Here is a 72,089-nt window from a genome sequence, read left to right as displayed (position 1 = left end):
GTGTTGTTGAATGTTTACATGGTTGAGTGGCTAACCTTTTTTGGTTAAAGGGCTGCAATGAGGGCTGGCCACTCTTCAAGGGCCTTCAAGGTGGGCATGCACAAAGTGGCCAACTCATACTCAATTGTGCATGTGTGCAGATGGGGTGGGGGACTGTCATCTGCATCACAGCATTTTCTAGAATGCATTAAGAGAGGAGAAACAGGAAGGGGTGTTGGCCTCTCCAAGACTTTCTAACAATTGTCTGTTCCAGCAAATATCACAGATAAGAGAAACTCGATTCTGAAGGAGGGTGGCAGGGTACTAAAATGGCGCAGGTCATGGGTTTGCTACTCCAGATGTAGGGAAACAGTGAGACCAAATAAGCCTGTGACCAGTGCTCTGTGTGAACTGATTTTTAAGTGTCAAAATCTGTATACAACTCTTAAATGTCTGCTGTCCCACCACTAGCAGATGAAATGGGTGGATTGTTAGTATTTTATGTATCCAATGGTTCCTTGGGCATAGTGCCAGAGCAGCAGTGGTGAAGTCTTTGGTTTTTAATGTATACAGATCTGACATTCTAAAGATATGGGTTGCTACACATCAGAATAATATAAAATTTAATGCTACGCATCAGATTAACAGAAGTATTTTAGCATAATGATATGCATCCTTTAGAAGTCTATACTTAAGGTCAGAGGCCAGTATTCCAGAAAATATCTAGGAGGCAAAGGAGGTATGTGGTCACAAGTTGTGTTGCGAACATAAAGAGAGAAAGTTGGGGAAGGGATGATTAAGTATCCAAGTTATCTGAGATGAGTAGAGCTCACTCTTGGCAGGCAAGAGGAATACGAAGCCAATCCTTTCCCAATCCCATTAGAGCCCCACCCTGCCACAAAGAAACGTTTATGGTAGGCAGATGTTTCCCCTACTGGCATTCAGAAATGCATGTTTAAATAAAAGTAAAATGCCAACCTCCACTCAAACAGTTCATTAGCAGAAACGGTGAAGAACAATGTTAAATACTGGTTCTTGCCTATCTTCCATGAAAACATCAAAACCTGAGGAAGATAAGCCACCTGCCTTAAAGTCCAAAGTTTGTTTCTATAGCTTTCAAGTACAAGGTAACATTTTGTCGTCCATTGTTCCCCAGATTTCCAGTTAACATAATACACTTCCTTTGGAAATATTAAGCGTGCACATTGGAATAAATTTCCTCTTGTTAAGGGCTAGTCAGATTTTTAAAAAATGTATAATGGAAAGGCAAACTGTCCACACAAGAGAGTTTTAATTCTGCCTCCGTTTTCTTGACTTTCAATAAATTGCAGAGTCAAAGCCTTTAAAGCTTCCATAGTAACAAAGCAAACCTAATTTGTATGGATCACTTTCTGGGATGGAAACCTACCACATACTAACTCACAAATAAAACAAAGTATTAAGATGGCAATATATTTTGAATGCATTCTGCAATAATGTATGAAAAAGTAATTGTAGAATTGACATGTGCACATATAGGAACAGTTTGTGCAATAAAATGTTTCAAGGTCCCCCCCCCCCCCATTCCAGAGCAATAATCTATTTCATGTTTGGAAATGATTAAACATTGGATGGGATCCAATTCTGCTGAGTATTGTTTGAAGAGTAGCAACACTAGTCTATAAACCGCAGCTACACCAGCTCCTGCTTTACCGGTGGTGATGATGCTATGGATCAGATGTGTATTACAGTGGAAATAACCATGTGTCATATATGCATTAATGACAGAGCCCTCAAATGTACAAGCTTTTGGGGTAAACATTTATGCAGGGCAGCATTTCGCTGTGTTGACAAAGTATCCAAATATGTGTATATTCTAGGATATTTTAGCTTGCCACTTTACAGTATACGCCTCCAAACGCCTCCATTTTGAAACATTTCAGCTCCCGAACGCCGAAAACCCGGAAGTAAATGCTCCAATTTTCGAACGTTTTCCGGAAGCCTAACATCCAATGCGGCTTCCACTTGAGTGCAGGAAGCTCCTGCAACCAATCGGAAGCCACGCCTTAGTTGTTGAACATTTTGGAAGCCGAACGGGCTTCTGGAACGGATTACGTTCGACAACCGAGGTTTGACTGTACCTGTTTTGTTAATATGGGGTATGTATGTCTCATATGGGGACAGGCTAGCCTCCTACTCATTAGTCTACTTTTATACAACTACAGAGGAATGAAGAAACTGCCTACCCTAATTGGTTCGCTTAATGTGAATGCTCATAGAAAATGCTGTCCTTGCTGACAGATATGTTCACAGTACCCTAGACCCACATGGCTACCCCCTCTGGCTCCCTTTAAACATCCAGGAAGATAAAAGAGGGTGTTATACGCATGATCTGTTTCTTTAAGAGCAGGCCAGGTTGTAACAGCAGTACCCTTTTCCTCTTTGAATAGGTGTGGTTTCTCCCTTAAGCCAACTGGAACGGGTTACAGCCAGTAAACCTGCATAGGAAGTCCAAGCCGGCTAGCTTTCTCTCTATGTGTATGTTTGTTGTTTATTAATAAAAAGGGTTTTCAAAGTTTCCTCGACTTTTGATTCTTCTTGCGCTTAGGACTGGATTGTGCTGTCACAGAATTAAGACTGGTGTGAGCATGTCTAACATTCTACAATTTTGGTAGAATGAGACAGTTTTACTTTTCTGTTTGTAAGTGGCGATGGAAGCTATCCATCTAGATTTAAGCACTTCACACTGGTGATAGTGGAGGAAAATATGTTTAAATCCAACTGTTATCCCTAAGTTAATACTGTACAGTGATGATTCCACTGAGGTGTACAACTGGGTAATGGCAAATGGTTTTCTCACTGCTGGGGTCTGGGATTTGAAGCAGAAACTGGTACCTGTGCATCTGTAGCTCTGCAAAGCAAATCTTTCTTATTTAGAATCTGAAGCATTAGTGTCTTTGGACTCCTTTTGAAGAAATAAAACTGAGGTCTTGACAACTGTCTCGATCTCAAGCTGAGCATACAATGAGTATCATGGAGTTCAGAAGCTCAGTGCATTCAAGTGTAGCGCCTTAATGCTCCCAGCCCTTTCACTCATACACAGACACAAGTATGTGTGTGTTTTTAAACTCTGTTGGTAATAAGAGCAAAAAACAACAACAACCCACAACCCTCTAGATATTCTATTCTTAACGCAATTAAGTAGGACATTGTTCCAAAATGCGACTGGAAATAGTAAGAGAGAACTATATATTATTTGTTTTATATTTTTGTAACAAATTGACTTTAGGGTACAAATTGTCATAATATCTATCTTTAGTCCTTAATAAACTGACCTCATAGATCTAGAGAGAATGATACATATAGCATAAACTGACCTACAGTACATCGCCAAAAGAGACCAGCTCCTGATTGATTGCTAAAGGCTCCAACAATTTTTACTTTTTGCAGGTGGCGCTGTTGGTTAAACCACAGAGCCTAGGGCTTGCTGATCAGAAGGTCGGCGGTTCGAAGCCCTGCAACGGGGTGAACTCCCGTTGCTTGGTCCCAGCTCCTGCCCACCTAGCAGTTCGAAAGCACATCAAAGTGCAAGTAGATAAATAGGGACCGCTCCGGCGGGAAGGTAAACGGCGTTTCCGTGCGCTGCTCTGGTTCGTCAGAAGCAGCTTTTTCATGCTGGCCACATGACCCGGAAGCTGTCTGCGGACAAATGCCGGCTCCCTCGGCCTATAGAGCGAGATGAGCGCCGCAACCCCAGAGTCGGACACGACTGGATCAGATGGTCAGGGGCCCCTTTACCTTTACTAAGCTGTACTATAAAGTTGATTAAAAGATACTATCAATTTTGAAATTTGCAAGGATTTTTCTATTGTGCTGGGCCCCAACAGATTACGGTAGTATCCAGATCCTACTGGGTGGATACCTGCTGGTATCTGATTGCCTACTCAGTTTCCAGGTTGCTGGAACCCGTGATGCTAAAATATATCAAAAAGTAACCAGTAACATTTGTGGGTTTTCATTTTTAGAAGTTAAGGAAACCAAAATACAACCTTGATTTTGCCTGCAGCATCCTATAATTCATTGCTCCCACTATTCTACATGTGAACCATATAATTCTGAAAACTCATCACAAATGACCATGGGCAACAGCATCAAACACACACATGTGCAAGCATATTCATCACTGTCTACGTCTACATTTACTTCTGTTTTAGAAATCTGAGTGCTGCCTGACATATATGACAAAGAATCACAAAGTTGGAAGGGATTTCAAAGGTTATGTTGCCCAATTGATTTCTAAAAAGGTTGACAGAGAGGGGACACAAAACGGGCATACACATTCAACTGAACACATCCACCAGTGCAGTTAAACCCACAGGAAGAATGTGCAGGGATGCAACATCACTATGTCCACTGCAGTCCACCTGGCTAATTATTCCACATGCAGCTGTCTAAAAGCCATCACTGGGTAGCACTGAAAGGCGAAAGTGAGACAGGAACCAGAGAGCACATGAATTTGAGGAAAAGGAGCTTCCCTAAAGCATACTGTACCATTGGTTTTGGCTAGTTATTACATGGAAAACCTTACTGACTGTATAACAAGTGGATAGAAATGTAGGAGACATTCACAGAAACCCAGTTTGCAGAAGGAGGGAAGAAACCCTTCTTACAGAATAAAAAATGAATGGTTATGGGAGGAAAAATAGCACCAAAGTTAGACGTATTTGTTACACAGAAGGGAACTTGCAGCTAGTAGTTGCAGTGGTGGAGGAAATTTTGGTTGAAAAGATTGACATTTTAATAAACTGATCTTAATTAATAGCACTTTGAAATTCTGAGTTGTGCACTGCCTATCTCAAAACACTAGAACCAGTGGCTTTTAAAATAATTTGCTGCTTGTGGGTGATCTCTTTTTGAAACAACCCCGGACCCTCCAGTCACAATTTATTTTTTATTTCAGAAATGATTTTTACGAGCAAATTTTGCTTTGGTTCAAGAGAATTATAAATCATTATTACACAGCCAGACACTTCAAACATTTTGTAAGAGCTTTGTGCCCAATGAGGCATCAAAGGCAGTACTGAAATTCATGATTACAGTGTGAGTGTATGTCCATTCATTAATATATTACAGTTCAGGACTCTCTATATTAATAGGAGATCTTGGATTTGTTGTGGGTTTCTCCATTAGATAAAGGTATCTCTTGCTCCCTTACAAAGCAAAGAGACTACAGTACTGTAAAGGAAATTATAGGCTCTCAATAGCATAAGATGTGCTTTAAAATCTACTAAATGCAAGAAGGTCACAGCAGATGTGACTTCAGCCATGTCTTAAATTCTATTCCCTCCTCTCCTTTTTAAAAACAACTAACAGCAGTCATCAGGGGCACCAATCAGGATCAGGACTGTGCTGCAGGGGCTGGGACTAAACCCTTCTCTGCTCTGCCATTTTGCTCCCCCAGCTGCTTGTTGCTGCAATTAGGATGCTTGAGGGATGAGATCTTTATGAATTCCAATAGAAGTTAACATGATCCACACCACTCATACCAACGTGTGCATTGGAACTTGGTTATCCACCAGCTTTTATACCTCCCACATCTTCTAATGCAGTTCAAAAGTATTGAAATAATATCAACATCTTATTTTGAGAGAAAACTTAGATTTTTAAATGATGTATTTAAACTGCAAATTTTCATGCATGCTTTTGTAGAAAAAGGTTCACAGATTAATGAGGAAGCAGCTGTAACAGATTTAAGGATGAACACATGCAAAAGTGGCACAGAATGCAAAAAGGCAAGGATCATTTTTTTCATATCCTGGATAACTAGTTGCTGGAGTGACTTAGTAGTTGGAGAAGATCACTAACACCAGCTTCCTGGCAGGTGAGTCCGTGGAAGGAGGCTAGAAGGCAGCAAAAGCAATTCACCTGCTTGGAAGCCAGCAAAGCAGATCCACCCCACCAAAGGACCTGCTTCTCAGCTGAAGAGGAGATCTTCAACTACAAAACTTTATGACAAAAATGTGCATTGTTTTCTTGCCATTATGAACATTTTACTGGATGAACATTTTAAGTATTTTTTTCTGGTTTTAAATTGCTTTTATTTGTTGTATCTTGTCAAGTCACTTTAAGACTTTTTTTCTTTTGTGTAAAGCATCTGATAAATGTAATAAATAGAGGTGGCATCCGCCTGTCTCGCGAGACAGTGGAAGAGTGTCCTTTTGGGTGTGAAGTCAAACTGCTGGAAGGTTACAGTGCCTACTATGACTGTAGAGACTGATATGGGAGAGACATGTTTTGTTGCAGCTGGGGCAGATGAAAGCACCTGGTTGTGCTGTTACAGATGAACCATGACATCTGCATGTAATAAATAAATAGATAATATTTGGGTAGTACGGAAGGTCAGCTAGAGATAGCTACTGCAAAGAGCTGAGTTGTTTCTGTCTAAGACAGGCACCCCCAGACTTCAGCCCTCCAGATGTTTTGGACTACAATTCCCATCATCCCTGACCACTGGTCCTGTTAGCTAAGGACCATGGGAGTTGTAGGCCAAAACATCTGGAGGGCCGCAGTTTGGGGATGCCTGGTCTAAGACATCCCTCTCCACAAAAAACAGTAAAGTCCCATTCTGGTAGTGGAAGTCTTTGTGTTGTCTTCTGCCTTAGGCCCTGATTCTACTGCATATATGGTTCAAGACTGCAATATCTGAAGAACTGCCTCTCTCTATATGAATCTATTGGGACCCTGAGATCATCCTCTGAGACCCTTCTTTGTGCCTCTCCTCCATGAGAGACCTGGAGGGTGGCAACATGAGAATGGGCCTTTTCTGCAATGGCTCCCCATTTGTGGAATGCTCTCCCAGGGAGGTTCGGCTGGCACCTTCATTATACAACATTAGGCGCCAGGTGAAAACATTTTTATTTTTATTATGTGTTTTATATTTGTTATATTGTAATTTTATGTTGTGAAATGCCCTGAGATCTATGGGTACAGGGCAGTATCCAAATGTAATTTAAAAATAAAATATATAAATAAAGAAGAATAGAGTGCCATGCTTTCGGAGCTTGATTTTATGGTTATGCCTTTCAGGAAGAGAGGTGCAGTGCCTTGTATGCCTATCCCAGGATTACCCCCAGCACATTAGCAGTGGTAATTTTTTTTTAAAAAAATGCCTCTGCTATGTCTGACACAATGTGTGTGTATATGTATGTGTGTATATATTTCCTGCATATATAGTGTTTATTAGCTACATTTATTTCCAGTGCAACAGAATAGTATATGTTCTTTGTTTGTTGTGCTCTCTTTTTGTTCATGCTTAAATCAATAAAATATTTAGTTGCAATCAAAATGTTTATTATAGGCAAACACCAAAGAATTCAGTAAAAAAAAACCACACCAATATAACAAAACAAAAGCAGAGAAACACAAAGCAGCCCCCTACAGTGAGCAAATCTTACTCCCAGGTGCCTTCTTGACGCTAACCATAAAAGCTACGGAAATATTCATTATAAACTAGCAGATCTGTCAAGATCAAGCCAGGATTCCTGGAGTGAGCAGCACAAAAGGCAAAATGAAAAGATATCTTTTTCTCTTTTTATATAGTTCTGGATATGCATATGGATAGTCTGCATTGCATAAAAATTCAGGCTTTTGTGATTGTGCGGTTGTGGCTGTGTTTATGTTTAACCAAGGTGTAGATATGCATTTCTAATAATAATATTCAAAAAAACGCACACTGAAATATGAATATCAAAATAACTCCTCTCCCCTACAATGGACTTGACATTAGGGAGAATTTGGGTCAGTCCACCTGGGTTAACAATGCTGCTCTGACACAAAGATTTAAATGTATCCTGTTAACACTAAGTGTTGCACTTATGTCTAGTCCATATGCAGGCTCAATTGGCTATTCTCTCACCATTTTTAACCCGGGGGGGGGGGGAACCACTCCTTTTAAGATCAGTTTGTATATGTGAACGAACTTCCCATACATCTTCACACTATAGTTGTATCAAACAGTTTTACAAGTTCACCTTTTCATGCTGTGACCAGTTAAAAAATTAGGGTTGAGCTGAAAAGAGGAACAGGGCTGGGTTGGTTTTTGCCCAGTTCTCACACCCCTTATAAAATTTCCCCTTTTGGCGAAAGAAGTCCTCCCTGTTTGTCATCCTGTGGTACAATGGAACTGCCACAAGGGAAGAGAAGCAGAGTCCACATTGTCAAGGCAGCTGGGCTGACACTCCCTGTCATCGCAATGTACAAGATAAGGAGTTATTAATACCTGACTACACTGGGAAGTTTTATTATATATCCGACTCTGTTTTATATATTTCAACATAAATAACATCAATTCATATGTATTTTAATTTTTGTAATGAATTGCAAAAGTTACGGTATATTGTTTGTATTAAAATGATTTTTTTTTTTATCATCATAATACGTTTTGAGATGAATTGGTATTGGATTGTTCAGTGTAATGGTGCATTTTTGCTGTTGGATTGCTACTGCATTACAAAACGTTTTGGGCATATTTATGTAGAAAAGCAGCATACATGTCGATATAATACAAACAACAAAAAGAAGAACTTTTGCTATGACAATTAATCTGTGTGCTTCTGAACACTGCCCACTCATTTGATGAGACTCTCCACACCGCATGAAAGAGGTAATTGTTTTATGCCTCCTCGTGGATATTTGGTGACATCTGGAGAGGGAATGGCACTTATACCTTAATAACTTATGTTACAAGGTGGCTGAGGGGCATAGTGATATTATCTCCTTCAACTTCAAAAATTCACCACGCTGTTCTCTGATCCTTTTTAAGCAGTCTCCACAGTCAGCATGCATCCTAGATTTTCCATGAGACTGTGGAGAGCAGCAAGAGGGTTGCTCTTTAAACAATTCAAGGAATAACATCCACACCTCTCTACAACTTGCTCCTGGAAATTTCATTAAAATCTCTGTCACCTTTCTCTTCCTTTGGGGCGGGGGGAGGAATTTCTTTTCACCTATTTCTCTGTCAATGGCTAGGAAAATGGATAAATTATTGGAGCAACTTTACTAATCTTAGTTGGATAGGCGCCACTAGGCTTTCAGTTTCTGATTAACTTTCCTTTCAAATATTGGAACAAAAATTGAAATTACTGGAACAATGCCTAGGATATGGGACAATTACAAATGAGATGTCTATGTGCAAGACACCATCAGGTCACAACAAATGCATGTGCCAAAAATTCTGAATGCTGCTCATCATGGAGCATTTTAGATTCCAGAATAGAATACCTGATAGTCAGTAAACAGAAATGTTACTCCCTAAAGATAACCATATATATATATATGCATATTTAATATTAATATATGAGGGGGGGGGAATACTTAAGAACATCAAATACAAATGACCATCAAAAGAACTGCAGCATCAGTACACTGAATACGAAAACTAGTTCTGTGATGTCAATTCACAAAATGAATAAGATGAGCCAAAGACTCAGGAGGAAGCCAATCAATTTGCCAATTTCATGTACAACCTTTTCCAGGTGTATGCCAGTTTAAATATATATCATACCATGTTCATATGTAGAAGCATATTTCCCTCAACTCATACATTTCTTTCCACATATACCCATAAATTGCTAATCTGATTGTGTTTGGACATTCTGCTGGTTATTTGATGCATTGAATAATATTTCCTGGGTCATTTGTACATTCCAGGTTCCATTGGCTTAAGTGCTCATCTTGGTCCCTTACATGAATTTCCAATCTGCTTCCCTGTACACCAACTCTTGTTCAGCCTACTTGACCATGAGGGTTATTAGGACATTTCATTTCTAAGCAATGCCTAGACAAATTCAACTGACTAAATTCTACTAATTTCTGCTTACTGATCAGACTTTTTATCATAGGGAACCTGCGTCCCTTCACATGTTATTGAACTGTAACTCAAATCAGTCCAAGCCATCATGGCCAGTGGCCAGGAATAATGGAATCTGTGGTCTAAAAACAGGCTCCCCACCTGTTTTACAATAAATACTGCAGTAAGAATGCTTCTCCGACACTGTAACGGGAGTGGATTTTCATAAAGTCTTGTTTAGAAAAACCTGTCATTGTTTCATTATCATCTATGACTGGGGCTGTTGTATCTCTCAGTGGGGTCTGCCGTGTTAACGATATAACTGTGTATTCCTCAGCAGGAGGCCACACCTCATGGAGACAGATTAAGATGAAGCGCTTCTTAGATGACATTACAATGAAGCAGTTTCTACCACTATTTTGGTGAATTTCATTGTAGTTTACAAGCCAGTATTTAAAAGCTAGCTTACAAAGCCCTTAAATTAGTAAGCATTAAGGGCACACTATTCTTAGCTGGTTTTGGTTAATAAGAAATAAGAAAGTGCCAGGTTAATAAGAAAGTCAGTTAAGTTGTATCTTCTCTCAGGTGTATGTATGTGACAGTTTGCATACATCACTGGAGAGTAATAGTTCCTATATATCAGACTTACTTATGTGTGGCTCACCAAGCCCACCATCTAGGAAGCCCATCAGAGGCTTGATAAATCTGGTAATGGGTATCAGGTACAATATATGGCTGGTGGCTTGCATGCTACATTGGGTGGAATTCAACATCATGCTATTACAAGTATTTCATCCACACAAGCATTTCAGTTTGTCACTTGAAATGATTCCCCTCCTCCCCTTCCCTGCATGTTCTTCTGGGAGTTCTCCCTACCCCCCCCCCCCATCCAAGGCCCATGAGTGGCAGAGTGTATGGAGGAGAATCCCATTGTGCAAACACGGCTTCCACTAATGGGCCTTCTTAAGTGAATCCCACCTTTGGTTCTTGGTAGGTCACAAGTTGTATGGCACTTGGTAGTGCATGTTATAATGTAGACCAGGGATAGGGAACTCGTAAATGCAGCTAATCCCAGTGGGGCTCACTGTCATTACCAATCCACTGATAGGTGCAAAAAGTAAGCTATAACTGTTTCTTTGAAGCAGCATCCTTACTTGCCCCACACCGGACATGACATATGACTTCAGTGAGCATGGTTGGGTTTTGTAGTTCAAATTTGGGCCTGTGGCAGGCCTAATTAGATTCATGAGTCAGAAGTTCCCCATGCCTGTTGTAGACTCTCACTGGATATGGAAAAGCAACCCAAGATGAAACAAATCTGCCTTCTCAGCAAAGGCAACTCTCTTTCAGTCCAGATAAGCTTACTGGCAGTATGGAGTGCATTAGCAGCATGTGGCACAGCACTATTCAGGTTTATTGTCACAATTAAAGCACACAGACAGCATCTGTGAAAATGTGACTGAGCCATCAAGTAAGGTGCAGAATTGAAGTGAACAGTTATGCTAGCAACAAGAGATCAGTGATCATTTACAAAACAAAAACAGAATAAACAGTTTGGACACTGATAGCCATCCACAAGCACTCTAGTTACAAATAGGAGTGTCCCTGTTTACACCGTCGCTGTCTCTAGGGCTGCATGTACAGTAGATGGAATACTACTCCTGGGTAAGTTGGCACAATGTCTGGGACAGTTTGCAAGTTTTCTTCTGCTGTGAATCTTGTCACCTTGCTTGACAAGTTCTTCTTGCATTCTCATAATCTAACATTAATGCCCTTTGAGTGGTTTCTGCATCTGAGTAAATATGCCTCAAGCAGAATGTAAGTCAAGACTCAGGGGGTGGGGGTGGGAATAAAAGCTGCAGCAACTCTGTGCAACTTTTCTGTACTATATTTTGGTGGAAGGTGATTCTTTGAATGAATAAAATACCCAAAACAAACAGCAAATGTATTATTTCCTGTGAAATAATCTGTTGAAATGACATGTCCTTCTTTACTTTGCCAGACAACATGAATGCAGAAAGCAAGAAAGGAAACTTGTGAATAATCCGTGTAACTCAGGTGAAAGGTCTTAGTTCTCATCCATTTCAGATGAGAGATGGTGTTGTCAGTCTTGTACAGGGCAAACTAAAAGTGGCTTTATGTGAGGTCCTTGAATGAGGAAAATGCTTGACTTCCTAAGCCTAGAATCTGAATTTTATAGAAATGAAAAATTAAATCAAATTTGCCAGCTGGGTCTTTCTGAGTGCAGATAACAGAAGCAAAGGGGCTGGATGGGGCAAGAAAGGGTCTTTACCATAGAAAAGGGACTCTGTCATTATAGAACTAGTGAAACTTCCAAATCTTCTCTGAAATCTAAGGAACCTACAAACAGCAAGTGCTTACTGCCTATGGCTCTGAGCTGTTTTGCATGTAGAAATGTTTGCAGCCACTGCACACCCCCCCCCCCCGTTTCTGTTGCTGCTGCAAGCTAAGCTCTGATTTGGCTGTGTTTCATCTATACCCAGGCTCATGGCTTTAATCCTCCAGACAATCCTTCAACTACAATCCCAAGAACAAACCGTGGTTACAGTCTGTGTATTTGGAGTCAATCACAAGCCTGTGTTCAGACAACACACCACGCCATGGCTAAGATCGAAGTAGCAACAGGACCAGAGAAAGAATAATACAGCTACAATCTCCTTTCTAGAAACCCACACACTTGTGTGTTCACACTCAGTCGTAGTATGGCTTAGCATTATGTGCAAACCAAATCTTGATGGTTATGTGTTATGTCCAGGAATGGAGGCAGCATGACTCTGAAGTTGCTTGTGCACAGCAATGAAGGGGAGTGTTACTTTTATGACTTGTTTGTGGGATTCCCAGAAGCATCTAGATGACCACTGTGGGAAATGGGATGTTGGACAAGGTGGCCTTTGGCTCTTCTTCTGTCTGTTCTTACTCATGCTTTGCGTTTCCCTCTTCCATAGGACTCACTGCCACTTGAGGAGGGAGTGGCGGAGGGACTCAAAGCAGCAAGTAAAGAATATGGCACTATTTCAGGGGCCAGGTTTGTCCCCTACCCAGTCAGTTGCCAGTTTCTACCCCCACTGAACATCATTCAGATGAAACATTGTCTTTAAAAGACAGAAATGAGCTTCTTGCTGTCTTCCTCCTCCCCTCTTTTAAGTGACACAGACCTTAACTTTCCCCCATTGGATTAAGTTAAATTACTTTTCCGTTGATACTCACAGAATGAGGACAGAGGTTCTTCTGTTTAGTAACTACAAGATTTTAAAGTTCCAGAGCTATGGGCTATGGAGTGAGCACTTGCACTGAAATGATCCATTCATAATAGCAGAGAAGGAATATGTATTTACCCCCTCCCATATGTCAACAATTGTATGTACTTTTCAAGAGATTCAGAAAAAAAGGCGGGGGAGAAAACTAGTGGACAGATTATTTGTTGGCTTAGTAGATTAGAATCGAGAGCTTCTGTAAATTAAAAACAAAAGCAGCTTTGGAATGTACTTTACTGTTTCTGGAAACAAAGATCATTCTTCTCTTCCACAGAATAATCAAAAATAAGAAAGTGTTTTTCGTCCCAATCCTTAGTTTTATTTATACTGCTCTGCACAATCTCTTCTATTAGCTGTCAGAAATAACTATTTTTCATTTTTCTAGGAAATATTTATTTAGGTTTTGGTTGATGCGTGGTTCTTCTGAAAATTGTTTATGTTAACAAGGAAACAATCTCATTACAATCTTTTATAAATGGTGCTTAATGTGAAAGTGAATGCATAACCCTGTAAACATTGTACAATAGCACCCATGTGGTTTTGTTTTTTTTAATGGTTTGCTTACAGGTCTAACTTCATTAAAGTTTATGTTCTAATTATGCAAGATTTTCCTTGTAATTTATTACAAAAAGTGTGAACGCATTCTTAAGAGGTAACGTCTGTTCTTTTGAACTGATTAAACCCCTTGGGCTATAATACATCTCATTAAGCTGGTGACATAAAAAAGAGAGGATAATCTTTAGTAAAGAGTGGATTCAGGAAACAGTGCAGTTGATAAGACAGTTGTAGGGCAAAAGTGAAGGTGCATGACTGCGGGATACCAGATGACAGTCCTGATTATGTCACAATATGTTTTTCAATTACTTCTTCTACACAATTAAAAAAAATGTACAACTTATCATGGCTCTCACACAAGAATGTAGCTTGTATGTAACTCAACTAGTGTGTTACAAATAATGGGTTGGGAACTACTGGTACAGGGTTAATTTTGTCATTACATTTTTAAGTAGTGGGATTACATACCAACTCAAACTACAGCATAGACTTTTCTCTCACGTCTCTAGAATTTAATTTGATTGTAACGAACCAAACCTACCTTAATCATTTCTTTCTTCCATCTGCTTGACCCCTATCATGGTGAGCAGTGAAGACAGCGCAGAACCACGGATGAGGAATTGGATATCATGAGATTTTCCCAGGGGCAGAATCTGTAACAATGATGAAAACCACGTAGCCACAGAATTGACTTTCTGATAACCACCACCACCACCCCAATAAATTAAGCTAAGAAAATCTTGTTGACTCTAAGGCTTTGATTTTTTTTTTAAAGTGCTTTGCCAAAACCTGTATTCCAGTTTATTGAAAGTTTCCTTCTCCCATGTGAGAGGCTTTTGATTTTCTACATCATTCATAGGAACTTAAGGTTTTATTGCTGTGAGGACGTTGAGGGAAGGGTATGTATTTTTGTTTCTGTTAAACCTTTCTCCAGCTCTCTGTAGTCTCCTTGGCTATCTACACTCCCTGATCTGAAATGTTCAATGGGGAGAGTTACTTCATGTCATCTTTCCCTAGGCTGTAATTGAAGTGTAGGCACTGGCAAGGCTGGCTACCAAGGGCCTATGATTGGTGCGTTTGCTGATTGGGTTTTTAAGGGCAGTCCTTTCCTTTTTAAAAAGGTAAAATGAAACAAATACTTTCTGCAAGGATTACTTTAAAAGCAAAAAAATGATATGATGATGATAATAATAATAATAATATTTTTTGTTATGCACATGGTGGGTAGCATTCCCAGCTTCCAGGAAAACCCACTCCAAAACCTGGGCTTTCCAAAAAGTGTGGATGTCTGGGAAGGCTGACAAAAGCACTGGTAAAATAATTTGTAGAATGAACACAAGCACTTCTCAGTCACCTCAAAAATGAGGTAAATGCAGCATAAGTCATGTATTCCCACCTGTGAGAATTCTACTGGTATTTTCTCTCCCCTTTGATAATTGTTGAATGCGATTCTTTTGCTTATTAATTGAATAAAAGTAAAAAGAAAACAACTGCACTCAACTGTATACTCAAGTTTCAACTCTATAAATAAAGCAATTGTGGAAGGTTGCATCAAAGTTTTAATTCCCCAAAACAATTTAATCCAGGCTATGGCATTAAATCCTTTTCCCATAGTTGGATTAACATCTGAACAACAGGCTTGGATCAAACAAGATACTTACTGCTCCTGTTAAGATGTTTATACCAAGAAAAGCTATGCCTGTTGAATATCTGCCTGTTACACTGCTGTATACGAGCCTCACCAGAAATATAAAACGTTGGTCCATCCAATGCTCACTATTTGCTTTCCTTATATTATGTTCCATTATATTTAACTGCATTTTCTACCTGCCTCTGTTGCCTTTTCAGTGCCTGCTAAGACTATCCTCTTTCAAAAAGTATTTTAAGTTGAGCTCTTTCCCAGTCTGTATCTGTAATGGAATTGTTTTTAATGTTTTAATAAAGTTTTATCAGTTATTGCTTACCGTCCTGGACTCTTTTGGGCTGAAGGGTGGGGTATAAATAAAATAAAATTGCAGGGGTTCTTAAACTGTTTACCTTCAAGGCCTGCTTGAGAGGTGGCCTAAACATTACTTAGGCCCACCAGTCACAAAATGGTGGAGCAGAGGCAGCTGGTCAAAAAATGGCGGCAGCCACCAGCATTTTAATGGATACCAGAAGAAAGTGGTGTTCAGTTAATCTTTGGAAATGGCTAAATTCTCTACTGCAGCGTTTTCCTTGTAGCAAGGAGTTCTGCATCTCAGCCCTCCTCACACTAAGTACAGCCATTTGCTGTGGAGGTACCGTGTTTCCCCCTTTTTAAGCCGTAGTCATAAAGTAAGCCATGGCAGGATTTTTAAGATTTTTAAAATATAAGACATACCCCGAAAATAAGACATAGGTCTACCTGCAGGGTCGGTGCCCAGCAGTGAAGGTGTGAACGGGGCCCGAGGACGCCTCTGGCCAAAGTTTAAGGGGGGGTGTCGGGAAGTTCCATTTGGGTGAGGGAGGGAGACGCCGCTGACCGGGCTTGTTGCCTCTTTTTTCTTTTCACGTTTGTTCCTGTAAAATGGCAACCCCCGGGCCAAAGCAATTGATCCTCGCCTCCGTCGCTTTCCAGGGTGGTGGGAGGGGGGAAAGAAAGAGGGAAAAGGTGTCGGCAGGGAGAGAAAACGGCTGTTCTGTCATTAGAGACGTCGGCTCGATTGCTTCAGCTTGCCTGCAAGCCGGCTAAGCAGGAAAGAAAGGGGAGAGGACTCACACATTTTCTCTCCCCGCCGACACCTTTTCCCTCTTTCTTCCCCCCCCCCCAACCCTGGGAAGCTTCCTCGATCTGGTGCTGGGCACCGACCCAGCAGGCTGCTTCCTTGATCTGGCGGCCTGTCGGGTCGGCGCTGATCAGCGCTGCGCGGAGGACCAGATTGAGGAGCCGGTCTGCAGAGTCAGCGCCCAGCAGCGCCATGCCGGATTGAGGAGGCGATGCTCCGTGCGGCACTGCTGGCGCTAACTCTGCGGACCGGCTCCTTGATCCGGTGCTCTGTGCGGCGCAGCAGCCGAGCGCAGCGCGCCGAGCCGGCCAGCGCCCTTGCCACGGGCACAGGCACGGGGGCATGTCCCCCGCCGGCGCCAGCCTCAGCAGTAGCAGCAGCAACAACAGCAGCGACGCCCACATGCTGCAGCTCAGCCCCACGGCAGCCCCTGCGCTCCCGCTACAGCCACCTGTGCGAGCCATGCTCTACGGCCTTGGGCCCCCGCTCAGCACCGCCAGCAGGTCTACCGCAGCGTCAGGGGAGGAGGGGAGGAGGGACTTTTCTGCCTGTGCCATCCGTTCTCGGCTTGGTTTGCTTAGGGTCACCTTTGTCATATGCCAACATTGACGATGTCCTCCGGTTTCACAGAATTGTGGAATTGGAAGGGACCACGAAGGCCCTGCAATGGAGGAAAATTGTGCCTCCAACTCCCCCCCCCCGCCAAATGAAACTTCCCAACACACACACACCCTTAAACCTTTGGCCAGAGGCGTCCTCCTTGCTGTGCGCCCTGAGCCAGCGGGACCCAACAGCAGCAGTGCTGGCCGCGGTAAGGAGGGGTACTTACAGTAATAATATTTTTTTAAAAAGACACCCCCTGAAAATAAGCCATAGGCTTATTTTCTTGAGTAAAATTAATATAAGACGGTGTCTTAAAATGTGGGAAACACGGTATTGATTCAGCCTCCCCATTTTAGGCAGAATTTGCTGATCTAGAGGCTCTAATTGGAAAATACTTTTTCTCTTAATCTTTTTCACTTCCCACCCCCACATGCCCTTCAAAGTATTTTTTACCCATGTTCTGTAATTTCTGCTCCCATTCTCCTGTCACACTCATATTGTAATTTATTCCCCACTGACCAGCCCCCCCCTCCAAAAAAAACAAACACTACAGGTTTTCTTTTCATTCCTCCTTTCCGGTCCTTTGACAATCACTTCTTCCTATTTTAAGAACTTTTCTCTCTTACCCCCTTCCTTACCATTACCAGTTTATTAGGCAAGTTAGTAAATATTGACCTTTTCGTGCTCGTTCTAATTTCCTTCAGGGCATCCTCTGGTCCCTTCTCTTCAGAGGAAGGAGACATTCTCTTCCCCCACCCCCTTTACTCAGCTCACAAACCGCTGCGGGTGCTGCTGTTGATCCAGCCAAAAGCCTGTGCTTTACCTAGGAGGTGGGGCACTGAGGAGGCCATGGGATCCCCCTAAAAGTGCCCCATGATCCAAGGGCCACCAACTGAGAAGCACTGCTCAGAGTGCCAGATTTACGTATAAGCTAAACAAGCTATAGCTTAGGGCCCCACTCTCTTGGGGCCCCCAAAAAAATTTAAAGGAAAAAAAACCTGGATGTACATTTCCAAAATATAAGATAGAAAACAAATAAAATAAAACCTACATACAGCAAGTGTTTTGTGTGGTGTAGGCTCCTATGATGTAAGTAATGGGCCCCGCCTGCTAGCCTGCTCCCTAAAATATCACTGGTTTTAGGTCCACAAATTACCATATAGCATGTATTCAACACAAAAAAACAGCGACAATTTGTTGTTGACAAGGACAGCTGGACATATAAAGGGCCCCATTACCTTCAGTAGCTTAGGGCCTCTTCAAACCTAAATCTGGCCCTGACTGCTCCGTTGCATACACAAATCCTTGCTAGAAATATTGAACACACTCCTGTTAACATACACTCTTTCTGCACAATAAACTCTGCAGATTCAATTCCCAACCCCTTTGTAAAATCATACCTCAGCAGGATAGCACCGTTGTTCCCTTGGGGGGCTCCCAAAGACTGCTTGCTCAAAAAAAGTGGGGAAGGATCAGTGTAGAAGAGGCATTCCAGTAGCAGGCATCTGATTGGCTCAGGTGAAAATTCATGCACCTGACGGTCAGACAGGCAGATAATTCAAAAGGGCAGCCAAAATCCTAAATTACTTAATTGGCTCATAAGGAGGACTCCTATTGGCTATTGGTACTGATCAGACTCAGATAACAGAAGGACAGAGGAATCCCCCAGCCTTTCTTAACCCTTTCCTTTCAATATGTGAGAGTTGTTACTTTCACCTAGGTGAGAGGGAAGGGAACAGCTCTCTGTAGTGAGACTTTGTGATTAGCTGTGATGTGAAGAGAGCAGCCTGGCCACCGCAGGAGAGGGCAGAAACAACTCCAGGAAGTTAGTAAGTGGGATATTGTAAGGATATGAGTTTAGGGTGGCAGGATGGAGGCTGAGCTATGGTTTGGGATGCTGGTTTTTGTTGGGGTGGGGGCAGATTGTGAATCTGCTGATGCCAGAGATAAAGTACAGTATCTGAGCTCACAGGGTTGGAGCGAGCAAGCAAATTTGTAAGTAGTGCAGGATACTATACTGTATCTGAAAAAACTGCTAGTGAGAAAAAGTAGGGTGAAATGATAAAGGCGAGAGAGCCATTGTTTCTAACCACCTGGTTCAGACCCCAAATTTGTTTAGATTGTAATGCTCTTCTGTTCTGTGTTATGAATGGAGTGCTTGGAAAATAATATGAACTGCACATGCAGGTGCAGTTATTATTCAGAAGACCAGACTGCCATAGCCAGTTGCTGCTTACTTGCATGTGGGACTAAGTAAGAGGGTTAAGACAGCAGTCAGGAAGAGAAACTTAAGGACACAGAGGGAAGTAACCTGTTAAGGGAACAGCTACCAGGAAGTGATTCAGTACAGAGGAAGAGTATGAAGGAGTTAGGAGTTAAAGAAAGCTTGTTTAAATAAAGTATTTTGTTTTATAGTACTCCAGCCTGATCCTTAGTGATAATTAAAGGTAAAGGTAAAGGGACCCCTGACCATTAGGTCCAGTCGTGACCGACTCTGGGGTTGCGCGCTCATCTCGCATTATTGGCCGAGGGAGCCGGCGTATAGCTTCCAGGTCATGTGGCCAGCATGTCAAAGCCGCTTCTGGCAAACCAGAGCAGCACATGGAAACGCAGTTTACCTTCCCGCTGTAGCGGTTCCTATTTATCTACTTGCACTTTGACGTGCTTTCGAACTGCTAGGTTGGCAGGAGCTGGGACCAAGCAACGGGAGCTCACCCCGTCACAGGGATTCGAACCGCCGACCTTCTGATCAGCAAGCCCTAGGCTCAGTGGTTTAACCACAGCGCCACCTGGGTCCGCTGTGGTAATTAGCACCACTTTAAATATGCACAGGGTTATTTAATGTGAACTCCAAGCTATTGTGAACTCCAAGACCAAAACATGTAATCTTCTCGATTTGGTAAATTTTCTCTCTTGTTTCTTGCAAATGTTTTATGTTGTCATCTCCTATCCAGATCTACTGGTAATATACTTTGTTTCTGGCTGTGCATGTTTTGGGCTGAGTACACACATTTTATTTTAGCACCAACAGAGTCTGAGTGTTTGTATTTTCTATGTAGTCCAGATGCACTCCAAATTACCTAGTGAGAACTGGTTTCATTCTGCAGAATTTGTTTGAGTGCAAGCTAGAATCTCTTCTTTGCCAAGTCCATATATGTCCTAGATTCTACAGACATGGCCAAAGTCCATTTCAGGGGCCTAATGTGGCCCGCTGGTCGGTTTAATTCGGCCCCTGTGGCAGTTTGTTACCTTGGGTAAAATCCCAAAAAAAAGCTCACTTTGATCCTAAAAAAAGCTCAACAACTTCAATCCTAAAAAAAGCTCAATCAAATCTGGCCCTCCTTGAAAAAAGTTTGGACACCACTGTGACCTAGATGAATGTTTTGGTTTATATAGGAAATAGTCGATTTCTTTTCTACTGTATATTATTTCAGCCAGTCCAGGATATGCAGCTGTCCATTCCTGAACAAGGAGGGCGGGCGTTATTCCCAGCTGCTGTACTTAAGACAGTTGAGTTACCAAGGCCACCAAGTTAGGTTTCAGTTTGCCTTTTTATTTAGAGTGATTTTAATTCTATTCTGGGGTTGCTGTGGGTTTTGTATATCTTGGCACTGCAATATGTTCTAGGGGAAATCCTACAAGCCTCGTTAAGAAGCCTGACCACATCATACCCTCTCTTTGGCACAATGTACACTACTAGTTTTCTTGGCTCTAGTATGTAAATCTCTTTTGATAGAAGGATTTCCATTTCCACATGTCAGCGAAATGGGGCCATGGACACCCAGATCTTTCGGGATGTTTCTTGTAACTTATTCAGAACTTGAATGCTGGAAGCTAACCTTATCAATTGTTCTAGTTACAGGTAGGTAGCCGTGTTGGTCTGAGTCGAAGCAAAATAGAAAAAAAATCCTTCAGTAGCACCTTAAAGACCAACTAAGTTTTTATTTTGGTATGAGCTTTCGTGTGACTTGCACACTTCTTCAGATACCTTTTTCATGCGGCTCAATGTGGTGCCTTCCATAGTTCTAGTTACAGGTAGGTAGCCGTGTTGGTCTTATCAATTGTGTTCTCTCAAGACAATTGGAATGACACTCAAAATAAATGTTAAGAAGTTGTCAGCACTGATGGGCTGATGTTTCCTCGTAGTTCCTCATAGTATATTGCTCCTGATAATATCTCTAACTTTCTTCCAGATACCATCAGCCACAGCCAGCTTGGCCAGTGGTCAGGGATGATGGCAGCCTAACAACATCTAGAAGACAGGATGTTGGTCACCTCTTTTCTATGACTTATAAATATGGTGGGTACAATCCAGAAAAAAGTTAGTAGGGAGTAAGTCCCTTAAAAAAAAAGTATTGACTATTCTTGATTAATGTTGCTGGGTTGTGCCCTGTGCCTCTGATATCCTAGAATTAAGTTGAACTGAAGGGTCTGAGTGTCACAAACGTTTCCCCCCACCTTCTTTTGGGTGGTTGAAAAGGGGGGTCACTTTTATATATATATATATAAAAGGTTTACAGCTGAGGTATCTTGAATGTTTTAAAAAACTCGAGACAGTTATCATCAGTGCACAGCAACAGATCTTTAAGTATTCTAATATGAACTAGCATACGCATTAGTGTACAGCAACAGGCTTAAAGAAAAGAGGCCATTAATGAGCATTAGTGCACAGGGCAGGATTTTAAAAGAGCCTTTTACGTTCTGCAATTGTTTTTAAAGCCAGGCATTAATCAGTACATCAGTGCACAGCAAGGGTGTTTAAAATTTTCTGCTAATGTGCAGCAGCATGTGCAACAGCGCACAACAGCAAGGCCGCAATAAAAAATGTGGGCCATGTTCTCTCGTAGATACTGCTACCACCGAACATCAACAACAGACGCGAATGCAGTGGCTGCAAACAGGAACAAGTTATGAAAAACCAGAGGATTTTCACAAACCTTTTCAAGTCCTGGAAAAGACTGTTTTCACACTAAGCCATTGTCAAATCTGCTCCCTGTTAATTGACCCATCCCCAGTTCTCACAACCTCAGCCTCTGGTTCAATTTTTATTTTTACTAACTTAAGATGGGTACATAACAATGTTAATTGTAGGGAAACATTATTTTTGTTACCCTTTGAACTCCATGTTTCTTTTTAACCTATTCTTAATTAACACATTTTCTCTCTCGTTGCATTCCATAGCACACACTGAATTCAATCTCCACACTACTACACACCTGTCTGTTACGCTTCTCTCTGCTCCCTATTTGTTTTGTCTTCTGCCAAAATGCAGATTATAGACTGCTTTTCTGTTTAAATTATGGCACACTCTAAAACAGTTGGGGACCCAGGTGGCGCAGTGGGTTAAACCACTGAGCCTAGGGCTTGCCGATCAGAAGGTTGGTGGTTCGAATCCCTGTGATGGGGTGAGCTCCCGTTGCTTGGTCCCAGCTCCTGCCAACCTAGCAGTTCGAAAGCACGTCAAAGTGCAAGTAGATAAATAGGAACCACTACAGCGGGAAGGTAAACGGCGTTTCCATGTGCTGCTCTGGTTCGCCAGAAACAGCTTAGTCATGCTGGCCACATGACCTGGAAGCTATACGCTGGCTCCCTCGGCCAATAATGCGAGATGAGCGCGCAACCCCAGAGTCGGTCACGACTGGACCTAATGGTCAGGGGTCCCTTTACTAAAACAGTTTGTACTGGATTGGAGCTAAAATTTATCAGAATACATTACTCTTAAGAAATGTCCATGGAAAAGAAAGGTTATGTTGCAGAATTTTCTCTTTAATAGTCTCTGCCACCCCACCCCCCAGTTATGGCTGCAATTCCCGCCCCCTGAAATGATGCTGAGTCGAGGGTGTTGTGAAGGCTGTAAATTGACAACCAGTTGCTGTTCTTGCCATTTTCGGATACAACAGCTAAGAAATATGCTTTCCTCCTGCAACTGGTGGTGGTTACTCCCCTCCCCTCTTGAAAAACTGGAGAATTTCTCCTCCCCAGGCTGGGAAAATTTGGTGCAATTCTCTCTTCCCTTCCCCTATCCCCAATATCTCTTCCCACAAATAAGGTATAGGATTTTGAGCAGCCATTTGTGCACAGCTCTAGCATGTGTTGAAGGTGGTGTTGAGAACCAACCAGGAGCAATATACAACAAAGAACTTTATTCAACTCCAAACTCGCTCTGTGTCTCATGCTCTCTCTCTGTACTGTCACTTCCTGGTAGATGTAGGTCTCGGGGTGCCCCCTAGCTCAGCACCCTGTGCGGGGAAACCACCTGTACTGCCCTAAATCTGGTGCTGAATTGGTTCCACATACATTGGTGCAGTATATTCAGGAATGGTTCCATATCAATAAATAATAATGATAACTTACTGCACTGTGGGTTGCGAACGCTACGGGTTGCGAACGTGCCTCCCACACAGATGAGGTTCGCAACACGAGGTTCCACTGTATAGACAACAACAGTATTCCATTCATCATTTTGTCACTAACTTTCAGATATGCATGTTGTCCATATTTTACAGTCGGGTGTTTGAGCCCCTGTAGATATAAAAAGAGGAGGGTCGGGGACGTCACATTCTGCCATCCTCTTTCTGCATACAATTATTATTACAGCAGATAGTATAGAGCAGGCACCCCCAAACTCGGCCCTCCAGATGTTTTGGGACTACAACTCCCATCAACCCTAGCTAACAGGACCAGTGGTCAGGGATGATGGAGTCATAGTCCCAAAACATCTGGAGGGCCAAGTTTGGGGGTGCCTGGTATAGAGCTATTTAGGTAATGGTAAAGTTACCACTGACCGTTAGGTCCAGTCGCAGATGACTCTGGGGTTGCGTGCTATCAATTATCATCACATCCTAACTGTATAATTTCTGTGTCTATCAGCATTAATCACACTTTCCCTCTTAATAGGGAGAGATTTTTTTCTTTCCAAATTTCCCTGCATGTTTTGAAGTGTAGGATAAGCAAAGCACTGTGATACAGAAAATAAGTCACCTACCCTGAGACAGCATAGGTTAAAAATTAATACAGCAAACACTCAGCGTTACAAGCACCAGATTGCCATAACATATCTCATTTGTGTAGTTCTGGTCTTGGTTCCAGCTATTTTTCAGGATTTTGCAAAATTTATATCTAATTCACACCACCATTGATTCCGCAGTCGTAGGCACACTTAACATAGGGGTAAGTTACCTCAAAATTGGAGGGATTTACTCTTGAGTAAACATGCACAGGGCCCAGCTATGCTTGACTGTCTTTTGGTTTCAAGCAGTTAAAAAGAAAGAAAAAAGAAACTTGCTGCTTCAGGTAAAATATTACTTCCTAAATCAAACCATAGCCAAGTGCACTGTTAAGACATTTAGAAAGTTCCTAAACGATTTCCATGTTCAGAAATATTTTATGTAGTCTATTCAGTTACATTCTTGGAATAGTACATAATTGCTTTCCTGGGATGATGTTGATGCAAATATTGCACCCCACACAACCCACTTTTCTGCCGGCGAGGTAATTCTGTGTCCTGATATTAAGAACAGATAATGCTTTTGAATAGGACATTGTTTTGTGGCCAGATCAGTAGCAGCTACCTCCTGTTTCCTTTCCATTCAAGATTTGAACAACATAACAGGACAAAAGGGAGACAGAATTTGAGTGCTAGCAGACATACGTGGATTGTGTTTTGCTTTACTCTCAACAATGTTCATTAATTCTACTACTGCCATCAGATGTGTGTGTGTGTATTTCACAGTAACTAGCAAAGAATTACCATTTGTTGATGTCAGCCTCTGTCCTTTATTTTAATGAGAATGCCAGCTCTAAATCCCCTCTGATCACTTTTATTTCTTACTGGGACTAAATAAGGATATTCCCAGTGGTGTATTAATCTCGGTTGGCACGGTTTTAATCAACTGATCTCAAAGAGGCTATGGACTCACAAGCAGCTTGCCACCCACTTGGGCTCATTCTACACTAATAGGGTTGACTATGTTACATAGAATGTCTGCTGCTCACACTGTAATTTAAGCCAAGCTGTGTTTTTAAAAAAACAAAAATCACGCTCTCTCTGCAGGCACAGAGAAAGTTGTCTTTTTGTTTTGTTTCATAGCATCGAGGCTGAAGAACAGAACCAGCAGTAGCACACCAAGGGCTTTAAAAACACATTTCGTACCAGTTGAAAAATTGCATAGCAATTAAGTCCATCCCCCCCACCCAGCCCACTTCAATCCTTTCGGAGAGAAAGTCTTTATGTTTTGACATAGGTTTTCAAATCTTCGTTGAAATTGCCAGGGTGAAGGAGGAAACAATTACAGGATGCTGGCTTTCAAAGTGTCTGGGATTGCCAAATAAGTTTATCTTTTTCCCCCCCATCGTGGATAAAAACATGCTAAACCTTAAACCAAATTGTTAAACTGAAACGCATGGGAGTTGCCAACCTCTCCCTCTGCTTTTCTGTTTTACACTGGGTTTGTTTAGATGGGTTTTCCATAGCCCTCTTTTTGCCAGTGACGACTTTTGAAGATAGTATGTTTTGAATTTGCTGAGAGATCTACTGCTCTGTGCTCAGTTTTCGGGCCTTTTAGAAAGCATTCAGAAATGCCCATTTGGTAATAAGAAAAAATTATGAGCTGACAGGTTAAATATAATTATAGTGGGTATTCCATACAAGAAGAAAGAGGTGCCTTTTAAAGCCATCTCGGCAGTCTGTTTGCACTCGTTTCATTCATAGAAATAGGTTTTTAGTGGGGTGGGTAGTGGTAGCAAGGGGGGCATGTGTTCTTAAAAAAAAGTTTCTTAAGGCTTAATGCAAATTTGAAAAAGTTGCAGAGATTTTATACGATGAAGGCAATGGCATTTGCATTAGTATTTGGTTGTTACAACTTTGACGGTGTATGTGTAACAGCCTGAAATCCAGAAAAGCTGGATTTTGAGAAGGGATCAAAGGAAGTCATACATAGCCATAGTGGCCTCTGTTCAAACTATTCCAAGCCCAGGTCCGGTTAAATTTACTTGTGATTAGATCCCAGTGAAAGGAATGGGGCATGTTAGCCATGACTGGCTTAGGTGACATTGCTTTCAATGGGACTCACAGCACTATCTTATAATATGTTTACTTGGGGCTTCCTTACAGGTAATGTACAGACAAATTTCTCATGTTGCAATGATGTTGAATAAAATGCTGTCCAATTCTGTGAATGTTTACTCCGAAGTATGTCCCACGTTCCTCAATGGGATAAATGTGCATATAATTTCCACCAAGAGTCATAGGCTTGTGACAAGTGATGGTTTTGCACAACTTGTGGCAGACGTTTGGGATTTCTGAGGTGGTGGTTTAGAACTTTGGTTCAGATGCATATTAAGCAGTATAAGGGAGGAAATGCGCATATCTTCTGATTATTTTTAACTGTTCATAGTAATATATACACACAAAACATATGGAATAGCCAGTAATTGTTTTTTGGGGGGAGGGGTGGATCCAGTACTTCTGGAATTCCAGAAATGCAATGGAGGGGTTCCACGAGGAAGGCTTGCTTTGGCACTGGCCACAGCACCAACCTCCCCAGCCGCATTGCAAGGGGTTGAACTAGTTGACCCTTAGGAATCCCGTCCAATTTTGCGATTTCTCAAAGCCAGAGGGCCTCCCTCTCCCTGTCCTCCTATTACCTGGGGCACTTGCCACACTGGCTCCAGGGACTTTGGCACTTCCTGCACCTGCCCTGCCACAACCATCGTGAGTGCCACCAGGGAGGTGACCAGGGCGCACATAGCCAGCAGCAGAACGCAGTATGTGGAAGGGAAAGCACGTCACACAGTGTGGCACCAAGGCTCTGGCGGGGCTTTGCTCATGTCATGGCTTCCCATGAAGTTGAGGGTTTTCGGGGTGGGGGGTGAGGTGCTGGTACTGCGCATTGTTGAATACCACCAGAAGAAAAGCACACAGGATAACCATTGTTTCACACATCAAGGGAATTCCCTTTTTCTTTTAAAATGCTACTTCACGCTTCTTGCAATTGATTAAAATAACTACTACACACAGTCCATTTGTAGGGAACAGACTAATGACCTTATTAATTCCTGGGTGGTAGATAATTTATATATTATGTGTGAAATATTTTTTTCATTAAATCAGGCCTAAAGATGCTTATACGGATTTGACTGGAGATTAGTAAGCAGCACATGTTTGGAATGATATAAATGTTTTAACTATTGCTTTATAAAAACATCAACCCATGAAGCAATGTGGAAGACTCTGAAAGTTATACCAGATATCTGATTTTGTGTTTCTTTTTTTTTTAGAACAGCTGGGGGGAAAAAATCAAAATGTCTCCTGACTTGCACCCCAGGCATATACAGTATGTCAGGAGGCAACACTTCACATATGCCATTATCAAGATTGATAACAGTTCTGCATATGAAAACTATATGTTAGAGACTGTGTGAGAACTTTCAAATATCTCTTTTGCCATATGTTGAAGTGGCGCATACAAGCTTAGAGCTTAACCAGTCATTACTCATGAGTATACCTATGTGATCTGCAAGTGGAATATCTGCACGCTGTGTCTTTTAAAAAAAATGACTTCCTAGTCAACGAATCTCGTGAATGGAGACTGTTGACAAAGAGTTGCTATTTTAATGAAGTCATTCGTCTCCTAAATAATAGAATTGCATGGAACAATTCTGGTCTGTTTGCCAAGGTGACAGCTTTCAACCATATACGTAGTCACAAACTACAAAGCTCATCTTGCAGTACAACATGGAATGAAACCTGTGTGCAAAAATATCCATTGCCTCGCTGACAATTTCATTTCCTAGAAGGTAGAAGAAGCAAAAGGACCTGGTCCTCACCAATAGGGAGGAACTGATCGACTAAGTGGAAGCACTTGGAAACTTGGGAGAAAGTGATCATGTTCTCCTGAGTTTCCGAATACAGAGGCAAAGGAAAACTGAGTGTAGTCGGACACACACTCTGGACTTTAAGAAGCCCAATTTCGAAAAGCTGAAGGAGCTACCCATGTGATCCCATGGTCAGAGGTACTCAAAAAAATGGGAGTCCAAGAAAGATGAGAGTTTCTAAAAGGAGAAATATTGAAGGCCCAAATGCAGGCAATTCCAACAAGAAAGAAAAGTGGGAGGCATCTAAGGAAACTGGTACGGCTTCATAAGGAGCTTACAGATGAGCTGAGAGTTAAGAAGGGCGTGTATAAAAAATGGAAGAACATACAGAAAAACTTTCTTACAGTAAAAGCTGTTCAACAGTGGAACAGACTCCCACAAGAGGTGGTGGACTCTCCTTCCTTGGAGGTTTTTAAGCAGAGGTTGGATAGCCATCTGTCATGGATGTTTTATCTGAGATTCTTGCATTGTAGGGGGTTGGACTAGATGACATTTTGGTACATTCCAATTCTATGATTCTAAGTAAAGTGCAATGTTAGATACAGGATGTATGGCAGCACAAATGCAACCCACCAGAATCCAGGAGGGGTTTTACCTGGAAATTAACAGTCTGACACAATGCTAAGTTGTTTACATAGCTGCAAACCTCTTTAGGGTTTTGCACCCCTTAAAATGCTGTACAACTAGGTTGTTGTGTACAGAGATCCAATTTTGGCTATGCAGACCATTGAAATCAATGGGTCATTAGTTAATAATGATGACTAATTTCCATTGATTTACATATATACAGTGATGTCTTCATTCTTGTTTCAAGACCCATATTTGTAACCCTTTTAAGAAAAATAAATAATAATAGGCTCAGCTCCATTAGAAATACTGGCATGCAAAATTCTTTCAAAGAGAGAGAGAGATTCTCACTGTATGTGTAGCTACACATACACACCCCTTCCCATGTTTTCTGTGGTCCTGAAATGTGTTCTGGGACTACAATAAAACACACCTCTTTCCTTAGTTAGTGCTTGCCTACATGAATGCTTAACTATGACTCCCCCACCCCCACCCCCACCCCCACCCCCACCCCACAACTTTAAACAATTTCTGAATAATGTTTCTATGCTAACCCTAATGATAAGACAAAGAAGCATACATTGAATTTAAATGAAAATTGAAAACATATGTCAGGAAGTATTTTTTCATCTTGAATGTGCAGAATGATCGGCCAGGTATGGCAAGTGCTTTTTCTCATTTAGGAAATAATTAGATGGCCCATCACAGACAAAATGGCTTTCCCAATTTCCCTTTTCTCTAATTTTGGTACATTTTTCTTACATCTCAGTAGCAACTCAGTTTTTCCCAACTGGAAGATTCATCATCTGCACGTGGACTTAAAAGAACGAATGAACTACTAACTGCTAAGTGAATTGCTAGCTTTTAGCATGTATTATGTGTCACATCAATAGCCATTATTTTTAAAGGAGAGAATAAGGTCCCCATTGTTACCTTGATATCCTGGGCTGTGTAACCAAAATCAGAATAAGAAAATGCACACTGGGTAATTTTACTTTGCATTTTGAAAAACAAACATAACCACTTTTTGCTTTCTAAATATATATTTAAAATCCAGATATGGTTCTGTCAAGAAATGAGTGGACAACTGAAAAGTTATTAGAATTTACTTGTGCAGTCTAATCTACAAGGATACTCAGAAGTGGAATAGTGCCCCATTTATGAACATCACCCTATTGAGATGCCAGTTTATGTCAGCATAAGGCTCGTAAGCAGTTGTGCAAGGAAAAGAGTTAATAATATACTTACATTGAAATGTGGATCTAGCTTCCACCTAATGACTGGATGTAATTTCTGTACTGGTACCTGTCTCCTTCCCCCTCTAGTTTCAGAGTTATGGAAGAAGTCCATATTCAGAGGCAATACTGTACAGTATAGTATTCCCCTGAATACTGGGCAATAAGGGGCAAAGCCAGAATCCCATGGGCATTCAGTTGTGGAGGCTGCAATGTTCCACTGAACAACTACAGGGGCAGGGAGGGTTTTCTGCTCTTGCTTAAAACAACCCATCAGGTGTTTGTTGTCTCACTTCTGGGCAAAACAGAATGTGACTTAGAATTGCATGCCACTTGGTCCCTTCACCCAGAGAAGCTGATAACCATCATTTAGGCAGGAGTTCTAATTTGGCCTATATGACCAATTTCCCCAAGCCATGCCCACCTGCCCATTTTCTGATATCACATATGGCAGCTGATCCCTGCTTAAAGCGACATTTGCCATCACCACTTATCAGCTGACAGGCAGTGGCTTCAAACCTCCAAGTACCTTTGCAGGTGCAGTTAAAATTTGGCCCATGCCTGCAAAGGAATAATTTTCTTTTCCAGTGCAGCTTGGGTTCAAGCTGGACTGGAAATGAAAATTAGGTCACTTAATGTGGAGGATGGAGGATGCGGAGGATGGAGAAGCTCAGGATTTGACTTGCTGTCTGGATCCTGTTCCCTACATGTGCATTTTTTTGTTTTTTGCTTTAAAAAAACCCCCAAAAACAGTTTCCTAGAGTCATTATTCCTTTCCAGGCATATTGTTATCAACAGACAGTAATGCAACTAAGTGCAGCTGGCAAAAAAAGAAAGCATAGTGGTTATTGTTTTCTCCCACTATGTAAAGGAAAATTTCAGCTTCACTTATGGAGGTGAAGGAGAAACACAGTCCAGCACTACAAAACTTAGCTAGCCATAAGCATATTCTGTTATACGTATATAGTGAAACCTGAAATATTTTGATTTTAAGGTTTGGGCTTTTTATTTACTCATTCTTAATTGCAAGGAGCCCTAATTAAGTAGTGACCTTGGCATGCATGTTTCTCAAATCCCTAGGCTGCAAGAGGCTGCAAGTGTAATGGAATAATAACTATACAATTAAGCCCTATTAGTACTGTAATTAATGCAATATCCTACATTAGAAGCACTACCAAAATCAAGAGCCTGTGAAATCAAGCACCATCAAACCCAAAGATGCCAAATACATTGCCTTTATTTATTTTTGATGAATCCAGTAAAATCTGTAAAGATTTAACGAAGTGCTTGGTACTATCAATATGCAGGCTAGTGTTCCTAAAATAAGCATCTTGTAAAGGGACACATTGAATTTGGGTTGGAGTGGGAGGGAATGACCTGGTAACTGCCTGCAACCCTATGCACACTTATATGGGAGTAAGATTGAATTTGCTTCTCCCTCTCCTTCTCCCTCTCCCTTTCCCCCTCTCCCCATATAAAACAACTTCCCAATGCCCCCCTTTGTCTTTACCCCAAGCATGAGGATGATTTGCATGCTGATCACTAAGTGGTTGGCTAAATTGATGTTTGGTGTAGAGTGCAGTTACCTTGCGGCATACTGGATACGTGGGTGCTTTGCTGATAGGTCTCCATGCACAATTCACATTGGGTTGTGGTGGTAAACTCAGTTGTGACTAGCACCTAAAATGGAGCCTTCTTCCATCCTGCTTATCAGTACTGTAGTAAACTGCAAAAAGAGGGAAGGTTGGGGGGAAATATACCAACTGAGATGAACAAGACCTCCCACTTTCCCAGTCACCACCTACTTTAGAGCAGCCTTCGCCAACCTGGTGCTCTCCGGAAGTTTTGGACTCCCACCAGCCCTGGTCATTACTAATCATTACATAAATGAATAATTTCCATCTGTTTATTCATATTTTTGCAACAATAACCCTGTGGATTCCAATATCTGGTATTCAGAAGCATTGCTGTCTCCAACTGTGGAAGGAGAGGACTCTCCTCCATGAAGTTGTCTAACTCTCTTTTACAGGCATCTAGTGATGTTGGCCATCACTGCTTCCTGTAGGAGCAGGAAGTTTAACTATGCACTGTGTGCAGAAGTAATTTCTTTTATCTGTCCTGAATTTTCCAACATTCAGCTTCATTCAAGGTCTACGAATTCTAGCATTATGAGAGAGGGGAAATAGCTTTTTTCTATCCACCTTCTCCATGCCATGCATAATTTTACACACTTCACTCCTTATTTGCCTTTTCTCTAAACTAAGATGTCCCAAGCGCTGCAATCTTCTTCATAGGAGAGTCGCTCATTTTGTTTGCCCTTTTCCGAACCTCTTCCAACTCAACAATATTCTTTTTGAGGTGAGGTTTGGTGAGCAGTTCAGAATATTCCAAATGCGGTCGCACTGCAGTATAATGGCATTAAGCTATTGCCAGTTTTATTTTCAATTCCTTTCCTAATGATCCTTAGCAATGAATTTGCTTTTTTCCACAACCGCTGCACACTGGGTTGACATCTTCATCAAGGTATCCATAGGACCCCAAGATACCATTCCTGGCCTGTCACCACCAGTTCAAACCCCATGAGAGTATATGTGAATTAAGATTTTTTAATCTCTAGGGTTTTCTTTGAAGTTAACCTTGTGATGAAGGAACAGCTAGGAAATCAGGAAGAGAAACTGGATTAGAATAATCATGTCCCTTCAGCAAATGTTTGCATAGCAGTTGGACAGGAATTTACAATGTGATCAAAATAGAAGCTTTCACAAAGGGGTCTAAATATACATCTGTGATTAATCCAGGTGGGGTTTGAAATACCTGATGATTAATTCTAATTCAAAGGTGGGCCAGATTTGGAGATGTAGCCTGTTAACGTGGCCATACTACTACTATCACCTGAAGCAGGTTCTCTCTATAAATTCCAGGTTCTCTCTATAAACAAACAGGTACAATGTGCTGTTCTTACATTTTATATTTGCCTGTGATCAACAGGTCTGGGAGCACTGCTTAGAGAGAGATGGTAAATATGATAAACTGCTTAGCATGTGCTAGCATTTTCTATCACGCGGTTACATGACACTGGTATTACTACGCATGGGGTGTTTTGTTTCCTTTCCGTCATAAGAGTCCAAGCATAAGGGCTCATTGCCATGTGAAGGATTTCCCCATTTATTTCCATTTGATTGGATGGCTGTATTTATTAGCAATCCAGAGCTGGGGACACAGAGAGAATATCTTCCCAAACATCAGAGTAGCCTTTTCAGAAATGGCTGTGTTTATGGCATGGCAACAACAGCAATAATAGTGGGATTTGTGTGACTAAGGGGACTTATCAATATATTTGTCCTCCCATGAAAGTAATCCTCAAAGTATATTCACTACTTGACCTTTCCCAAGACAAAATGTTCAAGTACGTTATTGCAGATGGATTTCTCATTAGCACATTTTCTCCTTATCCACACACCAGAATGTTCAGTGGAAATGGCTGACCTACTTGAATCATAAAACACGAACACTACTTCTGTTTTATGATATTTCCAGCAAATGCATATTCACTGGATGCAGGTCCATGATAGTGAAAAATTATTCTATGTGGATCAGTCTTGCTTTCATTTTTGCAGCTTATGTGTATAGCAATAAAGGCTTTCGGGAAGATTCTCCGATGTTGTGAAGTGGGGTAGGGAAAGTGGTGAGGAAAAGCTTCGTTCAGTTTGAGATGCTGAAGAATAACAGACTGAAAACGCTCCTGTTTAATCAATGGCCGCATAAGATTTTAAACATTCTGGCTAAATATGTCTGCGTGAAATGGACTTAAATGGTTAATTGTTACAAGAGAGCCTTTTGCATTAATGCAAACAGGTCAACTTTTAAAAATGACACTGTCATTTAAATGCAGTGTGAAGGTTTCCGCGCAAATCACTTGAAGGTACATTTCTCTTTCTCCCCCCCCCCTTTTTTAAGAGCAGGCTAATGCAGTATTATGTTTTATGGTGCAATAAAATTATGTGCTAAAATTATGCTCATAAATGTAGGCAAATGTAAACCAAGCTATTAGTTATGTTTTCTCAGATAAAAGTGATTAGCATAGCTATCAAACTCTTCTCCCATTTGAATAACAGAATTATGTCTGAAATCTAACGCTTGTTTGCCAAGGCCGATTCTTTAAAAGAACAAATGTAAATCGGGCCATCAATTCTGAATTTGAAAAAAATAAATGCAATGGCCTATCCCCCTTTCTGATAGTATTCCGGTTATTGCTGCTGAAGGAGAAGGGGGATGCGACCAAAATAGTGTCAATAAGAAACATACTTTGAACAATATTTCAGGCATTATTCCTTACACAGCTCATCGCATAAAATCCTTCCTCATCAGACACTTTCTAAAGTGTCTGGAGATGAACGGTGTGCTATGGCACCTTTCGCGAGGAAGAGCTTTTCATGTAACTCCCATTCATTTGGGGGGGGGCTAGGGCGGGAGGCTACCCTGGTGGATTGGGCCCACGCTGGCTGGCTTATTGTGGCATGAGCTTCCGTGGGAAGCAGGCTGTCTTGTCAGATCCCTCCATGCTTTTTTTAAATATAGGGATCGTTGAGCTGCGGTCACATGCAAGGACACCCTATGAATAATTTATGAAGGAGACGGTCATCCTGCTGGCAAATTAATTTGCATTTGACAGCAATTGCTATGGCGGTGTCCTGTCAGGAAGGCCCAAGGTATATAATTTAAACCTGAACAGAACAAATTAATGCTGATTACTTTATAAACAATTCCAAAGCTGGACTCGTGTTGCCTGTCTTAGAAGATCAAAACAGATATTTCTGGGATATATATATCTCTTTTCCCCATCCAGTCTAATAGCTATCATAATAAGCAGAGTTCATAGTTACAGCTTCTTCTTTACTGACGTGATACGGGGAAGCACAATAACATCTGTAGGTAGCGAAAGCCTCACTCTTCCTGTTTACGTGTGGTTCTCTTAATTTAATAAGTTTTTTCTCAAGAAATTTGCCAGACAGGACATAATTACAATCAGGGAGACAAACCCCACCTGAACATGAACCCAACAACTTGTTCAGAGGGTGGGAAATTCCCTCCCCCCACCCACCCAACACACAAGTGAACTGGAACTGAACCTGAAGCTAAAATCTCTCAGGTACATTAAATCCAAACCAGAATTGGACAAGTAAATTGGTAACTGGTAATGTACAGGGGTTTTCTCTGCAAACACACTGCAAACCAATTCTCCAAATTCCCCCTGTTTTTGTGAGAGCTCCTGTCCTTGGTCCCCAAGCCCCGTGTAATGATTTCTTCCTCCTATTTCAGTGTGAACTGCAGAAATTCTTGGAGGAAAATGATGTAAAGACAGAAGAGAGCATACCCTTCCTTTCCTTCATTACCTATCCTTGAAACTGAAGGAGAAGGAAAGTCGACTTCTTTCTCTTCCTGTTGTGCTTTTGCAAAAGTTGGTGGCAGCGGTGAGATGCTGAGGGTATTTTCTACCAAAAAAAAAAGCCTAGGGTAGATAGTTAAGAAACCACACTTCATGTGGAGAACTTTGGGGAGAAATGAAGGGCAGTCTATCTCACACTGCAGGACTTCTCCAGAAACAGCAACAATGAAGCCCAGCTTGTGCCTTCTGCATAACCCCTGCAGAAGGGCAGTAGAAACAGTGGAAGATGGTCCATTAGGGTGAAAGCTCTGCTCCATCAACCTCAGTCTGCCTCCCCTTCTTACCAGATTTCTCCTCCTTATTCTTGGCCCTCTCTTTGTACAACTCCTCAGGGTGGAGGGTGGAGATAAAACTAGAATCAGTTGGTTTTGCATGTTATTTGCTCTGTCTCCACCTACTGTTGGTCTTCCTGTCTTCTGCCCTACCAGTCTCAATGGGCACCAACCACTACTAGGAAACACCACCCTTTCCCATCAAGTTCTCTCTATTATCAAAGTCAATATAAAGTCTGTAGACTGTATTCTGCTCTGGTCAGACCTCACCTGGAGTACTGTGTCCAGTTCTGGGCACCACAGTTCAAGAAGGATACTGACAAGCTGGAACGTGTCCAGAAGAGGGCAACCAAAATGGTCAAAGGCCTGGAAATGATGCCTTATGAGGAACGGCTTAGGGAGCTGGGTATGCTTAGCCTGGAGAAGAGAAGGTTAAGGGGTGATATGATAGCCATGTTCAAATATATGACAGGATGTCATATGGAGGAGGGAGAAAGATTGTTTTCTTCTGCTCCAGAGAAGCGGACACGGAGCAATGGATTCAAACTTCAAGAAAGAAGATTCCACCTAAACATTAGGAAGAACTTCCTGACAGTAAGAGCTGTTCGGCAGTGGAATTTGCTACCAAGGAGTGTGGTGGAGTCTCCTTCTTTGGAGGTCTTTAAGCAGAGACTTGACAGGCATATGTCAAGAATGCTTTGATGGTGTTTCCTGCTTGGCAGGGGGTTGGACTGGATGGCCCTTGTGGTCTCTTTCAACTCTATGATTCTATGATTCCCAGAGAGTCCAGCACAGTCACCTCTGACTTTTTAAAAATGCAACACTTTCTCATCTTGAGGTCTCCAATCACGGGTATTCAGAAGCATACTGCCTCGACCATCAAGGCAGATGGTCAAGAGCATGGTAGCCATGCCTAGTAGCCATTGATAGACTTTTCCGCCGTGAATTTTTCTGATCTTCTTTTAAGGCCATCCAGGTTGATGCGAGTGAGCTCTGTGTGAAAAGCTAAAAAAAAATGTTGCGAACAACAAATGTATTATTGAGTTCATATGACATGATTAACCTCCTAGCTCAAGCTGTACCACTTTCTCCCTCTGCTGTTGACCCACACCCTTTGTTCCTTCCAGCTCAGCTCTTAAAGGAGCTGGGCTGTCAACTGTTGGCTTTGCCGAACAGAACACAAGTCAGGAGATGAGATTACAATGTGTGAGGGATGTTGGGCACCTTCCATTTAATTGATGGAGATTTGGAAGACCCAATTAGTATACAGTTGCAAATAATGGCATAGCGGGATGAACTTTTCCTAGTTCTCTGGCAACAATGTTGGTGGAAGTTCTTTCGTTTCTTCCTTTCCCCCCACCAATGACCCTAAGGTCTAATCCAGGGTGCTTGTCTTTTTGTATGCACAAGACCCTGGCATTTGTGTTTTCGATAGCAAGCTAATGAATGGCATGAGTAATGGTGTTTGCTTTTCCAAGTATATACAGTACTTAGATGTGAAATGTCTCTTCTAAACTGCACTCTGCTGTCAGAGACATCTGAAAAACTTCTGAAGCCCTGAATTCCTCTGATGATTAACAATCATACAACAGTCTAAATGTCTGGAAAGAGAACCGACTTGTTCTCCCCGCACTTTTCTCTCTAATAAAATGGCAGCTAATAGATGGAAAGTCTGAGAACATGCGACTCTTGCCAATATGAGGTTGGGCTCATGCTGATGGTTAACTTGCTAAACATCATCACAGCAAGTGCCAGCACTATTTCCTCCCTTTTACTGCATAATAAAACAGCATCAATTTTTTCTTCCACGAAACACCTTTAAAATACTTAGAATGTTTGTGATCAGTAGATCGCCTTAGAAGCACATGAGGGCTTTTCAAGCTTAGAGACCATAGTGCCAAAACCTGGTTAAAAATAGACCTCTATGGTAATACTACCCTCCATATATGATTTTTAAGTACTTTGGAGAACACTATACTAAGTGTAGGGTCAATACTTTTGGCACTTGCTAAACTAGACTGGTAATGAACAAATTGATTGACTCAACTGAGTAGCCTCACATGCAGTTCAGAATGGATTCCACACGATGCCCTCCCTTGCAAAAGGCAGACTGCTGTCCTAACGTCTCTCCTTTTGTAAAAAAGTAAAAATCAGTTGGATTCCCAGGAAAAGGGAATTCTGAGCAACGAAGCCCCACAATAAACACTTGCATATATGGGAGTTACTTAATGGACTTGCCAGTTAAGAAGCCAGCTCAGTAATGGATTGTTGTAAAGATAACTTTTCCCTTGCCCAGTCCCAAATGAAGCCCTTGAGTTCTAAAATTGCTGCAGAAGAAACGCAGTTGCCTACTGGCACAGGTTTGTCAGACTAATGCTACAGTTAGATCCTTAGCAAATTGAAATCATCTGGATGCATTGGCAGAAGTCAAAAAGCTGACTTTATAACTTTCTTTCAACAGAACAACCAGGCCACAACAGTGGGCTATGTGGGTGGCCTCGCCCAGCAGCACATATGACACTGCTGGAAATGGAGGGCTCATGAAATCACCTAATGATGATCTGGACTGTGCTCATTCCAACTATGGCTTCATTGTGAAACAAGACAGGCAGCGGCCTGTAAGAGATGTGGGTGGAGAGACGACTGACAGACTGGTTTCTTATTAGTATGTAGTGAGATCATTTTTATTTTTAAATGGGGTGGCCAGTTCTGGCCATGAACATGCATGCATTTCGAAACCTGTCCTTCAAGCAACCATATCAATAACTTAAGAAGGAAGGCTGCACCCCAAATATCTGGGAGCAAGCCCCAGTGAATTCAAGAGGTCTTCATTCTGAGTAAGCATGGTTAGCATTGTGCTGCAAATGCTTAACCTATATTTTGAAATAGATATACAATGAATAAAAGCCCATCTTCACCAGGCACACCATTATATTTTTTTTACATTTTGTAAAAAAAGCCTTTCACCTGAGATAAGCAACTGGAAAGAAGAAGAAGATGCCAAGTTATGACCTTCTGAAATACTTAACCTAATAAATCCACTGCTACTGTTCAGTTCTAGCCACAGCACCATGTGCCAAGGATACTACACAAAAAAGGCAATTTGCTCCTTTGCATGTTAGAATACAAGTCGTCGCCCCCCCCAAAAAAAGAGCGCCTGTATCTCTGAAGGTTATAAGAAAAGAGTTTTTTTTAAAAAAACACAAATAAACAAAAACCACAGCCGTTGCTTTTTAAAAATACTGGGATTTCTGCATGTATAATTTAATTTTAAATTGATCCAAGAGCAAGCTTTTGAACAATGCTGTGAATTTTGCCACCACTCATGATCTGAAATGATGCCATCAATAGAAATATTTTGTGGGGAGCCATTGCGCACTAATATGTGCTACATGGCAAACTTACATTGCAATGTACATGGCTATATGCCATTTATAAGACATTATCGCAAAGTCATGAGATGAGAGGTACTAGCTGGGCAAAGTCTTGATGACTCATCATGCATTCAGTGTCACAGATTGCCGTGCATGGGTGTTGCACCGCCTAAAACATGAGGGCTGTGCTGTGAAGTTCTGTACCCAGTTTCATAACCCTGATAGGCATAAAAATCATGAGGGGATTAGAAAAGAAACAGAAAGAAATTGCACTTCTCTTTAAATTTTGTGCACCTCCACAGGGAGGCCACATTGAGACTCCTGGATATAAGTGAAAAATATGTGTTGCATTTACACTGTATTGTCTGCTGTATTAAGAACAGCAGCAAAAGGAAATCAATCCTAAATCAGTCATAATGGCTTCATATAGCTATTAGCATTCATGCAGTTTGGAGCCAGCTTTTTCAATCAGCTGCATTGTTTTACCTTGGCTAACCGCAATCTTGCCATTTGCCTGCCCTGTATCTCATGGCAATATAGCGACACTCATCTCACACTTCTTCTTTTTTTTATATTTGTACTGCCGCTAGCAACATGAAATCATGAAAAAAAGAAAAAGAAAAGAACTCTGAGTGCCAGCAAAAAACACAGCAGTTTACACATGGCCCCAAGTGTACATTGGCTGAGAGGGAAAGCTGGCTAAAAATGAAGTTGTCAGCCCTAGTAGGAGAATGAAATCTAATTTGCCTCGGGAGAGGAATGATTCCTCCTCCTTCAGTAGCAGCCTAAATTCCTGATCAGAGTGCAGCCAAGACATACCCCCAGAAATCTAAAGTGTTTGAGCCTTCCTAATTTTATTTAGATGTTTCAACGGGACTTCGTTTCTTTTCTCTGAAAAAAAGCTTACACAAACAAGAAGTGCATATGTTCAGCTGAACAACGTTCTTTGGCTCCCTTGCCATATTTGTTTACTCTTTTTAGACCTTTCTGTAATGCTTTAACTCTCACAAGCCCCACAAAAATGAAACTTCCCTGCCACATTTTAGCATGTTTTTAGTTTTAGGTACTCTCCTCCTCCCAGTGTTTTTACAGAGCCATTATTTCTAGCCAGTCAACTGCAACACACAGTGGGGTCTACAACATCTTCCCTTGTGGGACATAACCTAGAATACCTTCCATCAGCTGGGAATTTAGCAATAATTCCATACAGTGTGTCTACAAATTGCTCTTGTTCAGGAGGAAACTTGGCTACCTATGGCTGATCTGAGCACAAGCACACATGGGTAGACCTGAATTAATACAACCTGGCCTTTTTGAAGGCCCCTTAAGCAAGGAAATCTGTATTTCTCAGTTCCCCATATGTCAAAGAATGCAAACATGCCAGGCAGCTGTTGACTCCCGTGCACTCTTTGAGGAAGGTGAAATTCCCCCCATCCCCCCACTTGACCCACACCTTGAATTCTTTAATCAGCAATAGCAAGTGCTTAATTTCTCAAATGAAAGGTGACAGGGCTCAAATTTGCCTGGCAGCCATGGATTTTGACCTGGAAGACATTTTGCCTTATGCCAGATGTGGGGCGAATAAGTGGTTATCCACTGAGGGAAAGCTCTATGCCATTTTGCATCTACAAATAAGTTCCAAGGCTTTACTTTTTTGATCCCTGGCCAAAGCATTTCATAGTCTGCCCATTTTGGCTCGAGGTCTAAGGTAACCTAGAGCTAAGTCCCTTCAAAATGATAGCACGCAACAGGCCAAGGAGACCTTGAGAGAAATACCTCAGTGAATGATCAGCACCTGGGCAAAGTTTCCAGAGACAGCAAAGGAGGCAGAACCATTGGCATTTTAACAAGCATTGCATAAGTTTGTGAAGGAAAAGGCTTTAGGCCAGGCATCCCCAAACTGCGGTCCTCCAGATGTTTTGGCCTACAACTCCCATGATCCCTAGCTAACAGGACCAGTGGTCAGGGATGATGGGGATTGTAGTCCAAAACACCTGGAGGGCCGAATTTTGGAGATGCCTGCTTTAGGCAACGCAACTGCAAGAAGTATTCATGCCTAGAACACAATATGCATTTGAATGTGACTACAGCTGTGTTACTATATTAAAGGTAAAGGGACCCCTGACTGTTAGGTCCAGTCGCAGACGACTCCGGCGTTGCGGCACTCATCTCACTTTACTGGCTGAGGGAGCCAGTGTACAGCTTCCGGGTCATGTGGCCAGCATGACTAAGCTGCTTCTGGGGAACCAGAGCAGTGCACGGAAACACTGTTTACCTTCCCGCTGGAGCGGTACCTATTTATCTACTTGCACTTTGATGTGCTTTTGAACTGCTAGGTTGGCAGGAGCAGGGACCAAGCAACAGGAGCTCACCCCATCGCGGGGATTCGAACCGCTGACCTTCTTATCAGCAAGCCCTAGGCTCTGTGGTTTAGACCACAGCGCCACCCGCTGTTACTATATTAAGGAACATATTATGTTCTCTCTCTCTCTCTCTCTCTCTCTTTGTGTGTGTGTGTGTGTGTGTGTGTGTGTGTGTGTGTGTGAGAGAGAGAGAGAGAGAGAGAGAGAGAGAGAGAGAGAGAGAGAGAGAGAGAATGTATGCAATTTGTTGATGGCAGACTGAGATATACATTTATTTGTAGGTAGTTTTTTAAACACACACACACACACTTAAAGACCAGTTATTTTTGTCCTCTTTGTAAATGCATATTTTGGCACCCATACTATAATCTTTATAAAATGAAATACTTGACAATATGTACATTAATATATTCCTTGTTGGATGTTTTCCCCACTAAAGGCATTGCTGAATTTAAAGGTTTTGCGTAATTCAGCACAATTTTCTGTTCTGAGTATGTGTGCATTCAGCACCCTGACCACAATAGTTTCTTCATGGGCACATTTCTTTGCACTGATTGCTTCACTTTGTAAAAATATATTGTGTGCATTTTTTCAGCATATACATATTTGTGATGGTGCCCAAACTCTCCTGGTGTTGTATCTTTATGTGGGCAAGTAGGGCACTTGTTTAATAATGGCATTCGTAACTCGCTTCAGGCAGCATGCAGATGTTGGAAGTCTCTATTGCAATCAAAATACCTATAGAAAAACATGCACAAAACCAAATACATTTTCCTCTGTCCTACTTGGAGTGGGAAAAGGCTTACCTTGGAGAATAGGAGGAGAACCAAAACCAAGGATATCTGGATTTTGCTGATTCTAGTTAATTCCATCAGCTACACAAATGTGCCAGTAAGGAGGACATTTAGGCTATTCATATACTGTAAAACTAATTAACAGAATGATGATCATTCAAAAACCTCACTATCCAGCCTATGAAACTGCCTCTTAGTATTATTTGGGACCACTGTACATCGTTATCCATATATATTCAATAATCCAAAAGCTTTATTCCCCTTCCTCCTACCTCACATTTAGGAAAACGTAGATTGTATTGAAGTAGTTGTCTTTTCATTATCCTCTTATGATGAAATCAATAGCACCCCTCATTCAACATGCAAAGGCACTGATCCCACAAAGTTGGGCTTGCCAGTCTCCTCATTGCAATGCCACTTTCTGGCTCAGTTCTCCAGAAGCATCAATATGAGGGAAGGAGTGGTGGACCACAAATGTACTGACACGATCACCTACTTTGGACTTGAGTTTCGGCACAGGGGAGTGCCTTGCTGGTTCAGCTGTATCAACTGGTTTCTGCTGCACTGGGGTTTATGTCGTTTGCTCCCCTGCAATAGCAGGGTACAACACCAACATACAGTACAGTGGCCCAGTAGCTCATAGTACCTGCTTAAGTATTTTGATGAAAATATAATAGAAGGCACACTCCTGCTGTTTTCACGTGTTGCTTTAAGCTTCAATGTGGAATAAAAACCCGTCTGCTGAATTGCATGACCTCATGGGCTATATTTCATGGTTCTAATTGAACTGTGGTTAAAATAATTTTGTATTTAAGCAATACCAAACCTTCAAAAAAGGGCAAAAATTAACATCAGTTTGAAATAGGGCTTATGTATATATATGTGTGTGTTTTTCTTTGGCTGTTTCCTCCAATACATACACAAAACATTCATCATTAATTAATACTAACACTGTAACTTATATAAAACAATTAGAGCATTTAGAATTCTTAAAGGAGCTATTATTGCTGCCTTGGCCCTTTTAAAAAAATATACTCCCCAAAGGACAAAAAGTGATCCATTAATATGTATGTATTATTTCTCTCTTTTTTTGGTAAGTGTAAGAGTGCTGATGCCTGTGAATATGGAAGCATTTAGGGGTTATAGACGATCTGTTAGTTGACTTGCAGTTCTAAGTGCAGTATTTTCTAAAGCCTAAGAAGCAATATTAATTGCCTCTCTGCATACAGTATGGCGAGTGCAATATATATATGTATGTACATTTTCCTTGTCTGGAGATTTCGCATTTCTTGCAATCCTTCACCGGTAACATTTTCAGTTGTTAGGAAATTTAATATAATTGGCAAACTTGGGGCGGGGGAGGGACACCCTGCTTGGCTGTTTATTGCACAAATTAATAAAACAAGTTGCTTCCCATCCATTGAGCCTTTAAGGAGATTTCCCAACCCCCCCACCCTTGCTTAAACAACAACACAGCAGTTCTGGCTGGGGTGATAAATTCCAGGCAAAGCAGTAGAGCTCTTGGTTGCATTAAGTAAATGGAACAAAGGGTATAAACTACCCAGCACTGCTGTTTCTATACTGTCTATTCATTGCAATGGATCTTGCGAAGAACTAAATCATACTCAGAGTAGACTCCCTGAAACCACTGGACACTATTAATTGGAAGTCCGTCCATTTTAATAAGTCTACTCTCTGAGTATGACGGAATCGGATACAATCCGTCGCTTATGGAACATTGCTCGTAGGAACAACTGAGCTCACTCCACAATGTGTCTAAAGGAAATGTCTTGCTTTGTGTGTGTGTTTTAGCTTATACTGCTTATTCTGAAAGATCTTCCATCCATCCTTCTGATTTAATGAGGCTGATATAAAAAGACTTGGTGCGCAGGTCTGGAACCACAAGGAAATGACTGGCTCCTTTAGAAATGTATTAAGTGTAGTCAGTTTGCTTTCTATAAATGAAATAAAAGAAGTACTTAAAAAATTTCCATTCTTCTCCATGATCAGTCTATTGTCACATGCATTTGGCATTCATTATATGTTAGCCCCAGGCGCCTCGAGTCTTGTACTCAGGCCAGCAGTAATTTGGTTTATAGAGATCATATGGCAAGGAAGCAGACCTTGAAAGACAGAACTCTAAGAAGCATATTTGATGAATTTCCTATGATTTGAGCCTGAGTTTATTCTTTCCTGTTGTGGAGCAGACACTCTGCAGCACACGCGCTGAGGCCCGATGCGCCTGAGTGAGGGCCAATTAAATGACAATGTGTGCACTGTTTTTTCGCACATCTCGGGTTGCATATCCTATCAGGGAAAAGCAGGACGGTGGGGCTGGGGAGAAAAGAAGCCTTGTAAAGGATCCAAATACAGGCAGGAAACCACACAGAGTGAAGGTTGCCTTTGTCATTAACAATTAATGTAACCACGAAAGCTGGAAAAATACACTGCTTGTATGAATGGCAAGCAGTACAGCTGCAGCAGTTTGTCTCCTCTCTTCCTTTGCTTGTGGCAACACTACAGCTCTGGCAGAGAGGTGGTTCTCTGGCCCCTGCTAATAAGTATTCCAGAAGGCCCTGATCATTTTAACACAGATTTAAGAGTGATGAGTCCAAGCCCAGTCCTGTTATAAACTTTGTTTCTAGTTTTCGGAAAACATGAAGCCTTTTATTACATGTGGCGTTTTGTGAGACGCTTGTAAGTTTCTAGCTCTCATGAGCCACAATCCAAAGAATTGTAGAAGTAATACTGCATGCCCAGTGAGGCTTTTGACTTCTGAAAATGGTAGTTTTCTTCCCACACTTCCTGGTGAATCCTTTCTGAAACACGCGGCATTTGAATCTAGCTAAGTTCTCCTCAGAGTAAAGGTAAAGGGGCCCCTGACCATCAGGTCCAGTCGTGTCCGACTCTGGGGTTGCGGCGCTCATCTCGCTCTATAGGCCGAGGGAGCCGGCGTTTGTCCACAGACAGCTTCCGGGTCATGTGGCCAGCATGACAAAGCTGCTTCTGGTGAACCAGAGCAGCGCACGGAAACGCCGTTTACCTTCCCGCCGGAGCGGTCCCTATTTATCTACTTGCACTTTGATGTGCTTTCGAACTGCTAGGTGGGCAGGAGCTGGGACCGAGCAACGGGAGCTCACCCCGTTGCAGGGATTCGAACCGCTGACCTTCTGATCAGCAAGCCCTAGACTCTGTGATTTAACCCACAGCGCCACCTGGGTCCCTCTCCTCAGAGTAAACCCGCTTAAATCAGTAAGCTCAAGTTGTTGTTGTTGCTGCTGTTATTATTCAAGTATGACTAAACTGCACTTTCATAATGAATATAACAAGGCAATGTACAACATAAAAGTTAATAATGTTCATTAATTTCCATGTGCCTACTCAGAGTATGACTCAACACCCAATAGGGCCTGTTGGTGTTTTGTAAGAATTTTGAGTCGGATACAGTATATGGAAGGCTGGCAGCGGGAGGCTGTTATTCAGAGGAAAATGTGGATGTTCTCCTAGGTATGGACAATCCCTTAAGGACTTTTATTTGTTTCAGTTTATGTCATCTAATATGAAATAATCTCTGTGCCAAATACATAGTAAAGCAGACAAAATTAAACCCTGCAACTCAGCTAACCGATAAATTTATGAAACAACAACCCAGCAATAGATCATTCTAGCCCTAAAATCCAACACAGACAGACACAGTTGAAAACCTCAGCAACCAATTCAATAAAAATCAGTCCAGCACAGAAGCTAAAACCTGGCCAAATTGCCGGCATTCAGCACAGATTAGAATTAAGTAATATCAATAATATTAAAGGATATTTAAAAATGCTAAATGACCTGGGAGAACAAAAAATATTTGCTGCAGCTGAAAATACATTAAAGGAGGTGCTAGGCAAGCCTGTCTAGGGAGAACATTTTACAGACAAGGAGGGCACATGTTTAAAATAACTCCCTGGACAATAAATCCCTCTATAAGAAGGGGGATGCCAACACTCAGATCTGTCTGTAAAACACCCTGATTACCGAGTGTGTGGCAGCAGGTTGTGTCTACTCAGAGGTGAAGAGAGCACTTTGTGCATGATCAGAAGCACCATTATTCTTTCTTCAAATATTTCAATGTCCTGGCATTAAAAAGTTCCATAATTAAACCTTGGCTCAAATCCAATCTTAATGATAACCCAGATTACATCTGTGACATCCTTTGAAAAAGTTTTCAAAACAATGTTTACAAGGTATATATCCATCTATATGCTCATTGTGCTGCCCCACTCTTGCTTTATTCATTCTGAAAACGAGCTGGTGGCGGCTGAGAGATGGTGACTTGCCAAAAGCCCTCCAATGAGTCTTTTAGCTTAGCTGCATTTGAGGTTAGTTTCCCCTATCCGAGTCCAATTTTCTATTTGCTGGACCACAGTGCATCTCTTAAACCAACTGAAGAATCAAAGGCATTGTATGAAATTCTGTATGCTTGGACATCTGAGGGTCGATTGTATTTATACTGGGCTGGCTCCAGAGTTGCCATTCTGTAGACCACAGGTCTTATTCTATTCATAAATGGGACTTGGTGCCAGCGGTGGCGGGCTGTTTTTGCCAATTCCACCTTCAGCCGCTAGCCTCACCTCCCACGCTATTCTGGACGGACCCCCCCCCCAACCTTCTGCAGCAGTTTTTTATGGGATACACTGAGAAGGAGGAATCTGTGAAAATCATCCTCCATTGGTGCAACTCTGCTGTGTGCAAATTGGGCCAACTAGTCATTATCTACTGATAATGCCGAGACCATATAACACCAGTACTGAAATACCTACATTGGCTCCCAGTACGTTTCTGAGCACAATTCAAAGTGTTGCTGCTGACCTTTAAAGCCCTAAATGGCCTCAGCCCAGTATACCTGAAGGAACATCTCCAAACCCATCGTCCAGCCCAGACACTGAGGTCCAGCACCAAGGGCCTTCTGGCGGTTCCCTCCCTGCAAGAAGTGAGGTTACAGGGAACCAGGCAGAGGGCCTTCTTGGCAGTGGCACCCACATTTTGTAACACCCTCCCATCAGATGTCAAGGAAATAAACACCTGACTTTTAGAAGACATCTGAAGGCAGTCCTGTTTAGGGAAGTTTTTAATGTTTGATATTTTATCCTGTTTTTAATATTCTGTTGGGAGCCACCCAGAGTGGCTTGGGAAACTCAGCCAGGTGGGTGGGTCGTAAATATATTTATTATTATTATTATTAGTTTCCAAGACTGCTTACACTTTCTTGAACCAGACAGTTGTTCTAAATCGGGGTCCCCAGACTTACCTGGCTTTGGGCCGGTGCCCGCCGCACCAATTGCGCGGAGGGTGGGGGAGGGCGCGCCCGTGCGCATGCGCACACACAATTACTGGCGCGGTGGCGCGCTTCCAGGTCGGAAAAAGCGTCGGAAATCATTTGTGCGCATGCGTATGGGCCTCCCCCGACCCGGAGGTGCACCTGAAATGACCTCTTTTGGGTCGGGAGAGGCCCATACGCATGCGCACAAACGATTTTCGGCACTTTTTTCCGACCTGGAAGAGTGCCGCCGCGCTGCGCGACGTAAGAGCAGGCGGGGGCAGCGGAGGTCGTCGCGGGCCGGATTGGGAGGCCAATTGGGCCGCATCCGGCCCGCGGACCATAGTCTGGGGACCCCTGTTCTAAATAAACGACATCTTGAAATAGAGATCTGTCCTGTGTAATCTATGGTTACCCAACAGCTTTTTAAAGTGCTGGGCCTAAGAGGGGAGGGGGCACCATTTGGGCTCCTCTTTCAGCAGCGCAATAAGTAGTAGACAACTAAGTTTTACTCAGGGTAGACCCATTGAAATTAATGAACCTACATTAATGGATCTTATTTAATGTGTCAGTTCTGCTTAGGGCTTACACTGGATGCCAGCAGCCAGCAGGGTCAGCACTGATTTAACTTTGACAAGACCATAGCATCCCATCTCCTTCTGCACACATCCCAACCACCCAGGGGGAAAACCCACACAATTGTAACATTGTTCTCCGTTGTCTGTGTGTGAGAACCAATGACCCCTGGGACCTCTATTTCGGAAACAGAACTCCTGAGCCAGTAATGACTCAGTAAACACAATCTGATTAATCAGTGTACATTTTACAAGACATCAAAAATGTTGCAAAAATGTAAGAAAATGGAGCAAAACTGCAGTTTAACTATGTTGACAAAATAGAATGCATAATTAAATAGTGATTGACAGTTATCACAGATGGAAGATACTATTATTTACAGACTTTCGATAAATTTGTTAGTCTACAAATTGGAAACGGTGTCAGGGTTTTTTTTCTGCTGAGGAAAAGCAGATTTCTGCTCAGTCAGATACTATATTCCCTCTAAAATGTGTTAAGATGTTCCTCGGTTGTTTCATTCAGTTGTTATAAGTGAAGAACATATGTAATACAAATACATACAATTCCAAAAAGAGATTGTTTGGATCTCTCTTAATTTTTGACAGTTGTGGGAGGTTTGGGCAGATATATGATTAGACTGAATGCAAAGAAGCCACAAAATTGAGAATTTATATTTTTTATTATTATTACTCAAAAAATGCACCCTGCACTTAAGGATAGAGCTCTGTGACTAGCATCATAGTCACAGAAGATAAATGATAACATGTTGCATGGAATTACTTTCCCACTCCCTGTTGCCCTTCCTAAAATCTACCATGACCTAACTCTTATCTGAAAGAAAGAAAGAAAGAAAGAAAGAAAGAAAGAAAGAAAGAAAGAAAGAAAGAAAGAAAGAAAGAAAGAAAGGTATATATCTCAGGAACAAATGGCTAGCCTTACAGCTCTTTGAACCATACTATCGAGAAATATGTGTTACTTAGCATGGGAGAAGGGGATTGTGATAGAAAAGTTTGTTTTGCTGGACAGGTTGGGTCAACAAGTGTTTTCTTTTTCTTTTTCCCTGCCAGCAAACGGTTAATGAATGGCAGCCTCTGATTGGCCAGGGTTCCAGGAGGGGGAGTTGAAAAGGAGAGGATTTGGAGGGACAGTGGAGGAGTAAGTTGGGATTGAGGTTGGGAGATAGCTGCCAAGTTTTCCCTTTTCTCGCGAGGAAGCCTATTCAGCATAAGGGAATTTCCCTTTAAAAAAGGGAGAACTTGGCAGCTATGGATAGGGAGTGAGCGGAGAGAGAGTTGGTTCTGGGTAGAAACATCCACTGAATGAAGCTGAGGCTCCAATACTTTGGCCACCTCATGAGAAGAGAAGGTAACCCTGGAAAAGACCGTGATGCTGGGAAAGTTTGAGGGTACAAGGAGAAGGGGACAACAGAGGATGAGATGGTTGGACAGTGTTCTTGAAGCCACCAACATGAGTCTGACCAAACTGCAAGAGGCAGTGGAAGACAGGAGTGCCTGGTGTGTCACGAAGAGTAAGACACGACTAAATGACTAAACAACAACAACAGAAACATCCACTCTGAGGGATATATCACAAGCTAGAGAAAGGAGTCTCTGAGCATAGTGTGAAGGACAGAGTGTGGTGTCATGTAAGAGTAATTAGGGCAGGAATTAACTGGGAGGCTGAGGCTGAGCCAGGAGAAGTAGAAGCTGTGAGAATACAGTCTACTTAGGACTCATTCCAGTCAGGAGGGGAGAGATTCTTCTACAAAAAGAGAAGACTCCCAAACCAGTGATCACTTGGGTTTGTTACTTGGAGTACTTCAGGAGTAGGGTTGTCTAAGGGGTGTGTAACAGACAGGAAGTACCACCTTGTTTAAGAACCAAAATATTAAGTGGCAACATCTGTGCAGCAACTGAGAAAGAATTGAAGTGAAATAACATTATAATCTGAAGTATCCTATGTTTTATCCACTTGTGTCATAGACTTCCTTTGTTAAATAAAATCTTTATTGTTTATTTGATCAATCCCTGCCTGGGACTCCAAATTATTAAGTTTGCCTTCACACAAGTCCCCCACAAGATAATCTGGGGTAGTTTGTGGGAATTTGTGGAAGTGGTGTTCTGTGAGGTGGGTGCATTATATTTAAGTGAAGGCAGGCCCAATGGTGCCAGGGGGAAAAGTGCCATTGTGCCGTCGCCAGGCCTGCCATGAAGCCTTGTCTCTTAACCTTTGCACAAACAGTGTCTATTTGGAAGTGGCCATGAAGGCTTCCATGTGGCCTGGAGCAAGCGTGATCTGCATGTTGGGCCATGTAGATACCTTCGTGTGTTCAGCTTAGCATGTAAAAGTTGCCTCAGCGGAAACAGTTGTGCTCTTTGTGTGAAAGCTAGCAAGCTGGGCTGCTCAGCCTGTCCCCATACCCACGCTGGAGTATTAATGCCAGAAGGACACTAGTGCTGACTGAGGGAAACAAGTTCAGGCAACACAAAGGAAAGCACATTTCCCCTCACTCCTAGTCACCTCAGCAGCAAAAGGGAGCCAAGTCCTCCCTTTCCCTCTAAAGGGGTGGGGTATACCCAGTAGTGCCACACTGCAACAATAATGTGTGACTCAGGCTTAGTAGTCATGTGGCAAAGGGAGTTCATTTACGATTATGGCAAAAGTCTTCCTTTCATACAAAGCTCTTCAAGTCACGTGTGTATGGGTTGGAGACATGCTATCAAAACAATCAGAATTATCCCAATGTTATGCAAAACAGAAAACATCAAGTCCTTGGGGTATGTCTGCTTGCAGCCTAAATATGCTGCTTAGAATGTCCTTTTCAGTTGGCTTCTATGCTACAAATTAAAAGTGCCTCCTGGAGAGTAATAAAAAATAAAAAATCAAATAATAAAAATGTGATTACTAATGAATGAGTCAGATAGCCTGGTGGCGAATCTGCATAGCCATGTGATGGGGAAAAAATGTGATTGTAAAGGTAACTTGACATCATGCAAGAGAAAGAGTTTGCTTTTTTCCCTGTTTCTCCAACTGACTCATTTCTCTTTTTAAAATTGTATTTCTGCTTCACACTTTTCCCGGGGCCTGTGGGCTCCTGTCCAGGCCAAGATATTCTGTGATTGACTTTGATTTTCTAAGGTAAGTGATCTGTCGCTCTTAGACCAGTGAAAGGAGCAAGGAAGGAAGCAGCTCACTGCAGCCCAGCTTTGACTCCTGCCTGCCTGACATTGTACACGCTAATGCAATGTGAAGTAGCACGTCTAAATAGCCTGTCAAACTTTTTTGATGTCAGGGAACCCACAGATGGGATTCATTTCCACACTGTTCAAAAAACGTAAACGATACATGGACATTAAAGAGCATTAAACTACTTGATGACATTCTGGTCACATTAATGAAAAGTGGCATTTATGAACTACTAGAGAGAGGAACAAAATAAGGAGGGATTAAAGGAGGGAACACAAGTGTGTGATAATATGCATAAGACATACACACACATGCATAGGACAGAGGGGGGGGGTTCAAATCAGTGAAAATAATAAAGATGACTCCAGCAGTCCTGGGACATTGTCTGTAGAAATTACAGTAATGCCTTAGGAATTGCACATTAAAACACACATGGAATAAGAAAATGTGGAAAAGGAAGTACTTGTTTCTTGGTGTCCAACCCCCTGATCTAAGGCCTGATCTGACTCCCAGTGAAGTCAAAGGAGGGGGGTTGTAGCTCATGGTAGAATTCATGCTTTGCATGCACAACATCCCAAGATTCAATCTCCTGCATTGCTAGTTAAAATGATCTCAGGTTAGCAGAACTAGAAGAGATCAATAGCTGATAGGCGTGCCAATCTGAATAAAATACTGTATTGGGGAGCCCCAGGTAAGCCCCACATAATCAATCACAGGACAAGCACACACACCATTTGAATGGCAATGCTCATGAAGTGTGGGGGGAGGGCTCATATGTTTTAAGAGTTGACTGCTATGCCTGAGACTATGGAAAACCCTTGCCAATCAGAGCAGATAATCCTGGACTACACAAACCAGTGATCAGACCAATGATCACGCAGCATCAATTGGACAAATCCCCAACTACCAAAAGCAAGAGTTTCCTGACCTGAAGGTAAAGCTGCCTTCCCACCCACCCAATCCGAAGTATTGCTTTTTTTAAAAAAAAAAAGCTCCATATGCCTAGTATAATCGGGTTTACCCATTTAGTGCTGACCCATGACTGGATCTTTTCTGTGATGATTCCCTGGTTGTGGAATACTCTCCCCAATGAGGTGTGTTAGTCTCCATCACTATTAGCTTTCAGGACAACTTAGAAAGCATTCCTGTTCACCCAGGCGTTTGGTGTTCCTGGCAATCCCATGATCATTAGATGGAAGTATGTTTTTAATTCTACCGCAATTGCTTTTAGAATGTTTTTAATTGTAACTGCTTTTAGATGTTTTTCATTATAATTGTTTTTAGAATGTTTTATCTGTTTCAAAATGTTTCTGCTTTGCTTTTGTTTTGTTTTTAATTGTGTGTCTGTTTGCCTCCCTGGGCTCCTTGGGAATAGAAATAGGAATAAAAATTACCGTAGATAAATGATATAAAGCCTTCAGGAGTGTGCAGTTGGTCTTAGGAGGTAGCTACACAGGCAGCTTCCTATAATTGGGGCATACGTCCCATCCTTTCAGTTCAGAGCAGTGCTATACGGCTAGAAGAAATACAGGGTATCTCCTAGGAAACAGCATGTACCACAGGACAACAGTGTCCCCACTGTTGGAAGCCAGCCATGCAAATTGCATCGCTCACACCAGCCTGTCATCTACAATGCAGAATGAAGTTAGGTGGTATGTTAGAAACCTGCACATCTGAACTGTAGAGGTTTGAAGTGCTGAATATAGTGCATAGTTAAACTGGATACTTAATGCTTCAAACATGAGCAGCCAGGACGTGCTGGTATGAAATCAAGTACATGGTTTCACTCCTGTTTTTCAAAACCAGTTGCCCAGGGCAACTCTGTGGTTAGTGGGAAGGTGGACACATAACAAACATAAAAATGGCTGGAGTTAACCCGCTCACTGAAAGAGATACAGTACTTTGAAAAATCTGGTGTCTGAAGGTGTCTTAAGGGGAATTTATGTTGACATTGAATGATAGCTTTAAAATCTTTTAAAACATAGGAGCCTTTTTGAATTATATATGCTAATAAAGCTGTCAACTTTTTGGCTACTTGGCTCAGCTAGATTTTAAGTATCCCCGGGAACCAATTAGGAGTTAATATTGGGCTGAAACTTCTCTCTTCCAGTTCCTGCAGGGCTGCTACGAAATGAATCACAACAGTGGAATCTCCCATTCCTATTTGGACTTGTCATGGTTTTTTGTTTTTTTATTTTTACCTGGATAGGTTACAATCCTTTCCTGTAAAATAGTGCATAAACTGGCTTGATTTACTCAGTTTTTTCACAAAGTTCCATGGTTGGTTTTAAATTTCCTTTCTAAATACTGAGTGCGGTTGTAAAAGCTTCTATCGTATAAATCAATTCCTGTAAACAGAAACATTTGGGACAGTGGAGAAGTGAAAAACATCAAAAAGTGCATCGTGAAATTAAATTGCATTTAGAATTGAAGCTAGGTTGTAGAACTGTATCATTATTGTCACTTTTGTGAATAAGAGTGGGGTCCAGCTTCTTTTGTTGTCAATGGCAAAAAATTTCAATATCCATACTGATGATTGGCAAAAATCACCTCTCCTGTGGCATCAGCTGAATCAAAAACACTTCTGTGAGTGCGAGGGCATCAACTGAATTCTCTCCCTTCACTTCTCTTCCCTTCAAATATTCAAGTATCTTAGTAAAATTAATGCCATATTCACCCCTCCTTAGCAACAACAGAACCAGTATCTATTGGCACAAGTCCAATGTAGTCTGATGCCAATGAGAAGTACTGTATTTGCTCGAATCTAATGCTCACCTTTTTTGGCCAAATTACGTTGTGAAAATTAAGGATGGCTGTGTTTCAATTTGCACATTGTTTTGAGAAGTTGGAATTAGGTAGGCTCACCTTTAAATATGAACTTAATCAAAGTGCTACTACATCCCTACTTGTAATAATAATAATTATATTATTTCACCAGATGCACAGGAAAGTAGTGATGACTGGAGAAAGCAATGGAGGTTATGGGTCAACCAACTCAGTGAAGGAAGGATAGAGCTGCAATGTAGGTAAGAAAATGAAATGACAAATGAGGTTCAGATAGGTCACATGACTTGGCTCTAAGATATTGCCTTTTCCCCCCAAATACAGGAGTTGTTACTGCATCTACCTAGTGTGTGAGTTGACAACCTATGGGTCAATTTTACCAATAAATGCATTAATTTCTACACCCACTGGATGAATTTCATGAGGATGAGTCAGACAATATGCAGCCAATTCAGCCACTGATTCTTCCTATATGCAGTTAAGAGAACATCAACTGAATGGACACAAGGATAGTTATTACCAGGTACTAATATTTGAGGTAGAGGACCCTTGTGGCCCCTTCCAACACTACAATTCTGTGATGATTATATGATTTTATGATGTTGAGGAAAAATTACTCAAAGCTAGATCATCTGATCATTTGTTTTTAGATCCACTCTTGTAGAAGGTGATTTGCTTGCAGCAATAGGTTTGGATTACCATAACTTACCTTCAGGAACTCCACTCACAAAACTGGCCCAATTTTGTGTGATCCCACTTCCCCCTAATTCTCCTAAACCACAGCCCACCCTGTTCAGGAGGGTCCTTCACTCCTATGTGTCTCATTTCAGTCTAGTAGGCTCTGTTGTTCCTTAAAAGGTGAAGTTTTCAGCCCTCACAGTCATTTACCAATAATTTTGTTTAAAAATAATGGCAGTTGCCTAATCTATTTCACAAGCCACAATTTCTAGCTCACAAAACAGCAGTGTTAATGCCATTTTAAAAAAAATGTACCCAAACTATGTTTGCATCTCAATTAACTGCTCAGAAAATGTTGGAATACATTTTGCATGGTGTTTTTTTCCCCTTAAAAGATCATAATGTGAGCACTATTACAGTACCCGTTTATTTAAAGACAAACCCTGTACTGTAGACATTTGGTACTTGAAAGGTAAATTACATTCATGCAAAGCCAAACTGATGAACTACTGAAAGCCGTAGCTGCTGAAAGAAATACCTGTGTTCTAAACTTATAAGAACTATTGCCCATGAACACCACAGTACATTTACTCAAAGATTTAATTTCCAAATAACTTTCCTTCACTCAAGTAATGGCAACATTGGGCAGGTTTTCTATCCGTGATGTGAGGGGGAAAATGCATAATTTTGTTGGTGTTGGAAAATACTGACACTCTGCAAAGCAGCACATTAAGTGTTGTGAAGGAATTAGGCATTCTGACTTTTCTACTTATTTCTCTTACAAATCATTTGAGTGCACTTTTGATTACAGGAACAGTGGAATGTTTGGGTCACACAACTTCACACTGAGTTTGATGGGACATGCAATGTCTCTTATAATCAGCTCCTACAGACTCACCTGAAGAAGCATGACCTAATGTCATAGGTCCCAATCTAGCAGTTTCTTCATGTAGAAGGGGCTATGTCATGAGGATCAGCTGCCTTGCACATCCAAGCCTACACTGGATGCTACCAAACATGTTCCAGCGAACCACTATCCATTGCATAGCACTGTGCCCAGGTGAGCAGACCTATACATGCAGATGTTGATCAGCTTGTATGGAATGCAAAGTGGCTGATACTTTCTCCAACACCTGGCATAGTGCAGCTAGAAGGTACACATTCTCATTCAGGAAGATTATCTGTTTTTAATAACAACACATATATAGGCTGGTATATGATCCTAAGGTGACAAGCGAGGACCTGCAACTAAATGTTGCAGGAGGTAGTGCTGATTCCAACCTCTCCTTTCCATTTTCTTCCTTCCTGTTTGCTACCCCTCCCTAGCCAGTCAGCATTCCACATCTGACCTCATTTTTCTTCATATTATTTTGGTTCACCTACAATCTTTGGGGTTTTCTCAAGACTGCTAATACTTTTATGATTAGGGAGGAGTGGGGAACAGTGAAATTTTGTTCCCAAAGTACTCACAATATGATTGATCGCCTGCATAAAGGAGTGGAGCACAGGCTTAAGAGTCCTGGGGAAAGGCCTAACCACTCATCCGTCATTCTTAATCTTCCAATGACCTGGAATGCAAGACTAGATTGGCCTTTGGTCTGATCCAGCACGGCAATCCTTATGTTTTTATGACTCCATCTATTCTGTATCATCAAAACTCACAATGACAATTCTCAGTGGCTGAGAGATTATTTTCCAGGTAGATTTCAAGGTGTAGACAGGAGAGGTTATTTTCCCAACCTAATCTAGATAATTTATAAGAAATATTGAAAATTCAGTAGGACATCTTATTTAAAGGGTACTTGATTCACTTCTCAGATCATGATAGATTGGTTCACACTCATATAATAATGCCCAGTGACAAGGATTAGGTGGATATTTGAAGAAGGGGAGACTTTCTAGTTCACTAACTGGCAATGTCTTCAAATATTGTTGTTATCAAAATGTAAGAATAGGAGAGTCCACAACATCCAGGCTGCTAAACATTGCCCCAGACTAAATGCAGCTTATAAGTACTGTCAGGACAGCAAGTAACACAGATATATTGTGGCTTCTGTTTGTGTTTGGATCCCCATAAAACATTAAATGCTTTAGAATCTGATTCTCTGAGCAACTTAAATAGTTTAAATTTTAATTTGTAGCTTCTTTTTAAAAAAATCTATAAACTTTTCTTCTAAATTATGAAGATCTTTACCTTCTTTAGTTTCTCTCTGTTTTTGTATTCTATTTTTAAATATTTTTAAACTTTTATCTATTCTAGCTTACTTTTGCCTAATCTCTCTCTAATTGCTTTGCCTTCTTACTGCATGAAACAGGGGAGTGGGCCACACAGTTTATAGGACTCTCTCCAACTCTATGATTCTATGGTTCCAAGCCATGCCTATTACTATAACCAATCCTTCCTGTAGCAACCCCAGTTTGTTTGTTGCAACCCCATCCTTTCCTCTATGGAGCCCCAGATAGCAAACATGGATGTATCCCATTTCTCTCTCACAGTGACTCTTAGACTGAAAGTGATGCAAAGTACCCTGTGATTTTTTAACCCATTTCCCAGTCCACGTCTGATATACATTGACTTTTGCTAATGAGTAGAGGTCTCCAATATGGCATCCTCCACATGGACTACAATTGTCATAACCCCCAAACAATGGGCAGTAGTCAGGAACAATGGAAGCTGTAGTCCAGCAACATGTGGATGGAACCACATTGCCTCAAGTATTACAGTTTGGCTGATGAAATATATATAAAAAATAAAAAAACATTGTCCAGTAGCACCTTAGAGACCAACTAAGTTTGTTCTTGGTATAAGCTTTTGTGTGCATGCACACTTCTTCAGATACCACTTCTTCAGATACTGCGTCAGACCAACATGGCTACCTACCTGAATCTAGAAGTTTGGCTGATGTTACATATATTTGACCACTAAATGCAACATGAACATATGCTGATAGTTACCATGAATACTATGCCACTTTATATTTCTTAAATTGCTATAGCTTGACTATCCTATATGGGACATGCTTTCCATCTCCTGGTTATGTCAGTTGAAATTTTGCCTATAAAAGAATGCTAGGATCACTAAAGGAAAACTAGGTCTTATGGTTTTTGAATGTGATTATCACATTGGTGACATGCTGCGATTTTCACATCCATCATCACATTGTGCTACTGAATACAACTCACACTCTGTGACATCTTATCACTTCACATGCATAATGGGGCATAGTGAAATTAACAAAGTGTATTATTTTGAGATTACTTTCTCTAAATCTTCTTTTCTCTCATGTAAAGAAGAAAGCTGCCATTTTAATACCAGGAAACATGGGACATGTATTTTTAAGGCAAAATTAGCACAGGACTTGTGAACATGCAATTATGTACTAATGCACAGAATACCATCATAGTGAAAAATATTAGCCTATGAAGATGGCAGTACTTTAGATACAGATTCTTCCACTAGTTTAAATATTTACATAAAAATATTTCCCAAAGTCAAGCAGAGCTTACGTTTTTTGTGTGAATCTCAAATATTTTTGTGTAGTTCAGAGTACGGCTGAGGACTGCAGAGTACTGCTGAGGAATAGCTCAGCATAAGGCTCAGAGCTACTAGGATGTCTTGAAAAAGCAGGAAAGGGGTTAATTGTAAGTGGTTTGTGCTTCTTTCCCCCATCCTTTCTGATCTTGTCTAAAGAGGGGGAGATGTGTTCCTACCTTAAATGAGTGCAGGTTTTTACACAGCAGCTGCTACAACAACAACAACAACAACAACAACAACAACAACAACAACAACAACAACATATTACCCCTTCAGATAAGATCTAAATTGTATGGGGAGAAATGCAAAAATATTCGTGCTTGCTCTCTCACTATATCTTTCAAATGCCTGTTGAGGACCCAGCAGGACCTAGCCAGAACCAGGACCAGCTTTCATTCCAGCAATTGCTTTTCTGTTGATATGTTAGAAAGAAATTATACATGAAGAGTAGCTGAGATGGTGTCCTCCAGATCAGTCTTAGCCATTATGACCAAGAGTCATGGGAATTGGGAGATTTAATCCAGTGTCTGGAAAGCACCACACTGGCTACCCCATTGTGTATACTTACAAATGATATCAATAGATAAAACTCTACCTTATTCTTTCAATACAAGGTAAGGTGGTGATCTGTTTCCCCAGAAATCCTATCACAATCACACCCTTCTGTGAAAACAGCAAATAGTATTGTGCCACCTTAAAGACTAAGCAGTTTATTACAGCATATTAATTATTTGTGTGTTAGTGTTCATTTCATCAGAAAGTCCTTTAGATATTTTCAAAAGGCACGTGTGCTTTATGTAGGTAGGAGTGGGTGGGATCCTGTCCACTCTCTACACACCTGATCTGCTTGTGTTGATCCAGAATTAAAACAGAGTCTCTGGAATAGATCATGTAAATGCTTAGGCTCTCTTCACATGACTGAAGACCCTACATTTGGCAGGGTGGAGCCCTCCTTTCTGGGAGAGACTCCATATCCATTTCAAACAATAAGCTGGAAGCCTTCCCATCTGCTGATTTTCTCCAGAAGTGGGCAATCGTCTTTGATGCAATTGGATCATCTCAGTTGGTTTAATCGTCAAATGAAACACTGCAGAAAAGTTTCCTAGAATAACATTTGAACCAGCACCAGCTGTCAGGATCTGACATGAACTATACCAGGTGTTCCCAAATCTCAGAGAATGTTTGGGAATCAGTAATAATAATACCAATAGTAACAACAACAAGAAGCAGTACTTCGACAATGATTTAGAGTATACAGAATGCTTCACATACTGTCAAGTCCTGGCAAGGATGAGCCCACAGTAGTCTGAATGAAGTGGGTCAGGCAGTAGTCCAGAACAGGAAGTCAGGGCAGGGACTGACAGCCAGGGATAGCTATTCAAAAGTTTGAAAAGTAGACAGTGAGGGCAATAAGTACATTAATCCTTCAGTACCCTGGACAGGTCCCAGGGAAGGGATGACCTTTCCCAACAAGTGCCGGGAGCTTACTAAACCCTAATGTTGTCCCTCAGACTAAGTACCTCTCCTAGGCATTGGCTCCTTGCTAGAGAATGGATATTCCACACCTTTGCCTGGAACAGGTACTCACTCACCTCTCCACCATCTCTTCCTAGGCACACTCCTGGCAGCAGTGGCAGTTGGTGACCTTTGGGACTGGTAGGGAGGAAGGCAGGGAGGTAAGCAGTGCTTGAAGCCACAGTCAATGACAGACATAGTTACCGGTAATTAATTCTAGTTTTGTCTTCCTTCTCTTGCTGAGCTCTACAAGGGTAAACCTGAGATTAAGTGCTCATCCACGCTGCCGCCTTTTCCATGCTTTCTAAGCACAGGTCTGAGAGGTTTTTCATTTGCCCCACTGCTTACCCTGGGAAAACCTGCTGTCAATGTGCAGAAAACCTGACTGGTGTTTGTTCCGCTATAGCAGCAAACAGCAGGTTTTCCAGGGGGAAAGCAGCGGGACAAGCAGAAGTATGGACCAGCCTTAAGAAGGAGGAAGCCAACAACCGGGTTCATCCTCTGAGCTGGTTCTAAGTAAGGAAGCAGAGAGGTGACTGATGACAGACATGAAGTGGGAGGCAGTTTCCCATTCACTCTAATGGTTCAAATGGGAGCATTTTTCTAAGTCAAATTGCCACACCAGTGGATTTTATTTTTTCAATTTCACAGCAGGGGATGGTAGCATTAAACTCTTACTCCCCGAGACAGACATTAAAATATACTCCACACAGAAAGTTACAAGGTATAAAACCCTCTGGCAAATTAACAGATATGAAACAGTTAAATATGAACGAAAGTCATTATGTCAGTGCCTGCTAAGATAAAGGGTTAACATTGGAACTGTATTATTTGGATTAAATAAGAATGGAAGCAGGAAAAGGAATAACATCTCCCAAAATCAGAACATGGGAAGTCACCAAAAAATGTTTAATTTGGAATGGAATAATTGGCTTTTTAAATTGTATTATGATTTGGTATTGTATCAATGTGGCTCATAAAAATTAATAAAAAATATTATTAGAAGAGACCATGGAAAAACAAAACAAAGCTCCCACTCCCCATGCATTGTGGTCCTGATGAAAATTGCCGCCATAGCTGGAATGAAAGTTTAAATCCTCTGGTTGCTAACCATGTGATTAATGAAATGTTTAGGTTAGCCCTTAGGTTACTTTGTGAGTTTATGGCTGAGGTGAGATTTGAATGAGGGACTTCCCGATCTGTTGTTCACTCTCTTATCTACTATGCAACTGAAGAAAGCCCAGGATGTATTATAGCAATGCTATAGCAATGTTCCACAGTTGGAACAGCAACCCCACCAAAACTTGTAACGGAATATAAATTCTGATTAAATGATTGTGCCAAGATGCAGTATCCACTTGTATTTTGTGTGACAAATATCTGCAAGGAAGGGAAATATCTTGCCTGCTTCTGTCCACCTTATGCACCATTACACATATTTTTCATGGGGGAGAAGAAATGGAACCAAACCATAGCAGATCCAGCCAACATCCTACTAACCCTTCATCACTATGATCACTGGATTTACACCAAATGTACACATCTGGCCTAAAGTGTGTGGGGTTTCTTTTTTCTTTTTCTTTCTTTGTTACATTCTAGATGTGCTTTGCATGAAGTGTTTTTAGACTGTCATTAACTTTGCTGCTCATTTCCTAAGTCTAAACCACAGTGCTGAAATAAAGCACAGCAGCTCATGTAAATATGGAGTGTTTGAAGAGGGAGGGGAGATGGGGCATCAAAATCTGAATAAAGTAAATGCCAGAACAAAGGAAGACAGTAATGCTGCAGAACTGCTTGGCTCATCCTGTAAGTAGCATGACTTATATGTTGATTCAGAATAATAGCCTCGTGGCTACCTGGAAATCCAGCAGTCTAAGCAATAGGTTATTGTAATAAATAATACAACTGCCAAAAAATTATAGATAGTCACATCTCCCTCAGACAAAAAGGTTTGAGTAAAAAGGGAAAGGGTATGCTTCATTTTGGTTAACAATTACCATGGAGTATATTTTTTTTCAGCCATGTTCAGTAGACAAAGCCCTGTTGTCATAATATCTTTACTCCATTACACTTAAAAGATTGTCAGGTTTTCCATTATAAACCTCAGTGTTTTGAGCTTAGCAGCTTGGCTGAAAAACCAGACTTCTGCCTTAAACTTGCCAGGAAAAAGTTTGATCTTTGTGCAGACTATGTATATATCTTTATTTTCATCCCAAATTACATTGTTACACACTCCCCACTTGGGCAAGTGGTGAGGATTTTCTAGGGCAGCGTTGCCAGCCGCTGGCTTCTTTTGTGAAGGGACTTTAAAAACTTATATAATTTAAAAAATTAAGTACATAAATGGAGGCAAGCAGCACTCACTCTTGGTGGTAGGCAGTTTGCTTCTCCATACCAGTTTCTGGAAACCACAGGAGAGCAGAGTGCTCTTGTCTTGTGCTTAGGTCCTGCTTGCAGGCTTCTCATTGGGGCATCTGGCTCGCAACTGTGAGGCAGGGCTATTCTTATGTTCTTAATAACAGAACAAGGCAGCAATCGGTACCCATTTACCAGGGAGTAGGCTTCACTTTGCCTACAAAGGTCCGTATAGTTAAAGCTATGGTTTTCCCAGTAGTGATGTATGGGAAGTGAGAGCTGGACCATAAAGAAGGCTGATCGCCGAAGAATTGATGCTTTTGAATTATGGTGCTGAAGGAGACGCTTGAGAGTCCCATGGACTGCAAGAAGATCAAACCTATCCATTCTGAAGGAAATCAGCCCTGAGCGCTCACTGGAAGGACAGATCGTGAAGCTGAGGCTCCAATACTTTGGCCACCTCATGAGAAGAGAAGACTATCTGGAAAAGACCCTGGTGTTGGGAAAGATTGAGGGCACTAGGAGAAGGGGATGACGGAGGACAAGATGGTTGGACAGTGTTCTCGAAGCTACGAACATGAGTTTGACCAAACTGCGGGAGGCAGTGCAAGACAGGAGTGCCTGGTGTGCTATGGTCCATGGGGTCACGAAGAGTCGGACACGACTAAACGACTAAACAACAACAACAGGCTTCACTGAGCTATGTGGAGCTGACTTCTGAACAGACATATATGGAGACGCATTAAGTTCAAGACAATTAAATGCCTTCAGCAAGTACCAGAATTGGGGGGGGGGCTTCCAATTTTATATACGTGTGTGTGTGTGTGTGTGTGTGTGTGTGTGTGTGTAGAGTAGATGGTCCAGCATATGTAATGGAAAAAGAAAAGTACAAAGTTGTCCTATGTAGAGAGATTATAAATAAAGTTAAGCCTTGCCTTTCCCCCCACTGTGAAATTAACTTCATGAGCAATATTTTTCCTGGTGTTAAACCAATAGTTTCAATTAATGAAGACACCTCCGGGCTTAAGCACATTCTTGAAATCACAGTATAAAAAATTTAATATATGTATATAATATATGCATGATTTTCACAGAAATTTGAAAAATAAACCTATGGAATAGAAGTGAATATATTGTATGTGATTATTTTTTAAAAAAGAAAAATTGTGGCTAGCCAGTTCAAAAAGGCAAGCACGCATGCATTTGCTCAGAAAAGGAAATTCCTGAAAATTGATTCAAGGCTTTCATTTGTAGCTGCTTCTCTCTTCTGTTCAACTATGACCAGAATCAGACTTGCCAATGAAACATTTGTTTAAAGTTCTTCCCTTCAGTAGCCAATAAAACAGATAAAATAGATACATTCCAAGTTTGCTGTTTGGTAACATCTAACTTTCTGTTGTTTTGTGCTAGGTGCAATTCTGTTGCATTTCATCAAGGGCTTTTCTGTCACCCTAGTCTTAACTGATAACAGTTTATCAAATTCTGGAATCTCTCCTTAGATTTGCATCCAGGATGCATGGTAGATTTCAACTGTGATTTGACCACAGTAATTCCAAAGATTAAATATCCTAGCTATATATATATATATATATATATAGAATATAGAATTCTCTCTCTCTATATATAGAATCAGTTCCAGAACCCCTCTGTATTTTGTCCCAAGTGAACATCTCTAAATAATACGTACTGGAGAAATAGGTATTTGCAACTGGGTTTTGCTTTCTTAAGATTCTGTTTGATGAATGATAAGGTAAATTAGATAACACTTTGGAAGTTCACGCTTGTGCCAAAAATATCTTGGATTTTATTTTCAGATAATGTGACAGGTGTTTTAGGCATAAAGTAGAACTCAATTACATACACCTTTTTCTCTCCTGCCTGTGTGTGCACTCACACAGTTAATGTTCTCTGATGCTATTGCATATAATTCAGTATTGATTAAGACCTTGGTATTTGTAGTCTTAAGATTCTTTAATGGAAATTATTATTTTAAGAGAGATGTCACAACAAGTAACTAGTGTACGTGTTTCAAGACCTGAAGATGTGAGGTTATAATCAACCATATTTCTTTATACAGTGAGTAAAAAAAAAGTGATATTTCAGCATATAATGTATCTTTCTTTCTTTATCTTTATTGTCATTGTCCCCTTGCGGGAACAACGAAATTACTCGGTTGCTACATCCACTCAGATAAAGCATTCCGCATAATCCAAAATTACAAAAAGCTAATTAAAAACAGTAAATATACTACAAAATAACAAGTAAAATAAGATGACTTCAAAGTAGATATTAGTTGAATTGTTGCTAGGAAATACTAGAGAGATTTGCTCAAAAAACCTGGGCTGAGATTGTTTAATGCCTGGAAACCAGTGAAAGACTTTTCATTTGAATTTGAACCTTAACAATTTTCAGACTACACAACAGGAATATTTTACAGTGGCAAAGAGCATTTCAGCTGGGTTGGCCTTAGCCTTTCACTGCTTGAGACATCATAAAAAATAAGCAAGAAATTGTGGTATGTAGGTCTTCAGTATAGACTTAAAAAGAGTGGGGCACAATGGGGAGAAATCTGGGAACAGTAGAAACATAGCAGTACATAAAATAATCAGACCAAGGTAACAGTAGAAAAGGAAAATGGAGCACAATGAGCAAAGATGAATGGGATGTTAAGTAAAAAGTAGCACAGGCAACAAGAACAATGTATTTATTTGTACCAAAATCCATGCAAGTTATTTTGAAGCAGCAATGATGAGTATGCATGGCTGAGACCCCATCCACACTGTGCATTTAAAGCAGTAGCATACCATTGTAAACACACCTGGCTTCCCCCAAAGAATCTTGGGAACTGTAGTTTGCTAAGGATGTTGAGCTTTATTAAGAGACTCCTATTCTCCACATGGGGATGCGGGTGGCGCTGTGGGTTTTAAACCACAGAGCCTCAGGCTTGCCAATCAGAAGGTCGGCGGTTCGAATCCCCCCTGACGGGGTGAGCTCCCATTGTTCGGTCCCTGCTCCTGCTCCTAGCAGTTTGAAAGCATGTCAAAGTACAAGTAGATAAATAGGTAGTCTAAAGATTCTTTAATGGAAATTATTATTTTAAGAGAGATTACCTTCCTCTGGCAGGAAGGTAAATGGTGTTTCTGTGTGCTGCTCTGGTTCGCGAGAAGCGGCTTAGTCATTCTGGCCACATGACCCGGAAGCTGTACACCGTCTCCCTCGGCCAGTAAAGCGAGATGAGCGCTTCAACCTCAGAGTCATCCGCGACTGGGCCTAATGGTCAGGGGTCCCTTTACCTTTACCTGTTCTCCACACAGAGCTACAGATCCCAGGGGCCTCCCAGAAAGAGGGACTGATTGTTAAACCACCCTGGGAATGTCACCTCTCTGAGGCATCTGGCTTGGCCACCATGCTGGAGCAGAGGGGCCTTGGAATCATAGAATTGGAAGGGTCATCTAGTCCAACCCCCTACAATGCAGGAACCTCAATTCAAGCATCCATGACAGATGGTTATCCAACTTATGCTTAAAAACCTCCAGTGAATGAGAGGGGGACAGTTCCATTGTAAAACAGAACAGCTCTTACTGTCAGAAAATTCTTGCTGATGTTTAGTAGGGATCTCCTTTCTTTGGTTTGATCCCAAGGGCTCTGCTTGTGTTCTTATGTGAGTTGGACTCCAACAACATTCGGGGGGCTACAGATTCCACATCTCTGTTCTACGTGCAGAGATGTATGCACATTACTGGTGTGTGATAGAACTCACATAGCGTGAGGGCAGGGCCTGTCAGTTACTTCTTTGTGGGTTTAGAGGTCCTTTAAATGTCCAAAAAGAAAAAGAGGAGGGGTTGGGGGCACTGTGCAGAGCCAGAGAGGGTTTGAAAAGATTTCATAAGTCTGTTACCTGCTGAACATTTTTTTGTGCACAGAAACAGAGGATAAATGGAACATTTGTCTTGCTGAGGATCCTATATGGAGCTGATAGCAGACCTGTTTTGTTTGTTTTTGACCCCACAACTTCCAAGTCCCAACTCCATACCTCAGCTTACTGGACTTTCTCCCTGTCATTAAGCAAAGGAATTATGTGGCAGGGCTTCCGGAGCTTCACATGTCTCAAATTAGAATCATTCCAACAGGAAGATGCTTATTAGGTTCATAATGAGATTCTTGCATCACTATTTATGTTTCTCTCAGTACATGTTCTGTACTAATATAGCCAGCATATGTAGCTAACAATGGTGATAGTTGTGGCTGGGACTCAAAGGGGGGGAATGGAAATAACGCTACAGATTCCAGCGGTAGGGATGATATCTATAGCCCTTTAATCTAATTTTTGCCTCACATTTCCAAATCTGTTCATAATTAGAGCCTACAATATGACTCTGATTTATATTCACCATGGTATCTTATGCCTTCATTTGCTCCATAGTTTCATTTTTACTGGTAATAAACAAAAGAGCCTGGTGTTAGATCAGCTAAAGCTTAGCAACTGCTACTATGTATTATAGAAGAAGAAAACTTTCCCCGCAGTTTATATTATGTAAAGCTAGATTGTTTGAATAGAGAGTTACATTATAAAGAACGTAACCTGGGGTTGGTAGAGGATTTCCCCCCACCCCTGTCTGCGGAACACTTTGCAGTAATTCAGAACAGAAGGGCACTTTTCTGGAATAAAAAAAAAAAGTACGCTTTGTTGGCTACCAGAGTACATTTGCTACTTCCCAATTTCACAATGAGATGATGGATATTTAGTAGATATTGGACAGCCTGAAGTAAAACCTCATAATTTAAAACATTCCACTTTAGTGCATTCCAAGAAAAACATGGAACAGTGAACAAAAGGAGCCGTATTGTAATAAGAAAACAACTAGGTACATTTCCCTAAAAATTTTAAAAAACTGGAAATCTAAATGTGAGTTACTAGCCAAAAATGCCATTGTATGTTTTAGTTTTTTTGAAGAACACCAAACCTAAGTTTGTTTAAATATAAAGTTTCCATTTGCAGAACAGGGCTTAAACGCAATTGTGTATCAATTTTCACTTGTAAGTACATCCTATTGAGCTCAATGGAGCTTACTCCCAGGTAAATGTAGGTATAGGATGGCAGCCTTTATCTCAGCTGCCTGGCGACACCCTGTTCCAGAGGAACTAATATTTATGCATACATTCCACACATGAATTGATTCCACCTTTCTTGCAAATGGCTAAAGTGATGGAAACACCTCAACCTCGGCTTCCTTGACTGTACAAGCAATACTCTTGTACTATCACATAAATGCCACACAACATTTCTGATTATCTGTAGGGCAGGAGAAATGTGTCCCAGACTCTGGCTCCTTGCAGCTGCTTGACAGATGACAGTTTGGACAGCATTGAACAGATATTGGAATGGGGTCTCTAAATGCAGGCACTGCAGTAGATTGGTGTGGCTGTGTTTATAAAATCATGGAGGCTTTTTCAGAATGACATATAGTTGCCCCATGGTCAATAACAACTGCCTACAACTGCCACCACTGTGTGATTAATTTAATCTCTGTCCTTAGTTTGGCTTAATTTGTTTTTCCTTGTCTCAAGGTGTGATTTACTTTTTTGTACACTGCTTTGGATATTTGGAACAAATAAATGAAATAAACAGCAACTTAAAATAGTTAAAAGAACATGTATTTTATTTTTAATAGCTAATATTAAAGTTGTTGCCAATTGCTTAGGAGAAAAGGGTTACTTTAAAAAAACAATGACACAAATTTGAAGAGTGATACTCCAGTCCACAGAGATTTGCAGTAAAATTCAAACTTGTGTCAAAATCCCACAGGCAGAAAGGGGTTAAGAGCATCTTCCTATGTTTTGAGAGAGACTCCTAGCAGACTTCAGTTCTCAACTTGCAGGAAACAGAGCAGGATGGAAACTAAACTTCCATTCCTCTTCCCATGTTTTGTGGAGTCACAAAAGAGAGCAGGAGCTTGGTTCTGTGGGTCTGTGCCACTATTCTCCAATTTTGATGTTTGCCTTTAAGAAAGCACATTTGATACAGCCAAGTAATTATGGAGCATAGTTATGTGCTCAAATCCTGCTTGTGGGTTTCCCACAGGTATCTGGTTGGCCACTGTGAGAACACGATACTGGACTAGATAGGTCATTGGTCTGATCCAGCAGGCTCCTTCTTATGTCCTTACATTCTGAAAATACACCCACTGAATCAGTTTAGTACAGTCTGGTGCCCTTTCCCCCCGAATGCCATTGCTTCTCGGCACTATCTTTCTCCACCTCTTGCTTATCTCCACTGCTGTTTAATCCAGTAAGCTGTGGTATCCTCACAGGACATTGCTTATGGTTGTCTGTGACTTTATTAACATCAGATTTGGTTTCATTACATTAATTACAAAATCACAGGGATTGCCACAGACAGTAAGATTAGATGAGAATGAGGACAAAAAGGCAGGGAAAATGGCAGAGAGAAGTACTGTATACCACCTAAGCAATGTTAAGACATGTTCACAGCGGCTTTAATGTCGACAGTGGCTTCTTATTGGCCTTCCATTTCTGCAGTGGCATTGGGACAAACCACATGATAGTGGGGAGCCAATGCTGTTGGACAAACAGACTGCAGAGGGCATTTGGCAAATATTTTTTAAGTGGCATTCTGTGCTATAGCACAGTTTGTATTTGCCAAATGGATAGTTTAGTTTTATTTAATATGTGTACTGTTGAAATTTGATCAGAAAGGCACTGTGCAATTCTCTCTCTCACACACACACGCACAACAATCTTTGTGGACTTTGGGGGCTAGTTACAGGCAGCTTCACATCAGACTAGCAAACAGAACCAAAACATGGTGTGTCAAATGTGTCTCCCTGAGGAAATTCAGTGTGACAACTCCAGTATGTGCCCTGATCTTCATTGCCTGAAGGACATTTGCTTTGTTCCTGTTTTTCAACCTTGGCATTCTGTTTCCAGGCTACTCAGGAGCTAAGTCCTTTCCTTTGTATTTTACTATTCTGAATTATTTGGAGTCATCTGCAGACTTGACCACTATTTACCACAGTATGCAGCACAAAGTCAATGCTTCCAGGTGGATCACTGAATATCATTGCTCTGTTTTGTTTTCCCCTGCTCTTGTGTGTTTAATTGGTCCTAACCTGAACTATGTTTGCTTTAACTGCTTAATTTGTGTTCATAGACACAGTATGTACCGTAATTGAAAGCTAAGAAACTCTGTCCCATGTAAGACTGTCACCTCCTAGTGGCAATGTGCTGCTTTGCCCTAGCTTTTCTCTTGTGAGACTTTACTTCTCACAATGCCCTGGTATAGCAGTTCCCCTGTTCTGTATAGGTTTCACTGGTGACACACAGGAAAAACCAAGCAATGCTTTGTATTCCCATTTGATTGCAGGATGTTTAAGGCAGAATAAAACTCAGCCTCTAGAGTCAATCATCCATTATTTTGAGGTTGGTGGCTCTGCCCAATTTGGGGCATTTCCCTAGCACTTCCCTGTGCCCCCATACCACACTGTTGCAGATCCCCCTTCTCATTTCAAAAAATATCTTCAAGGGATCATGGGGCTGGAGGGGGGATTGGGGGTGGGAACATTGTAACTCTGGGGCCTAATTCGAATAGTAGAGTGCTTGGTATCTGGTGGGCGGGGCTTGTGTGTTTTGCTCCCAAATCAGCCTCTCCCTTCAGTATGTTCAGTTAAGAATGTCAGTTAAGAGGGACCAATTGCCTCTTCTTTTTTCTTGCCTCAGACTTGCCTCATGCTGCATTTAGCTTCTCTCATCATGTTATTTTGTTACAGTTTTCTTTATTATTAAATCTTAGATTACATTTACGTGAGCCACTTACTTTTCTCAAAGAAAAAGAAACTCTGCTGAGGAAAGGTGTGGAATACCCTAAACTTGGGTGAGTTGGGGGATATTCCCGGTTTGCCAGGAGAATTGATTTTGTTAATCATCCCCCCACCTCCGCAACAAAAAGTCTCCTTGCGTGAGCTTCCTTCTGCTGGCAGTACTTTGGATCTAAACACTGCAGAAGCAGACAGGGATGGTTCAAGATGTTTTGCCGCCTGAGGCAAAGGGCAAGATGGCAGCCCCATTCCATATACAGAAGCCAACAGAAGTGGCAGTTGGCTCTCTTCAACACTGGGGATTGGCAGCAACCACCATCACACCTAAGGAAAGTGGGCTACCTTGGGGGCATGGGTACACCACATAGCATACACAGCTACCACTTTCTGCCTAATTGTAGGGCCAGCCCAATTTTCCACCTGAGGTGGCCATCTCAATCTATCTAATGCTAGGGCTGGCCCTAGAAGCTGGAGAGGTATCTGGTTTTTACAGCATATGGATGGGGTTTGCCTTCATGTATGTAGCTTCTGTTCTCAGCTGAGCTCCAATGAAATACTTTTTTCTATTAAAACTGGACCAAATTTATGTGGTTTTGATAGATCCATGTTTAAACACACAGCCGTTGCTGTCACATCTAGTTTGACCCCAAGCGCTTTAAATAGATCTTCCCTCCATTTTTTAAATTTCATATTCATGTTTGATTGGACCTGCTGCAGAGAAAGTTAGTTGCTTATTTAGTTGCACTGAACAGTGTTCTTGTTTTAATTGCTTAGTTCTGCAACAACGGAATTGAAAGAAGCTGAATGAGAACATTGCCTTGATTCTTGAAGTTTATATTTAACTGGTAAATCTGTGGGTTGCATAGATACAAGCACAGACTAATTGTTCTGTACACCAGTCTTCTATCACCCCACCCCCACCCCACCCAGTGCCATTTTCAGTGCTTATATTATCATATCTAAAATGACATATTGGTCCTATTAGGGTATGAGCATCCCAAATTGATTCATCCCAAAATTCAGAACTGATTTATATATAATTCTTTTCTACCCATCACAAGGACTGGATGCTCTCTCTCTCTCTCTCTCTCTCTCTCTCTCTCTCTCTCTCTCTCTCTCTCTCTCTGTGTGTGTGTGTGTGTGTGTGTATGAGAGAGAGAGAATACGTTTTATGTAAACTGGGATTTCAGTGTTTAAGCTCCCAGGAAATTTGGGAACAAAGAACAAATGAGCAGAAATAATACAGAGAAGTCACAAATGTCCCTGTCCCAGAATTAAACTGTTGTTCAGGTAGGAATTAAAGGTGATCTTGAATGTATATGAATATGAATTCAGCTAAGTTTTACTCAGAGTAGACTCACTGAAATTAATGGACATAGCTGATCCATGTTCATTTATTTCAATGGGTCTGCCCCAAGGAAAACTTAGTTGAATACCACTCATAGATAGTGTCACTGAGGATGAACTACTGAGCATATGAATGAGTAGAATGGAACTTGTTAAACATTATCTTTCAAAACAAGACATTCATAAGATCTTCTTTCAGATGAAGTCATGAAAACCCAAGGAGATGGTCATTGATTCAAGAGGCTAGCAAGTCCCCTTATCACAGCTACAGCATTCACTTTAGGTACAAAGCACTCAGACTGTTCTGTTGAAATCAGTAGTTTCCAATTTGAGCACATACTTAAATTTCTAAATAATCACCATTTGAGTTCGGTTTCACTTCATTCCTCTGAAGCTGATGACAGTTTCATATGTTTAAACTGGCAATTAAGGGATTCAGAATTATTAATGAGAAGCTTAACAGTGGGATCTATTTTATATGTGATACCATACATTGGTCACATACAAACAAATTCAAACCCGCACAACTGCATTATCAGATTGTTAAAAAGATTGATGTGTATGTAACTGACCCAACTGAAAACCTGACTGAGCCACCTCCTTTTTATACATTGCTGGCTGTACTAATTTCTTTTCCTTAAATCCTCAAACAGGTTAAGGTTTATGGGTCCAAAAAAGAATATTCAAATATATAGCCAGATAATGTTAGAAGTCCCACTGAAATCAGTGGGTCTTAAATGCTTAACTTGTGATTAGGCCCTATTGATTTCAATGAAAACGAAACATGCTGCTTTGCTTCTACTTTATGTCTCTGTCAAAATAATAAAGCTGGAGTTTGCATTTTGTAATCTGGGCTCCATGACCAACTTTGAATGCCTATGAAATAGTGCAAATGTTTTCCTCCTAGACATCACTGAAGACAAAACACTGCACTGTCTGCAAGGAATAACTCAAGCAGAGAAAACTGACATCTCTAACTTAGAAAGCACTTTTACAGCATGCCTTACAAAAGGCCCCTGGGCCCTGGTTAAACAACAGCTGCTCAGACCCTATGTATTCAGCTCA

The sequence above is a fragment of the Zootoca vivipara genome, chromosome 1 (genome assembly GCF_963506605.1).
Source record: "Zootoca vivipara chromosome 1, rZooViv1.1, whole genome shotgun sequence".
Classification (NCBI taxonomy): Eukaryota; Metazoa; Chordata; class Lepidosauria; order Squamata; family Lacertidae; genus Zootoca; species Zootoca vivipara.
This window is presented reverse-complemented; position numbering follows the sequence as displayed.